Here is a 70837-nt window from a genome sequence, read left to right as displayed (position 1 = left end):
GCTTCCGCTCCCTGTGCTGGAGGGGACAGGCACCCGGCACAGGCTCAGCTGCCCTCAGGGCCAGACCAGTGATTTAATCCAAACTTGGTGTCTGAGCTTCCCAGGGGGAGTGTAGATCTGGCGGAGCCTCACTGCCCAGCCAGCCCCCAGAGAGAGACCCACACACACTATCTTGTGGCTCAAAGGCTCACCGGGAGGGTACATCCCAGGGAGGGCTCCATCTGCCCAGATGACTCCAGGTCAGGATCTGGCTTCTTCTGCTGAAAAATCACCTCTCCCCATTGGACACCATCCCACAAAGACCAGCAAGGCCACTGAACACTCGTCTCCCTGTGCTCCATTATTTATTTACACCCCCTCCACCCCAGTTATCCGCATCATCTGACTAGTCTTGGCTGCAGTGACCGAACAGGGAGAGGGCATGCCATAGCTCAGGGCACATCCGCAGTGGGACTAGGAAGTCTCAGTCTGGCTCTCTCTCCTCCACCACCACCACCAGCACCCCCCCCCCCCCCCATCTGCCTGCAATTGAACCCAGATGCCAGGAAATATCCTGGTTGTACGGCTGAAGTGAAAACACATGGGTAGGGTGAAAACTCTTCTCCATTACAGTTTCATTACTGTCATCCCCGGAAACTCGCCGATGGAGAGGGAGACCTCGGAAGCCAGTGCCTGGTGCTCCCTGTGCGGGAGGACAGCACAGACTAGCTGTGAACGGCACAGGTGCCCGGCTCAGAGGAGGAATTCAGGCTGCTGCCTGGGGGCTTGAGGGGGAGCAGCGGAAACACAGGGCCCTCCACCCCACTGCCTTTGAGCCCCGTTTTTCACTGCCACCCCAAGAGATTTGAGATCCCAGCTCCTAGTCCTGACTCTGACACTCGCTGGCTGTGTGATGTTAGGCAAGTCACGTAACCTCTCTGAGCCTTCATTCATTTCCTCGTCTGTAAAGCAGTGATAAAAATACCTCCTTCTTGGAGTTGTTGCAGTGCAGAAAGGGTACTTTTGGGAACGGAGAAATAGTCTGAGAGTACAAAGCATTTATAAAGCAAACCCACAGCCTCTAATCCACGATTCCATTGCCCCAGAAACTGAAAACCAGAGCTTTCCGCAGCTCGTTTGGCAGCAAAGCTTGAGCTGAGCTGATAGGAGACTATTCGTTGAATTTACTTCCTTCCTTCGGTGTGCGTGCTTCATATAGCTGGGGTGCTGCCCCAGGTCCTGCTAGGGACTTGATGTGTTTAGAGATATCTCTCAAGCCCAAAAGTTCTGAACTCTGAAACACACGCAGCCAAAGCGGTTTTAGGTAGGGGAGTGTGAACCTGTTTCTGGAAATGAAGGGGAAATTCATTTGTTGTTTTAGGGGGGTTAAAAAAGAAGTAGGCTGTCTGGAGTTGTACTGGATCAGGGGCCTTTTAAAAAATATATTTTTTTTTATTGATTTCAGAGAGGAGAGGAGAGAGAGATAGAAACATCAATGATGAGAAAGAATCAATGATCGGCTGCTCCTGCACGCCTCCCACTGGGGATGGAGCCTGCAGCCTGGGCATGTGCCCTGACCGGGAATCAAACCGGGACCTCCTGGGTCATAGGTCGACACTCAGTTACCGAGCCATGCCGGCAGGGCTGGAGGCCTTTGTTAAAGGCCCCTGCATTGCCCAGGTACTAGCTGTAGCCCAGAAAGAACTCATCGGTGCATTGACCATGCACTTTCTGTGCCCATGTAATGATGCTTTATAAATGGAATCTATTGTCTGTAACCTCCCAACAGGCCTGTGAGACGTTTCTACGATTTTGTCACTTTCTGGATGAGGAAATGGGGGTCCAGAAAGGCATGTGACTTGTCCAGGCTGGCGAGGCTGGTTAGAGGCAGAGTCAAACCTGGTCTACCAACTCCAGAGTCGGGGCTCCAAGGCGCCCTGAAATCATGGAGCGAGGAAGGGGCTCTCTTGGTGGGGGGGCGGTGGCTGCCCTGGTGGGGGCTGGGGAGTGCGAAGGACACTCAGCCCCAGGGCTCCTCCCCAGCTGAGGGGCACTCTTTGAAAACCCAGACCTACAGGTCCTTCCCACGCACGGCTGCCCCCTTCCCTCCTCCAGGAGGGCTGGCCACCCGAACGGCTCCGAGACCTACTTCCCTCTCCCCACTTTGGAACTATATGCCCCCAGGTCCCCCAGGTCCTGTCCTGTGGGTTGGGATTCTGAGTGCGCTCATCCATCCTTGGAGTGGTTGCACAGGCCACCAAGTCGGTGAACCCATCAGACACAGGTGCCCAGGACCACTGCGGGGGGGTGAGGACACTGCCCTGGGGAGCAACAGTTGGAGGTTTCTGGGGGACACTGCAGGGGTCTCCCACCTGGTCAGGCTGATTTCTGGGTCTCCCTGGCAGCCCCCAGTGGCCCCAGGAAATCCGGAAATCCACCCTCGCTGCCTTCTTCCTCTGTAGGCCCCAGCTGGGCCTGGGATTTGGCTTGTTCTTCAATTATACAAGTGGATCATGAACACGTTCTCATTAGAAAAAAAAAATACCCACGTGCACAGAGCAAATAGCAGCAATCCTACCTTACCTCTGCCCTCTCAAACCTGTTCTGTCCCTGGGGGAACTACTGTTTACAGTTCAGGATGTATCGCCGCAGTCCATTTTCTTGGCGTTTATTTATACATATACATCATTCGGATTTGTTTTGGGCGTTTTATATACACACCTCACATAGTGTTCTGCAGCTTGCCTTTTCCTGCTCACCATATGTCTTGGAGATCTTCCCACGTCAGTTCCCATAAGCCTGCCTCATTCATTTTCCCTGCTGCCTCCGAGCCACCCTACGGACGCACGAGGGCTTGCATGGCCAGACCTCCCTGCTGCGCGCACAGGTCTCTGCAGCGACCATCTGCGCATGTACACATCAGGCCCATAGGTCGTCTACAGTGACTATCCGAGTGTTGCTGCTGCTGTGCCCGTGGGTGATTACTTTCTCGAAGAGGAACCGCTGCATCAAAGACTGTGACACATTTTATTTCTGCTGGCTTCTGCCTAATTGCCCTCTGAAAGGCTGGATCCACTTAGACTCTCACTAATCACGCATCAGAGCCCGATGCAGCAGTTCCGCTAGCTGACTGGGACCAGGGTTTCCTGGCAGGTGGCTCAGAGATGGCTGCGACCCATTTCGCCTCCGAGCGGTCGGCTGCGGCTGCGGGAACTGCCTTGTCTTTAGCGGTGTGGGCAGGTGGACACTGGCTGGGCCTGAGTCATGGAAAGGGTAATCAGTATAACATAGTGACTGTAAGCAGGGATTTGGAGTGAAAAACGTGGGTTTGAATCCACCCATGAGCTGTGTGATCTCTAGCAAATATAACTTATCCGAACTTTTTCATCTGAAAAATAGGAAAAGCAATAACTACATCAGGCAGAGAGGTGGCCTAAGGCTTTAGGACGAAGATACACATATAAACCACTTAGTACAGTTCCTACATAGACTAAATGGCGGGAGATAAAAACTGGCATTGTTAATTATGATTATGGTTGTTAATATCTGGGCCCCATTTTTTCAGGGGGACGGGGGGGGGGCCTTATATCCTTACCTGTGTCAGCCACTGAGACCTCCCCAGGCCTGGGCACCATGTCGGCTGGCTGGTGGCATCTCAGGGCATCTGCTGTGTGCAAAGGTCAGAGCCCACAGGAGTGGGTGACGGTACCAGGAGGCCAGATGAGCATTTGTGGCTTCCAGGCTAAAAGGGTAGACAGGACACAACCGGATAAACACTAGTAAACAGAGGTGGGGAGTCTGACAAGCACAGACCTGTGCCAGTGCAGTTACTGTGAGAGAACCACGTGGAAGCCAAGTCACCAGGTGGGAGCAGAGGGGGTGGGTTGAAGGTGGGGGCAGGAGGTGGCAGGAGAGAGTGAAGCCAGACAGATGGCACAGCCCGGAAAGGGGACGTGGGGGACGGAAGTGGGGCCGAGGGGGGTTGCTTAGGAGGTAGCTTTGCTACTGGCAGCCACTGCGGAGAGGAAGGTGCCCTAGGCTAGCTGGCCACCAGAGTCCTTGGTTCTATTCCCTGTCCTGCCGCTTGCCAGGCCTCTGGCCTTGGGTAAATCGTTCTCCATTTCTGGGCCGTGGTTTGAGCATCTTCAAATGGGACATGTTGAACTAGATGACTCTATCCAGAATCATTTCCAGCCTGAAACTTCTAGGAATTCCTGACCCACAATAAAACCTCTGCTATGAGCAGCTGATTTTGAATTTGAGTCACTGTGGCCATCACTCGCATTTCTCGAAAGTGCTGGCTCTGAACAGTTTATAAACTATGTTCACATCTGTTTCTTCATCCGGCTCTGCTCTATAGCTTTGGATGCAAGTGGAGCTGAGAGTCAAATGCCGTTTTACATGAGGTCACATGAGGGACCCGGGGCTCACCGAGGTGAAATGGGGTGCAGGTGGCCAGAACTGAGTAGCGCTGGCGTCTCGCCTTTCCAGGTGCCACCCCAGCAGCTTCCGAGCTACCAAACGTTGTAGGCAGCAGTCAGCCTGCACCACTCGTGTCCCCACATACACCAGCACCAGCAGCCAGGCCCTGGCCACGCCCTCCATGTCAGTTTCTTTGTCTAATCCTCACAGCAACCCTCTGATGTGATGCCCACTGGACAGATGAGGAAGGAAGGCTCAGAGACACTGAGTTATGGCCCAAGATCACCCAGCTGGTGAGCAGCAGAGCTGTTTCCCAAAACCCCCTCAGCAAGCCTCCTCCCTCTTTTACTTCTGCCTGAAGAGGGAACACACGTCCTCACTGAAACCTGGGAGCTCCACTCACCATTTGCTTCCTCCCAAACCATCCTCAAGGCCCAGCTCCCTTGCTGCCTCCTCTAGGGAGCCCTCCCTGACCACTCCCAAACATGTGTGTTGTTCTCTTTCCCCTGAACACACTCATGGCCTTCCTGTCTGGGTCTTCCTGCTGATCTTTACCAGGCTCCATGGGGAGGAAGGAGATGCTCTTCCTCTGTGGGGGGAGCTTGTCTTTCCCACGTGGGGTTTACCTTTTCCCAAACAAATGTATTCTGAAACAGTGAAAAGTGTAGAGAGCTATTGGGCTAGTGGTCTACCTTTCTATAACCCACAGATGCAGACTGACTTCCTTTTGTAAGTGACTGCTTCACTTTTTCTGAAAGAGGACCTCTATGCGCTCTGATAAAACAGAGTGAAAAGTCTCAGTTCCTGGGAGTTCCTGCCCAAAGCTCAGACCCTCCCTGTTAGAGCCAAGCTCCTCGCGGCTGCTGCTTTCTGCTGTCACTACAGGACAGTGTTGTACGTGGGGCAACAGACAGACGGGTGCCACTCGGCTTTTCGACCCCCTCTTTCTCCAGCGGCCAAAATAAACCACGTTCACCGGGAGCTGCCCTGCACAGAACCCATCGTTTTCTAGCTTGCCACAAAGTGAGGAGGGGAAAGAGGGAAAAGGAGAAAAACAAGAGAACTAGCACTGAAGCGATCATACTCTCCTGTCTCTGGATGGAGAAGATGGATTACTTCAAACCAAAGTAAGGTAAAAGCATGCTCAATGTTGCCCCAATAAATGTAATTTAAGAAACCAATGTCACCCCAATACATTTAATTTTTTTAAAAGTATGCAAATTAACTAATTCGCCCTTCGCCAACTTGGTTCCCTGAAGGCTAACGTCCCACAGGCATGACGCTGTCTTAGTTTGGGTTCCCCTAGAAGCCGACCCCAGGTGAGAAGGTAAGGACAAGTCATTTGTTTGTGAGGCTTGCTTGGGGATAGTTTATTGGTCATTGAATGGGGAACTGGGATGGATAATGGGGGGCAGCAGGAAAGGGCATGCCAGCAGGTGAGCACTGTGGGCAACTGGGCTCCATCTTGCTGGAGAACTGGGGGAGCCAGTGTTGAACCTGTGACACAGACTTATCTCCCCAAAGGGCAAAGGACCGGGTACCTATTTACCAACTCGCAGAAGTTATTAGTTGAGGGCTACTTCCAGGCAGGGCCCGGTCCAGTGGCCAGAGAGAACCCTCGAGCAAAGAGACAGGTGCTGGAAGGCCGGGGAGCCACTGGCAGGGCACTGCTAACATCTGCTGAAGTACCCGTGGACCAGGCTAAGGGCCACACAGCAGTGAAGGGGGAGCCGGGGCCCCCGTAGACCAGGAACTCCGGAGCTCATGGTGAGAGGTATTGGTGAAATACTACCGAACAGGATCCGTATAAAGGAGCCAAAGGAAAATGCCCGACTCTGGGGTCAGATGGCCGGGATTGAAATCCCACATCGACCAGTAGTTTTGAGCAAGTCGCTTACTCTCTCCGGGGCTCAGTGTTCTCATCTATAAAATGGGAATCGTCAAAGTAGCAACGCGTTGGCCTAGTTTGGAGTTCTTTGAAATGAATACGTAAGACTTGGCCCTGCGTGCTCTCCGTGAATGCTCGCTGCTACCATGATCATCACCGATGCCACCAGATGATAACGGGAGGCCTGGCCAAGCCTGGGACCCACAGCCACAGAGCAAAGGAGCCTGCCGAGACCAGGGCAGGGGAAGGGCTCTGCCAGGCGGCCAGTGGCCTGCACGTCCACAGAGGCTCTCGGGGAGGCGTGGGTTGTAGTCACCTGGTCTGGGCAGAGCACGGGGTGATGGCCCCGAGCCCTCGCGACTGAGAGGCCTGGGAGCAGCTGCTGAGGCCATGGCGCACTGGCCTCCCTGTCTCCCCGTGAGGCTGGCGGAGACCATTTCTCACGGACGCCGCTTCCCAGAGGCAGGGCTTCCATCCCGCCCCCCGGGTGCAGGTGCAGACTCCAGAGCCGCTCAGCTGCAGCCCAGCGCTGGCTCCTGAGCCATGAGCTCTCTCACAACTTTCTTCCCCCTCCCCCAGCCCCTCTCCTTTTGGTGTCGTCCTTTCTGGCGTGTGGGACAAGGACCCGGGCAGCTGGCACCTTTGGGTCTTATCCCTTCTGATGTCTACGTCGGTAATGAACCTGCCGGATTTAAAGGGCGGCCTGCTGTCTCTTTACTGGCCGAACCAGTGGGGCCTTGGCCTTGCCTGTGTGATTCCAGGAGAGAAGGGGTTGACAATGACAGCAGAGGGCTTGGGCTGACACAGAGGGAAGCAGGGAGGGGACTGATGGAAATGATACCAATAAGAGGCATCATTTATCCAGTGCCCTGGTTCAGGACATAGTTAAGCCTTTACTCATTTAATTCTCACAACAATCCTGTGAATTAGCTATCTGCCTCAGAGGCTAAGTTAATTGCCCAGAGTAGTTAAATAACTTGTCTAAAGTCACACAGCTCATAAGTGGCAGAGTTTGGGGCAGCATCTCTAGGCCTAAGCACATACGTAGCTGCTGGAAGGAAGGAGTGGGGAGAGGGACAATCGCAGAACAGGACCCTTTGGCTCCTCAGGGCTTGCTTGGGTCCTGAGGGCGGCCTAGTGGGGACAGGAGGAGTGCCCTGCGTGCCCTTCTGCCCTGAGGCTGGGCCCACCCCATCAGCTGGCAGGAAGAGGCGGGGGCTGGGGCCTGACTCCTCTTGGCCACGCAGCCCTGCCCCTGCTCACCAGGCTGGTCGGCCCCAGAGGTCCATGCTGAGGAAGGAGGGTGCTCTCTGACTCCGGCCCCACCTGCAGTGGCCCTGTGGCTGTGGCTGCCGGTGGTCCCTGGTGGCTGGGCTAGTTGCCGGCAGGCAGTTCACACAGCTGCTGTGCACGGCAGCCAGACTCCCCAGCAGCTCCCGGGGGGCCGAGAGAATATTCCAGGACAGCTTGGAGTCATTAGGCATTCTGTGCTCACTGCTCGCGGTGAAAGCTGGGTTTCAGACCCAGGGCCTCTCTTGCTGCCTGCCTTTCTCTCCATCCCCCACATAGCTGGCAAGCCTCGTGGGGAGAGGGGACAGGAACGTTCCTTAGCCCCCCAACATCGCTCCCATTCTGTAGATTGGTTTCACTCTTCTCTCCTGGTTCCCACTCCCACCGCTCAGTTTAAATGAGCCACTGCAGCCCTTGGAAGGCAAGGTAGGAGAAGCTGGGCTCTGGGGGTGAGGCGGCTGTGTGTCTTTGGTCAGCTCACATAACCTCTCTGGGCATCTGTTTTCTCTGTCAGCGGGAACCCCTGGTTTCTTCCTTCCCCACTACTTTGTGAGATGAGGAAAGTGTGTCTGGAAAACACTGACGTGGGAAACAGATGCTTGCGGGGGTTGGAACCCATGTTGGGGGGAGGGGGTTGTCAGGCCTCGGTCAGCTTAGATACACTGAAGAGTAGACCTAAGGGGCGTTCGGGAGCATCCAGCACACCCGCCTCCCTTTAAAGTGGGACACTGAGGCCCAGCCAGTGACGGAGAGAGGCGGGGCGGGAAGCTGGCTTCTCTCCCTGCGCCACCTTGCCTTTGCTGGGATGGCGCGCTGACTACGGAGCATGTGGCACCGGCCCCCTTTGGAGCCTGGCTGTGTTCATTCGTCCTCTGAGCTGGATGTGAGTGGCATCCAGCAGGCCTGAGACCGGAGCGGTGGCTGCGTGTGCCAGCATCTGTTTGCTTAAACAGCAGGTTTCTGGTCCCATACAACCTCAGAGGAAACCTGTGTTTTGCAGAAGGAGGAGGTTATCTTTCAGGACTTAGGTGTCCATTGGGTGAGGGACAGAGTTGGAGATGCTTGCTGAGCTCCAAGGGCACATCCACCGCCGGGACCCCTGTGGTTGCCATGGGGCAGGGAGTTGTGGGCACGTCTCCCATGCTCTCTTCTCAGCTTGCAGGGGGCGGGGCGGGGTGAGGAGGGCAGAGCCAGCAGGTGGCGAGGTCTCTGATTAGTGCCAGTGTGACGTCTCCCAGAGGAGACATTTACGCAGGGGAAGGAGAGTGGACCAAGGGGCATCACCCACTCAGGACTGACTCCCGTGAAACCTGGATTCCTGACACATCTCTAAGCCTCAGTTTCCCTGACTGTAAACCAGCCTGGGTTCAACATCCACCGTGGGAGGATTTGAATAAGTCGCCAAGGCAGCAGACCTTCAGAGACCTGGGAGCGATGCTGGGCCCTGAGCAAAGGACAGCGTGGGCCTGGTCAGCTCACCTGCAGACGGCTGGCTGGGCGGAGGGCCGGTAGCGGGATCCTCAGTCTCCCCAGCACTCCGTGGTAGGAGTGGCAGCTGCTCACACACCTTTGAGCCAGGTGCTCCTGGGGGCCCAGCCAGCCCAGCTCACGCCAGATGGGCCTGGCAGAGACCCTGCTTTCTCCTCCGAAGCGATGCAGTTCTCCCGGCCAAGGGCAGCCCGAAGCGGGCCAGGGAGCTGACAGCGCTGGGAGACTGCCTGGCTCCGCCTGAACGGCCGACCCTCCCTGTTTGGTGGATCCCTCGGCCTGGCCGCCAAAGGTTTTGCCGTCTGCAAAGCTGGGGTAGTTATGCATCCCCCCAGTTCCTCGGCCTCTGGCTGGTCAGACTCCCAGGAGAGGGGCCTGGCAGCTCAGGGGGTCTGCACCTTTGTTCTTGAGCTAAGGGACCCCAAGGGAGGCAGAAGTGAGTCACCCCCTCTTCTCCAGGCAAGGCCCTGAGCAGCAGGCCCTGGCCTCAGCGTCATTCCCAAGGTGCTGGGAAACCTGCTGCCCCCTCACCCCATCTCAGAAGCTGTGATGAAGAGCGCCTTTCTCAATATGGATGTGTATGTGTGCATGTGTGTGTGTACGTGTGCACATGTGCATGTGTGCATATGAGTGTGTGAGTGTGTGTGCATGAGTGTGTGTGTGAGAGTGTGTACATGTATGAGTGTGTGCGTGCATGCTTGTGTGTGTTCATCTATGTGTGTGCATGTGTGGGGAGGGGTCTGGAGACCGGAACTTCAGAGAGCTGGTGATGGCAGCAGCAAGCGAGGGTTGGGGTGAGCTGGCTTCCTCCTCCCTCCTTCCCTCTCCTTAACCCAGAGCCAGGCACTGTTCTTGGTGCTGCGGCGACAGCATGAACGAGAAAGACCTTGTCTGTTCTCTCATGGAATTCATGTCCTGGTGACAGCAAGCCGCAAGTAAACCAACAAAATGGCCTCAGCGAACAATGCACGATGGGAGAAAATAAAATAATAACATGTTTGTCTCTGATTTTGAAGGCAGCAGAAATGAAAAATTAGGTGAGAGCAAGGAGGTTATGAAAACACTCGGGGTGGGGGGTGAGGGCTGTGTGAAAGCGCATGTGTTGACCTGTCTTGCCCCCATCAGTGCATCCAAACCAGACGTCCCCTGATGGAGGGCAGGAGGCCAAGGCCTGGTCCTGCAGCCCCAGGGCCTGGCTCCCAGGCAGCGCTGGCACACCTGTCTCTCTGACAGCCAGAGGGGTCCCTACCCTTTCACTTCAGGGCCTGGGAGTTCACTGCTGGGGAAAAAGGAAGAAGAAGAAAGAAAGAGGAAAATTCCATTTTAAACACTTTTGGCCAAAGGACAAGTTTCCTTCCTTCCTTTCTTCTTTAATTTCCTTTTTTTTTTTTTTTAAGAGTAAATGGACCTGGGGAATGTAAACAAAAAGCTCCTATCATGAATCAGGCCGTCTTTTTCCCAAACCACAGGAAGAAGCTGGGGTGTGAGCAGAGGGACAAAACGAGACGCAAGGCAGCAGGTCCAGCGGCTCAGAACGGGGCACCAGCAGGGCTTCGAGGCAGGCTGCTCTGTGGGGTTCCGTAGGAGTCTCTGAGCAGCTGCCTCCGGGGTCCAGATGTTCTAAGAGAGACTTAGAGGGGTGGGCTGAGCTACCTGGAGCCAGGCTGCCTGTGGAGCTGAGGTGCTCAAAGATGGGTCCCAAAGAACAGGGCAAACTGACTCCCGGGTCCCCTCTGTGGAGGTCCCTCCAACCACAGACAACTCCTTCCTGTGCACCTTGATGCTGGAGGGACCCTCTGATCACTCAGCCTGCTGATGGCTTTGTTTCCTTCTAACACGTGACCCCCAAACAGGAGGCACAGCGCTAGCCATATCAGTCATTTTCACTTTCATATAAATGAGCGTGGATACAAGAAGGGAAAGAGCATGAAAGCACTGGTTTCAAGAGAAAGGACATCTTTTTGTGGGGCCAGGAGTCACAGGAGGGGGAGAGACCAGCAGAGGGAGGGGGGAGCTGGAGGGAGTGTTCTCAGACTCCAGGCTGCAGGGCGGGGCCAACACCTCCATGAAGGAAGCCCAGGCTTTGCAAGGTCAGGGTAAACCAGCAGAGTTCCGAAAGTCCGTTTGGTCATGAAGAGTGAGTTCTGAGGAAGGCAGAGGCAGCGTTTACCAAGCACTAGGTACTAGGTGCACGCATGGTGTGGCACCTTTGGTATTTCAGGTAATCCTCACAACACCGTTGGGAGGCCAGGATCACACCCCACCAGCCAGAGGAGGGCAGGGAGACGCAGAGGAACGGCTGCAGCAAGGGGCAGAGCTGGGGGTGGAATCGCATATGCGGGCGTCCGGAGGGCTTGCCTTTTCTGCCTGCCATGTGCTGCCGGCCACTTGAGGCACAGGTGGGCTGAGTCCGGGGCTCAGGCTGTTACTGGGCCTCCAGCACCCGAGACAAGCTCCCCTCCTGAGACCAGGCTGCAGAAGCTGGTCCACAGTCTGGGGTCTGGACTGGGGGTCCCATCACAGGGCATCTGGCACCTAGAGAGACAGGAGTGCAGATGGATCATCCCGGATTGCATCTGGAGTCCTGTCTCTGGCTGAACGGCTTCCTGCCTCTCCTCCTTTGTCACTACTTCGCATTTGTCAAAATTCCAGCACAGTGACCTGCAGCGCACACACAGACAAGGAGGGAGCGGGAGGGAGCCCTGGTCACCGTGGAGCTGGCCCACAGCAAGCAGGGACGTCACCTCACGGTGTTATGGAGCCACCAGCCTGGAGTGCTAGACTGAGCTTGGCCACAGTTCCCTGTGTGCCCTGGGGCAAGTCACAGTGCCACTCCATGTTGTTCGTCCATCCACAACTCCTTTAAGGGCTCCTCCAGGTCTGATGGTCTCGTATTCTTTTATGGTGCCTACCAGGAAGGCTTAGTTGATAACCCAATACTACGCATCCATGATGTGCTGTGCAACTACTATGTGCTCAATGCTTCACCTTGGCCTTCTGGAAGGATGGCTCTCAGTTAGCTACTGCCACAATAATGCTGCCTAACAAACAGCCCCCAAACTCGGTTATTATTCATTCTCAGAGAGGCTGGCTGAGGTTCAGCTGAGCAAGGCTGGGCTACTTCTCATTGCAGGCCTGCGTGTCAGCTGGGGATGCTCTGCTTCTTGCACCTCTCCTTCTCCGGGAGAAAGGGTGGCTGGGCCTGTTCCTCTCATGGCAGCGATGGGCGTAAGAGGGAAGCAGAAACACACGAGGCCCCTTAAGGAGCCAGTGCATGTTCACTTCGGCTCTAGACCATTGGGCAGAACAAGTCACGTGGCCTTGCCCAGGGTGAAGGGGCAGAGAAACACGCTCCACCGTGGAGAGGCATGGCGGGCAGGGCCACCAGGAAGGGCGAGGAGTTGGGGCCTGTCACCCACTCCACCACGACAGGAATGACTCAGCCTCTTTCAATAGGGAAGTTAAAGTGTTCCTTCCCACCCTTTGCCTATTACAGTAGAAAGGATTGGATATGAGCTTTTCCCTTACTTCCTCATTTGAGGCGTGGACACGCAAGTATTAAGCTCTCCCCATCACCAAGCAAAGGAAGCTAGTTTCTCCGTTGCTGGGAGGTTGAATGGGTCAGTAGGTGAAAGAACCTGAAGAGAATAGGGTCTAAGACCAGGATGGAGATGGAACAGGGACTCTCCCAGAGTCTCAGGTGAAGATGGAGGAAGTATAAATGAGGGGAAGTTTGGGACCTGAGTGTGGGCAGGGCATCCAAGGGGAGCCAGGGGAGCGGACCTGGCAGGAGACCGCACTGAGGAGCCATGTTTGAAGGCCCAGGGGCCGCAGGGCTCTGAGCTGCCACCTGCCAACACTGATTGACTCGCGACTTCACTTTACCCCTGATGAGCTAATCACCAGGCCGAAGGGAAACAACCACCTGGGCCACTGCACTCTACTGAGCCCCTCCCTGGTGGCCCTGTATGACATTCCCATCATCACCCAGGGTACCCAGGAGCAGGCTGCCCCGTTATTGTGGGGTGTAACATAAAAGTACAAGTGGTGTCCCACATACCATATGCCAGAAGTTTCCTCATCATCTGGTCCAAGCTGGAAAAAACCTGTCCACAAGATGCCCCCCCAGTCCTCACCAACAGGGGGAGCCCAGGAAGGCAGAGGCATGGCCTTGCCTGCTCAGTCACCACCCAGATGAGAAAACTGACCTACATTCAGGAAGTGTTAAAAAATAAAAGGCATAACAAAAAGAACAGCAGAAGTTGAGCAGCAGAAGACCTTCCACAAGGCATGAGCGATCGCCAGGGGACCAGAGAACCAGCGTCGATAGAAGCATCCAGAATGTACAGGGACGGAGAAATGACTGTGCATGGAGTGAGTCCAGGCCAGTTCTCCCTTTGTTCGTTCAACACCTACCACGTGCCAGGCTCTGTAGCAGGCACCCGGGACATGACCTCGAATGAGACATGGCTTCTTCTCTGGAGGCCCTCACAGTCTTAAGAGGAATATCTGAGGAGGCTTCATGGGAGGAAAGGAATTTCATCTACATTTTAAAGAACAAGAAAAAGGGGAGTAGACGGAGGAGGGGGGGGGGGGCGGGCAGATGCTTTCCAGGCAGAAGAAAGCAGTCCCTGGAAGAAGAGAGGAACTTCCTTCTACAGGAAATTTGGCTTAGCGTTCCACAGGAGAGCGTGATGGATAGTCAATGGAGTGACTCTCTAATGGTGGGATTTTGGTGAGTGTTGCAACTGGGGAAGAAGGCACTGCCAGGCACCCACCAAGTCACCCACATCCATAGTCACCCCCTCATGGATGCTGGAGGCCCTTCCTGATTTTCATGGCCTAGAAAAGTTTCCAGCAGCTTCTCAGATCCATGCCATGCTCTTTTCATCTTTTTTCTTCCTAAGCCATGATTCTTTGCTTCTAGAAACATAATACCCCTTCCGAGAGATGTGCTATGGAAACCTCACCACAAATACACTCTGGTCCCTGATTGTACTAATTAAAAGGAAAGCATTGGTGGAAAAATGATTTTAAGGAAACACAGTTTTATTATTTTTAAGTTAATCCACTTACTCAAGTGAGGGAACCACTAAGCATTCCACAGTACAGTAAGGGAGCCGCTGTGAGGGATTTATTGGGTGATCCGTTCAGTCGTTAAACATTTATTGTGCAGCCACTATGGGGCAGAGGCTGAGGATTCAAGGCCAAGTAAGTCCCAGTGTCTGCCCTCAAGGAACCCAGTCTGGAGGGGCAGATACACACAACCGTGTTTACAAAGCAAAGTGGTAGGTTTGGTAAGAACTATATGTACGAAGATCACTGGAGCACAGAAAAGGGTAACGTACAAGATTGCAGGGTGGGGTCACCATGGGAGATTTTTGGAGGAAGGAAAAGGAGACCCCTACTCAGGTAGGATGATAGATGATTGCCGGAGAAAAGCTGGGAAATGGGATAGAGTCAGAGGGGCATACCTCAGGTAGGCACAGCGTGCACAATGGCCCACAAGGAGAAGAAGCAGTGTGACTAGGGAAAGCAACCACAGATGGTTATTGCTGGGGTGTGGCGTGAAATCGGGGAGTGGCAAGAGTTGGGGCTGGAGTGGTCAGCAGGGGCCAGACCGGGAGGCCTGTAAGCCTTGGCAAGGGTTTGGACTTCATCGTGGACACAAGTGGAGGGGCACAGCAAGGTTCTAACGAGGAAGTGATACAGATAAATCTGTTCCAGAAAGAAAGCAGTGCGGAGGCTGCATTAGAAGCAGGAGGATCCGCTGGGGGTAAATGGAGAGAGAGATGGCAGGGCCTACCCTCAGTGGCAGTGTGAGGAATGGAGAGAAGAGGCCGCCTGTGAGAAATGCTTAGGGGACAAAATTATAGGATCTAGTGATTTATGGATCTCAACAGAAGAGGGAAAAGGAGGATTCCAAAATGGCAACCAGGCTTATAGCTTGGGTTGCAAAGCAGATGGTGCCTTCAACTGAGATTGAGAGTTTGAGAGAAGGCAGTTTAGGAGGAGAAAGTAGGACCAATTTTGTTGGTTGAGCTTGAGGAACCTGGTGTGACATCCAGCAGAGATGACCCACAGGCAGGTGGATATCTGAATGTGTCGCTATGGAGGAAGACCCGAGGGCCATGAGCATCAGAAATCATGGAAGGAGGTGGGATCACTCCTGTGTCCATGCTTTAGGCTGCAATGAACAGAACACGCATTTAAAAGTGGCTAAAACAAACAAGGGCATTTATCTGTTTCACTTAATAAGTTTGGAGGTAATCCTGGGCTTCTTCATCAGATTTTTATATATTTTAACTCTGCCACTTCTGGTCATCCATAAGTAAATGCCCTGTAATAACATGGAGACAGACAGGTACCTAAAGGACTTACCCGCAGAGAAAGAGGGTAGAAAACTGTTGGTTAGTAGATGTGATGCCTGCGTTTGGCTGTGTTAGACAAGAAGCATGAAAGGGATAGGCTCAGAAAACTCACACACACACACACACACACACAAAAAAAACAAAAAACAAAAAAAAACTGGCTGGTTGGCAAGCAAGGATGAGCTGGAATTAAATGCCCACCATTAGTACTTGTGGGTTTGGAAGAGGCAACTGCTTCTGAATCCTACATGGTAAAAGATAAAATTGAGAAATGCTTTCAGTCAGAAAGTCTAATGAAACTTTATCCCGTGTAGAGTTCTGCTTGTGCTATGATAGAGTAGCAGATACTGGACTTGCCCCTGCCCACCAGAAACAAGTACAGTTTTGGATAAAATATATGAAACATCCGTTTTCAGACACTGGCTAACCAGCAGAACAAGGCGGTGGTCCCTAAGAAAGGAAAACAAATTACATGAACTATATGATCAACCTTTCTGCCTAGACCATGACCTTGGGAGGGGGAACCCAAGCAGGTCACACTGTTTTGAGGAGACAGAGATCAGAACTCAGAGAACTCATGCATCTGGGATTTGCAGAGCAGAGTGCTGGAGAAGAGGGAGCTATGCAGAGAAAGAGTTCCAGAAAATTGCATAGGAGTCCTTCGAATCTTTGGCTAAATACTTAGCTGTGCATGTGTATGATGAGTCTCCATGAGTTTAGAAACAAAGCAAATACTAGAAATAGAATATTTATTTATTGGGGTGTTGTAAGTTGAACCTCTCTGCTCTCTGAGCTCAGAGTTGAGAGATGTTTAAGTTTGGGCCAGCTAGATGGAGAGACCTCATTCAACGCCCAGAGTATTTAGTGGAAACTTCAGAAAGGCCACACCTTAAGAGTAGAGCTAAATTAGCAAGCCCTAGAGTAGAAGCTTTTAGACCCATCCTAACAAAGCTTAAAGATAATCCTTGGAAGGATCAAGCTGATCTCTGAGTAAACTGACAACACTAAACACTCTTTAAAGAATGATTTTTAAAAAACCATCAACAGCGCTTAATAATGTAATATTCAAAATGGTCATCTTTCAATAAAAAATTGCTAGAGAGGCAAAGACATTCATAACCAAGAGAAAAATATCAGCCAACAGAAACTGACTCAGGATTGACATATGTGAGGGAATTAGCAGATAAGAATCTTTAACAGCAATTATAATAGATTCAAGTATTTAAAGGAAAGCATAATTATAATGAGAAAAGAAATGGAACATATTTTTTAAAAGTTCTAAATGGAACCTTAGAACTAATAAATACAGCATGATAGTTCATTTTATTTGTCAACTTGATTGGGCCACAGGATGCACAGATTATCTGGTTAAACATTATTTCTGGCTCTGTCTGTGAGAATGCTTCCAGAAGAGATTAGTATTTGAATTGTCGGATTGAGTAAAGGAGATTGCCCTCCCCAATGTGTGTGGACATCATCCAACCCATTGAGAGCCAGAAGAAGAAGGAAGTTGAATTCTCTCTCTCTCTCTCTCTCTCTCCCTCCCTCTCTCTCTTTTTTTCTCCCTTGGACCAGGAACTCACACATCAGCACTCCTGGGTCAGGCCCACTGGTTTTCCCTGCTTGCAGAGGGCAGATCATGGTCTTCTCAGTCTTCATCATAGCATGAGCCAGTTTCTTACAATAAATCTTATTCTATATAGACGATAGATGCTAGCTAGATAGCTAGGTAGACAGACATATATCCTGTTAGTTCTGTTTCTCTAGAGAACCCTAATACATATAGTATATGAAGTGAAAAATCATGGTATAGGCTTACTAACACATTAGACTTGATGGAAAAAGATAAGTGAACTTAAAGGCAGGATAAACTGAAGCACAAAGAGAAGTAAATCTGAGAAAACACTGACAGAGCTTCAGTGACCTATTAGACAAGTGGTCTTACATACATGTAATTAGAGTTTCAGAAAAAGAGTAAGGGCATGTGAGTATTTGAAAAAGATAATAACCAAATATATTCCAAATTTGATGAAAAATATAAACTCATAGCTTCAAGAAACTCAGTGAATTCAAGAAACTGAGGATAAACACAAAGAAACTATACCAAGGCAACATCACGATCAAATAGCTGAAAACCACTGATGAAGAAAAAAAATCTTAAATGAGGCCAGTGGTAGTCTTAGCCTGTGGCAAGGATCAGATTGATGTATGGCTGTCATATCCATGTTGAAAACTCTGAATAGACTAAGGCGAATCTTTTCACCTGGACAAACTGACTCAGGGAACCGAGACTTGAAGGAGTGCTCTCCCATCTCAGGGTGATAGGCCCAACACCCCTGTGACTAATTACCCCAAATCTTAGTGGTGTGAAGGAAGCGGGGGCCAATGAGGACAACAGAGGAAAGAAATTCAGAAAATTTAAATGTATGTCTAGAATAAAAACGATGAATGTGGATATTGGTACATGGAGTTGTTGAGAATACCTAAGAAGACTGCTGTGTCTCTAAGTGACTTGTACTGCCAAAAAAGTCACAAGCTTTGACTTAAAAAGCTGATGACTATTCAAGGTTTAACTCTTGGGCTGGCAATATTCCACAGGCAAGAAACAGGCTGAGAAAAATGCTCAGCCCCCAAGAAGGACATATTCTCCCGTGCTCACTGTATATGTGACCAAGGAGGAGAATGGGGAAAATGCACTCCCAGAACAGCAGATCTTGTTGCTCCAACGTTTAACTTCACATCACATTTAAAAGCTGGAAGGCAAAGGGAGAGTCTCTCAGTAACCTCCCTCTTTTGTCAAGGAGAAAAAATTTTCTCAGAACACTCAGCAGACCACTCCTCAGGTCCCATGATTCAGGCTTGGACTTGTGCCCATATCCTAGCTGCAAGGGAAGCTGATAAAGTTATCTCAATTAAGGGGGGTGGATTCTGCCAGCAGAAAATAAATAAAGGATGTGGGGTGACTATTGGATAGGCAACCCATAGTGTTTTCCCATCCCAGAAATGCTGAGAGTGAGAAGTGAGGTCACCCAGAGTGGAACCCTGGGGAACATCAACATTTCATGGAGCTCCATATAGAGATAAAAAAAAGAGAATCTTAGTTTCTGAGTAACAAGTTTGCCCAAAACTTAGTAACTTAAAGCAACAAACATTTATTTTCTCACAATATTTGAGAGTCAGGAATCTGAGAATAGCTTAGCTGGATGGTTCTGGCTTAGGGTCTCTCGTGAGGTTGTAATTAAGCTCTTGGCTTGGGCTGCATTATCTAACGCCTTTATTTGGGCTGGAGGATCCACTTCCAAGAAGACTTACTCGCATGGCTATTGGTTGTGTCCTCAGTTCCTCTCTAGCTATTGGCTGGAAGTGTCAGTGGGACAACTAAGTGGGCCTTTCCATACGCAGCCTGAGTGGCCTCTATATGGCAGCTGGCTTCTCCTGGAGTAAGTGATCCAAGAGAGAGAATGAGAGAAAAACCAAAATGGAAGCCGTATTGTCTTTTGTAACCTAATCTCAGAAGTGACATGCAATCTCTTCAGCCATATTCTACTGGTCACACTGTCTGACCATGATATAATGTGGGAGGTGACTATGCAAGGAAAACTCCAGGGGGAGGGAATCTTTGGAGGCTATCTTGGAGACTAGCTACCACAGAGCCCTTGAAGGAGATTGAGAAGAAGACAGCAAGAGATACAAGGGGATATCACAGATGCAAAGGGAGAGAGTTCCAGAAGAGAAGTGCTCAATAGTTTTCAATACAGCAGTGAGAACCAGTAGCTCAGGGATGAGAAGTGTCCATTGGATTTATCAGTGGAGGTAATTAAGAACATTAAGAGCAATTAAAGGCAACTTTAGTTGACAGTTTGCAGGGAACTGAGGTTTGAATGGGTGGTGAGCAATTGGAGAATAGCAGTGTGGACTACTTTTTCAAGAAGGTTAGATGAGGAGGGAAGAGAGGAGATTTGGACAGAAGCTAGAGGATGACATGGGAAGATTTTGTTTTTGGATATGAGAGGCCTTAGGATGTTTTTAGGCAGAAAAGCAGCAGCCAGTGGACTGGGAGAGCTGAAGATCCAAGAGAGGGAAAGATGACTAATGGGGTAGCCTCTTGGAGGAGGCAGGAGAATTGGAGGTCAAAGACACAGGTGGGGTGGTTGGCTTTGAACAGAAAGACACCTCATCCTCGGAGGCTGCAGTGAGGGAAGCAGGATGAGTGGCTGGCAGGAGACCTGAGGGTGAGGATGAGTGGGAATTGAGAATTCATACCTGATGGCCTCAATTTTCTCAGAAAGAGTAGGAGGCAAGGTCTCAGTGAGTGGAGTGAGCCAACAATGATGTCAATTACCATGATGATTGCTTACATACAGGGGCGGGTGAAAGTAGATTTACAGGTGTGAGTACATGGAACAGTTTATTCTTGTATTATTATTTATTATTGTATTATTCATTTATTACTGTATTATTTGTACCTATATTACTTGGGCCTATGGAGAGGCCCACTTAGTTGTCCCACTGACGCTTTCGGCCAATAGCCAATGAAGGAAGGCTTGGGAACAGTCTGCTCTCATGGGCAGTCCTTCCCTTGTGATATAATTTCACTTTCTATCTCTCAGCAAACTCATTTTCCATGGGTGGTGATGCCTTCAGACAGCACCTGTATGAGGTGTGGATTAGTGGAATTGAAGTGAAGGAGGGTGGGAGTCACCAGAACTCAGTGGGTGTGAAGAATTATGACATCTCAGTGGTGCAGGAACCCCTGAGGTCTTTCAAGACATTCCATCCAAGGGTCTGACTCCCCATCCAGGCTTCTTCCATCCTCTGCTCCGTCTTCCTACCAGCGGGGAATTCCCTCTCTCTAAGGAGAGTCTTCCCACTCAGACAAACCCTCAGTCTTCCCTTCAGCAGGGCTGAAGTCTGACTCCCTCAGGTCTACACGGAGTCCCAGAACAGTCCTCCCCTCTGACATCCCTTCAGAGCTGTTTCTTCTCTAGAATAAATCTTCCCTGTTCCTTCATCCTTCCTCACAGAGCAGTGTTCCCTGCTGCTCACCAGAATGCCTTCTCCTCCAGATCTCCTCCAGGAAACCAGTGGTTCTAGGATTCAGCTGTGACCTGGCCAAGTGGCTTTCTTCTGAGCACCCAGAACGCTTAGGAGAGCTGTGACCTCAGACAGCAGGGGCCAGGGTCTCCGGGCTTTGAGAAAACTCTTGGGCCAGAGGCAGCAGAAAGGGCTCACACCAGTAAGATTTGAAAAGCACATGAGCCTGACCAGTGACTGCACCCTCAGATTTGAAAAGGAGGCTCTCTCTCAGGGGTGGGGTGGGGTGGGGAGCAGAGGCAAGCCAGGAGCCACAAGAGCACAGACAGTGGTGGTTTCGGAGAGGCTCCAGGAGAGCTCTGGAGGACGTGAGAGCAGCGGGGACCTGGGTCCTGTAACAGAGAGCCATGACAGGTGGCAAGATCCCAAGGAAGGGAAATGGCTTCATAGAATGTTCCAGCAGCAAGGTCTTAGCCAGCCTTGCAGAGATTTCGCACACACCAAAATGGCCCCAAAGAATAAGACTTACCTGTGGTAAGCCACTTCCCCCACCCAGATCATTTCTCCCAGGAGCAGTTGAGGAGGGGGCAGGATCTCTGGGCTTGAAGAAAGTTCTTGGGCCATAAGGCAGCAGAAAGGGCCCACCCCAATGATCCTGGGTTGGGGTGGGGTGGGGAGGAGGGGAGAGTCAGCAGCCACAAGAACCTGGGGTGTTTTCATGGAAGTGGGGACCCCCTCCCTCTCACAGGATAGGAGGCACTGCCCATCCCCTCATTTTACAGGGCCTTCCAGCCTGGCTGACCAGTCTGGCCTCACCTGCCCTCATCCCCTGCAGCCTGCACAGCGGGGCTGTGGCCCAATGGGGCAAGAAAGCACCGACAGCTGCTCCTGTGCGTCTGCTAGAGGCCCCTGGCCAACACTTCTTCCTTTTCTGCCCTGGCTGTCCCTCCTCCACTCACGGGAGTGGGAAGACAATGATTTAACTTCCAGATCCAGCTCCCTTCTCCTGTCCCTCTGTTTGCCTTGCAGAGAGAGGCCTCAGAGTAGAGCCAGTGGCCCTTCCCACTCACCCCTCACACAACTTGTGATCAGCCACTTGTACACAGAGCCACTGGCTCGCGTGACCCCTTTGGGGGTCTGAAAAAGAGGCCTCTCTGGACTGAGCAGCCCCGTGATCTTATGATGGGTTAAGTGGAGGGTGGGTGACTCAGGCTTTGCTCACCCCTTGGGCCGGGCACCCCTATTCAGTGAACAATGTGCACCACTTAGGGCAGCTGTGACGACAGACATGGTCTTACTTGCATCTCACAGGCAGCCTTGTGAGGCAGGCAGGTCTGATGTTGCTGTCTCCATTTGGATAAGGAGGAAACTGAGACCCAGAGATGTGTCAAGATCACACAGCCGTAAATGGGGGCACCAGTGCTCACCAAGTACTTTGTACTTCGCGCCTCTATCTCTGTCAGTAGGACACAGCCCATGGGACCAGTCCCCAAATTGCTGCTCTTTGGCTCCCAGCCAACCACTCTAGCCAACCCTGCTCCCACCCGTACTGTGAAATGCTTTATTTCACATGTCTGAGCCCATTTTCCTGCCTTAATAAGCAAAATGTCATGAATTGATTTTTCCCCTGGAGATTCGTTGAGGGACCCTCAATTGGCCCTGTGGGTATTGCCATTCTGCTCAATGTGTTTGACCCCAGGCGTCTCAGGCCACCTGGGGGTGTGGGGTGATTTGACCATCCATTCACAATAACTTTCAGTTATTGTTTCATTTTTCCCTTTCTCCTAAAGAGGACTTGCAATAAGCATGAGCTAATTGAAAGATACATTTGGAGGCATCAATGAGGCCTTCCTGTAGTTCAGTGGTGACTGAAGACCTGCAGCACCCCATCTGCTGTTCTCTGCAGTTCTTCCAGCTTCCCTCTCCCGGGCCCCATCAGCTGTCTGGCCTTTCAGGCTCATGCATAGAGAGCAAGCTCCTCTGCCTACCACACGCTGTCATCCTTTGCTCCCGCCCCACCCTACCCCAGATGCTTCCTGACTCTTCAAGTTCCATCCTTAACTGAACTGCACGTGCAAAACTACACCCAAGGAGCCTTGGCCACACCTGGACTTGCTTTAAATGGTAAGATTCTGGACTTTGAGCTGATGTTTTAACGGGAAAGACTTTGGGGGGCCTTGGGAAGGAATGAGTGTATTTTTGCATATGGTAGGGTCTTGCATGATGGCGGCCCAGGGAAGCACTGTGGAAGTTAGCCTCTTGCCTCCTGATATTCACACCTTTAGTAGTCTCCTCCCACACTGAATTAGGACTGTGACAAATGGAACACAGTAGAAGTGATAGTGTGTGACTTCCAGGGACAAGTCATAAAAGCCTTGCGGCCTCCACCTGGGTCCGTTGAACCCCTTGCATGGGGGAAGCCAGCAGCCCTGCCATGCAGATACTCAGGCAGCCTTGTGGAGACACCCGCATGGAGAGGAACTGAGCCCTGGCACCCAAAGCCACTGAGCCACCTTGGAAGTGGATCCTCAAGCCCTCAGATGAGTACAGCCCAATCGACATCTAACTGCAGCCTCATGTGAGACCCCAAGCTAGACCTGCCTCGCCAAGCCACTCCTCAGTTCCTGAACCACAGACACTGTGGAAGGTAATAAATGATTCCTGTTGTTTTAAGCCACCAAGTTTTGCATGACCTTCCAGCAGTATTTGATCCCTAATACATCATCACTCACTATCAGAGGCTTCAATTTTTTAATCTCTCTTAAATGAAGCACAGAGAGGTTGAATAGTGGTCCCAAGCCACACAGCAGAGCTCCTAAGCTTTGAATAACTAAATATCTATGCTCCCATATATCTGCTCGACCCCTCTTACCTAGCTCTCTCCTTTCTGGGCCATATCTTCATTTAGCCCATCCCCACCCCATCATCACCTCTTTTGGAAACAAACTCATTCCCCCCTTTCTCAAATCCTTTATGCTCAAAAACCAACCCCCTAAAACGTGGAAATGGTAACCAGCCGCTCATGAGCTAATATGGCCAATTTGTGACAGAAAAAGTTTGTAGCTATATTTGCCAGTGGGTTCTCATGTAGTAGGCTGGTTTAGAAACCACCATAACGCTACGAGACATATACTTGTTGGCTTTATCTTAAGCTTGTTGGATTGGCTCAAAGAAAGGAGAGTCCTGGCCAAAAAAGCAAGAGCTTAATTAAGGATAAGATCCATAATGTGACTGTGAAATCTCAGTTTCGACAGTTAACCTCCTGAGTGTGGTTTTCATAAACCCCTTTTGAGCTTTCGATGCAGAAACACAGCCCTAGAAGACGGGAGGGAATATGAACACGAGGCCTCGGATCATTCCGTCTCTGCTCCACTTGGCCCAGAAAGCCTTCCCTCTCTCCCTGGAGTGAGAGACCCCACCACTGAAGGGGAAGTGCCAAGGCGGGCCCTGTGACACCCGCCATGCCTGCTTCCCCACGTTCCTCCTCCCCCACATTACCCAGTCACAGGCCGTGTGTAACTTCCCCCGCCTCGGAGCTGTTTGAGAAGCAGGGGTTGCATCTAATTCACGCCAGTGCTCATGAGGGTCCCACCGAACCTGAGGCTGGCAGGAGAAGATGCTTGGTGACATTTGAGAAACTGGACATCATCAAAGCTACACAGAGGGACAGTAGACTCATGGTCCCAAGAGTTAAGGGATTCTATTAACTTGAATTCCCCAAGAAGAATGTCTCAGTTGGGTTAAACTTAGCCGGCTGGGGACAGGCAGGCAGAGCAAATAGTGTGTGGAATGAAAAATACATAGCAAAGCCCTTCGGATACTTTAGCCATTTGAGGAAGGGCTGGCGTGGGGATTTGCAGCAGAGCCATGCACGTTCTCTTGGGAAACATTCCCAACAGCCAGGCTTAATTTCCCCAGGGAGTGACCCGGGGCGGCCCTGCGAAGCCTCTGTAAGGGCTGGCCCTTGCTTGCCTTTTCTCTTCTGCTCCCTTTGGAGCACCTCTTTCTCCAACCGTTCGCAGCAATGATCAAAGCAATGATGGCCTGACAGTGTGGCTTTGAACCATTATAGATGACTGCTTTTCCTCAACAGGCCCCATGTTTTGACACTCGCAAGCAGAATCATTTGGCAGGGACACCGTTTCCTCATTGAAAGCCTGGGCTCTGCACAAGATGAATCAGGAGCTCTTAGTCCAGGCTGGGGGAGGGTGGGGGTAATGCAAACACACGCTCTACCAGTAAGGACACTTCGAGGAACCAGTGACAGGACACCCAACTCATCAGGCTTGAGCAAAAATAATTTTTGGAACATATTCCTGAAAAGTCCAAGATGACTCTAGCTTCAGATGCCACTTGATTCAGGGTTTCAAATTGTCACTAGTGATCTGTGTTGGTTCATTTCTCAGTCCTCTCTTCTGCTTGTCTTCATTTTCAGGCTCTAAGTTGTGGTAAGATAGCTGTCAGCAGCTCTAAGCCTCACCTTCCCAGATTCACACTCAACAGAAAAGAGTTTTGTCTCCCCCAGTTATGAGAAACAAACTCATGGGTCTGGCTGCCATTGACCCAGATTGGGTCATGTGTCTATCCCGGAACCAATCACTGCAGCCAAGAGAGTGGGGCTACACTGATTGGCTAATCCTAGGTCACATGGTCCCAAGGTCAACTTAGGTCATATTATCCTATTCTAGTACATGGACAGAGTAGGAAGGACAGGTTGTTCCCTAAAGGAGATCGGAGGTTCTGGTCCCATGAGGAGGGTAAAGAGATCATGAGCTGTAATAAAGACAAGCATCCATCACACAGCTGAAGAGAGCACCATGTTACCAGTGGCCCACAATCCCTGCTACATGGCTGAATAGTCCTTGGAACATTCACATCACTACAGCAGTTGTGAGGAAGTACAAATTTTTTAATTCTATTAAAGTATTTAGACGTGTTTTTCCTGATAAAGAGGTTGAGGAGTCCCAGCACCATGAACCATGTGGACATTTGTTTGTTGCCACCCAGGACCCAGGTGCTCCTCCCCAGAGCCCTAGTTTCTGTCTGGGGATAGTGATTCAAGAAGGTGAACTCGAACTTCACTCCACCCAGGGGTGAAGCCAGTGAGCACTTTGCTTCCTTTGCCCACTGGGATTGGTCCAGAGGTGAGCATGTGACCTGAGCTAGTCCAATTAGGATGAATCTTAAGACTCAGCTGGTAATGCTAAGGTGCTCCTTCTCTTTGGCAGGATCTGAATGAAAAGCATGTGGGGAGCTGTGGGCGCCATCTTGGGAACTGAAGCTGACTTAGGAAAAAGCATTTAGGACAGCAAAGAGTGGGGCTGGATAGAGATGGTGGTGTCTGACTCCAAATTCAGAGGTTTTCTCATCACATCCCAGACCAACAGATTGACGGGAGGGCTTCTGAAGCATGTGCTTCTATGGGGCACAGTGGCAGGCATGGACACCAAGCCCTTCCCTCTGGTCCTGGCTCTGCCATTTACTTGCCGAGTCACCTTGGACACGTATTTTCACCTGTTGGGGCCTCAGTGGTGCCCAACAGGCCCGAGACTATAGATAAATGAACAGCATTAGCTAGCACAGTGGTGCTGCCTGCCTGCAGGGGTCACCACTGAGAAGGAAAAGCTGAAAGGAGGGGCGTGGGGCCCCCACTCTCAAGGATCATATTCCCACTGCAGAGCCCCCACAGGCCTCCGGGGGAAATGGGGATGGGCGCTCCTGAGGCTGAGGGAGCCTCCAACAAAGCCAGAACCCTGTCAGGGTGGAGCCCAGAGCTGGAACCTCCTGCGCCTGTGTAAAAGGCTTCATTTATCTTTCTCGGTTCTCTTTGGCCAAGGGAGACGACAGGAGAATGTTTTACTTACTTTTTTTTTTTTTTAAAGAAAATTTTCCATTATGGAAATGGCATGTGTTTACTTTTAAAAAATCCAGCTACAGGGATCTATAACTTCTGGGGGAGAAGACTTCGCAGGGTCAGTACTGACCCTCCTGTGTTTCTCTAGCCACTTGACTCTTCCCTCCTACAGGGGAGCATGCGCCTTTTAGCAGAATAGAAATCTTGCTGGCCATTGGCTACGGTCCAGACATTGGGCTGAGCATGAACCTGGAAGCTGCAGGGTGCCGAGTCGGGAAGAGATCTGGCTCTGTCACTAGTATACGCTGTGTGAGCTTGGACCACATGTGATCTTGGGTGAGTTACAAAACCCACGCTAGTCCTGGCCCGGGGGCTCAGTTGGTTGGAGCGTTGTCCTGTACACCAAAAGGTTGTTGGTTTGATTCCTGGTCAGGGCATGTACCTAGGTTGTGGGTTCGATCCCCCGTTGGGGTGGGTGCAGGAGACAACTAATTGATGTTTCTCTCTCACATTGATGTTTCTCTCCCTCCCTCTCTGCCCCTTTCTTTCTCTCTCTAAAAGCAATAAAAACATATCCTCAGTTGAGGATTAAAAAAAGCACAGCCCTGGTCAGTAGTTCAGTGGTTAGAGCATCATCCTGTGAACGGAAGGGTTGCCAGTTCGATTCCTGTCAAGGGAAAGTACCTGGGTTGCAGGTTCTACCCCAGGCCCGGTCAGGGCATGTATGGGAGGCGACCGATCATTGTGTCTCTCTCACATTCATATTTCTTTCTCTCTCTCCCCACTCCCCTCCACTCTCTCTAAAAAATTAATGGAAAAAAATATCGAGTGAGGATTAAACACACACACACACACACACACACACACACACACACACACACACACACACACATCACTTCCCTCTACAGCAATTTCCTGATTTGATGAATAGGGATTAGAAATACCTAGAGTTGTGAGGACTTTATCACACAAGACTAACAGCCCCTGGCACATAGTAAGTGCTTAACAAAAATGTGTTGCTATTATTCTCCAGAAGTAACTCATTTTTACCAACTAGACCAGGATGAACAAATGGTCACAGATATACACAAAGTATAAATGATCAGACATGAGATCAGTGCTTTTTTTGTTTGTTTGTTGTTCTGCCCCAAGTTCATCTTACCCGATGTTGGAATCCCTGGAGCCACCTGGGATTCTCCAAAGGACCCGATGGGGTTGATGTCCCTGGGTCTTTCTGTTCTAGAAGGTTCCAATGCTGTTACGAAGTTTAGTACCATCTGTGACCTCCTCTCCACGTCCAGATTTAGCTAGAATTTATCCATCTAAGAAAAAGGACAGCGCGTGACATTTTGAAGAATTTTTGTCCCTGACCTCATGGTTTTTTGTTTGTTTGTTTGGTTGGTTGGTTTTATGGTCCTCTCCTGGGTGTTTTGGGCTTGTTTCTAAGACATACACCCAGATTAGGCTGGTAAAGTCAGTACCTGCACCATAATCAATCATGTGATCACCACCGTCATCACGAATATCATTCCTATCAATGTCACCATCTAATCTAAACCATCATTATCACTACCTATTCTTGGCAGCACCATCACATCACCATAAACACCCCATTACCAATGTTATCTTTGCCATTTTCATTTTCATCTCTACTATCATCATCATTAGACTCTCTCTCCCATAATCATCTTTACACCTCCATGATCATCTGCTCAGGTCAGTCAGAACCCTTTGGTAGCAAGAGACAGAAACCTAAGTCAACTAGCTTAAGTGGGGGAGGAGGAGGGAGTTATAGTTCACACACCCAAATTGAAAAGGGCAAGACCATTCTAAGGATGACTATCCTCAAGAGACTCAAACATCCAAACACCAACAGGATGCTTTCTTTCTCTTTGTCTCTTATCTCTGCTTCTCTCTGCTATTCATTTAATTCTCTCCATTTATAGTCAAACCTCAGTCCATGTGAGCTTCAGAGATTTACATCTTGGCGGCATAGGGATCCAAAAGCAAAAGAATTTCCATCTCCCAAGTTCAGATTTTAAAAATCCAAGGAAAGTCCCTGATTGGTCAAGCTTGGTCACCTTTGGGCCAATCACAATGCCTGGAAATGTGTGTTCTTATGATTGGCCCAGCTTGGTCAAGTGCCAACACAGCCGTGTATTTGGGAGAAACGTGGTGAACATGTGGATACTCAAGTTTGTATCCACATTCAAACTACTGACTACTAACACCACCACCACCAGCACCACCACCAGCACTATCTCCACCATCTCCACCACCACCATCTCCACTATCATCACTCTTTTCCTGAGAATTTTAATGTGCCCAGCCCTGAGCTTCATATTGGAAACCTCAACAACTTTGAGTTTGATAAAGTCTCCAGCCCTTCAGAATTTTCCATCTCTGGGAAACAAGAAAGTTGACATGTTGAAGGAGCTGGACTCCAGTCCTTGGCCATGGGATGGAACAAAGAGGGAGGCTGTGGGGACAGAGTCCAGCACATTAGAGCACTGGCCCTAATCCCCGGGCAGGCCCAGGGTGACTGTTGCCTGTGCCCAGCCCAGAGGGGGAGCAGCCGTTCCTTCAAATATGCAAAGCTCCCACACTAGCTCAAGGCCTACAGTTTGCCCGAGCAGTCAGCACATCTGCCCCCTCCCGCAGGGGGCTGTGGCTTACTTTTGGCCCCATGCCTCCTGCTTCTGCTCCATCTTTGAGCAAACATCTGTTTCCAGATGTTGTCCCAGAGCCTTAGAAAGCCAAGGAAAGATTCAAGTTAATAGATCTACAACAAGCCCGACTGTCGGTGGTGAGCTAATGTCAGGAACCGATCAATCAAGGAAAGCAAGACCCCTCATTTCCTGATTGGGGGGGAGGATATAGGAAAGACAAACAGGGCACTCCCCACCCCAACTTTAGAAATGACATTAACAACAGCCTTTAGGGGAAAAGGAAGAAAAAGGCCTTTGTAATGAGGGTCACAGGAATGTTCCAGGCAGTTCTGCTTTCACAGCTACAGCTGGGGAAAGCACAACACTCCTTCTGGGGTCCCTCCTCTGGGTTTACTGACATTGGCTACAGTCTGGGCACTGGATGAAGGTTGAATGTGGAGGCTGTAGGGTGCCTGGTAGGGAAGAGACCTGGCCAGATCTGGCTCTGCCACTAGTATGCTGTGTGATCTTGGACTACATTCTGACCTCTCTGCGCTCAGTTTCTGCAAGTGAATGTACCAGAGGAGGCTTGGAGGATGTATAGAGGTTCTTCTGGGCAAAGGGTAGGAATTCTCTCTATTTTAAACCAGGAGAGCTGCTCTTAAGATGAAGCTCCAAGACTGAGCTCCATGGTCAAGACAAAGAATTCCACAGTGATGGGGGGCTGGGGACAGGAGAGCACACAGAGACACCACACCATAACTTGTAGTTCCCAGATGCTCGTAAACAGGGATCTGCTTTAGTAAACTAATTGTGCTCTCCATTACCCGTCTGTCATCAACCAAAAACATCTGTCTTAACCCTGTTGCTGGCCTTTCCGACAGCTCTTCCTGCCTGTCAGGGAGAGCTCAAGCCCTGGGCTGCTTCTCCAAGCACATTCTTGGGGCGCCTTCCACCATCTCTGTGCCGAGCCCAGATTCCCAGCCCTGTTTCCACAGGCTGACAGCTTGGAGGGTCTGCCTCTCACTCTCACTCCTGAACTGATTGTTCTTCCTCCAAAAAGCTGCAAATGGGGCCCTAATGGATGCATTTGCTCCAGCTTTCTGACGTCTGGCTGCATCAGGACCATCACCATAATATAATCTCTTCTGGGTTTTGTACTTTGTTAGAGTCTCGCACACATGATCTCATTCGAGTCTCTCAGCATTCCCCTGAGTAGGAATTAATATTCCCTTACCCCAGCAGGAGGCTGAGATCCAGAGAGGTTAAGACACTTACTGAAGGGCACACAGTTTGCAGATGGAGAGGCCAGGACTAAGAGTTTTGGTTTCAAAGATGATGCTTTATTTCAACTCAAACTGAGTCAGCAAAATGCTTTCACCCCAAGTGCTGATCTCAATAGATTGATAATAGCCTCCTGTGTGGAGAAGCCTAAGAAGTGTGTGTGTGTGTGTGTGTGTGTGTGTGTGTGTGTGTGTGTGATAATAGCCTCCTGCATGGAGAAGCCTAAGAAGTGTGTGTGTGTGTGTGTGTGTGTGTGTGTGTGTGTGTGTGTGTGTGTGATAATAGCCTCCTGCGTGGAGAAGCCTAAGGAGTGTGTGTGTTCTGTAATTGATTAGTGATGTCTGCCAATGATGAGGAAATGGGCGTTTTGGTATGTATGCCAAACATGACCAGACCATGCCATCTGAAAAGAGAGGAATGAAAGGGACAGATGGTTGGGGCTGTTGGGGATAAGGCTGCCACATGATGCATCCTTAGCAAGGATAGACCACACAGTTTGTAACTTCTGGTCTATTCTCCCAGTCCTATCCTCTGTCTGGATCTTGCCATGGTGCAAGCCCAGCTCAACTCTTCCAGGAAGCCTTCCTGCACTTCACCCCAACTCCAAGTCTCTACCCATCTCTTCTTCTCCAAGTGCGAGTCACTACTCATCTGCCTGTTTGTTTGGCCCTCAGCTCATGCTGTCTGGCACCCCTCTTCGTTTTCCCAGCATGTAAGTCCCTAGAGAGACCCCATGGGACTGCAAGCTCTGTGCGTCCCTGACTCTGGGTTTTGCTCCTACTAGGAGCTCAATAATAGGTGTGGACTGATTGATGGATCAATGACCTATACCAGTGGTCGGCAAACTCATTAGTCAACAGAGCCAAATATCAACAGTACAACGATTGAAATTTCTTTTGAGAGCCCAATTTTTTAAACTTAAACTTCTTCTAACGCCACTTCTTCAAAATAGACTCGCCCAGGCCATGGTATTTTGTGGAAAAGCCACACTCAAGGGGCCAAAGAGCCACATGTGGCTCGCGAGCCACAGTTTGCCGACCCCGGACCTATACCATCCCTTCTCTCAGCTGCAGGAACACAGGTGTGAGAGGGGGCATGAACTGTTTGGTCTTTGTTGTGTGTCCCCAATCTCTGCAGTTACGATCATGGCCATGGCAGTCTCACATAAAGTACTGACAGGGCACTGAGCATGCACCATCTCATCTAGTCCTCACAATGGCCCTAGGAAACAGGGATGGTTCTCCTTATAGTTCAGATTTTAAAAACAGGTTCAGAGAGGTTACATAATTTGTCCAAGATTGCACAGATAGTCAACAGTGGAGCTGCCCATGAAACCACTCAGAACAGCCTCTAAGGAAGCAGAAACTGGGTCCCAGAGTTTTCCAATGCTTGAAATGAGGCCAAGATTGAGACTTCTGCTGAATTATTCTTGAACAACCTGAGACCAGAGGGCAAGGGGCTATTTGGGGCATCCAGCTGCTCCTGCAGAGGCCATCAGGAGAGAGCTGGTCTGGGTAGGATCTGGGCACTATGCATGGACTTTGCTAACCATCATAACATCCCCCAAACCCTACTTGTTGGTGTCAAGTGATTCTGTACACAGGTCCACTAGCGGACCCTATCAGGCATTCTTCCCGGTCTGGGGTAGATAGTTATATCTGTGGCTTCCAGGGGAGCACACATCCTGGAATCAGGTTCTTGGATAGTTCCTTGTGCTTGAATCTGATCTTGGCCATGTGATTTATTTTGGCCAATGGGACATTAGCAAGTGTCACAGAAGCAGATGCGTCATAAGCATTTGCCCAATGGAACTTGTCTGCCTGGAGCTCTCCCTTTGGAAGCCAGTCACCACGCAGTAAAGAAGCTCGGGGCAGGCTATGGGGTGATGAGGGACCACCTAGAGGGGCCCCAAAGGATGAGATGCCATCTTGAATGTCTGAACCTCAGCCAAGCTGTCATAATGCAGCCACGTGAGTGACCTTAGCCACACTACTTGGAACAGAAGAACCACTCTGCTGAACCCTGTCAACTCACAGGATTGTGAGAAATAATGAGTCATTCTGTCACTAAGTTTTGGGGCAGCTATAGATGACTGAAATACTGTCCCTAGTTACTGCCACTGTCACTCCTAGACATGATTGGGGTCCTCACCATTCAGAAGCATGTACATGTTATTGTGTATACATCCAGACCAAAGCAGATGACACATATAGAGGCTGGCACACACCCCTTTCTGGTCACATGAATGGTTACACACACACACACACACACACACACACACACACACACACACATTGGGAGTGGCTTAGAGCCAGCCCACTTGTACTGTGGAGCAGCCCTGAGCAGCCACAGCCTTTGCCCTCCCCTGCATGTGCCTGCTTATATGTGTGTGCAGAAATGTGCATGATCTCATTGCACCAAAACACAAGACCAGGTAAAGGCAAGTGCACACAGTGAGACACTAGATAGATGGCAGCTGGTGTCACACTCCCACACACGTGCACACAAGCACTCATGGCCTGAAACCATAGCACCCAAATTCCTCCCCACCCTTCGGCCTGCAGAAGAGGGTCCCCAGGACTTGCATCAGTGCAGCCTCCACACTTGGCTCTGCTCTCTACTTAATGAGAGAGTTTGTTTTGGCCCCGGTTAAGAAGGCCCCCAGGGCCTCCTGGCAGGCTGTCTCTCCCCCGCACATCTGCAGCCCCTGCCCCTCGACCCCATCCCCTGCTCTGTAGAGTCACAGCCAATGGACTGATTGGCGTGGCTGAGTGGGAAGGAAATGGGGACTCGGAAAGGCATTTCCCAACGTCTGACCTGCTGCTCCAAGCAGGAGCTTCGCCCTGGCCCCCAACCCACAAAGAACTCCCCCCAGATACACTGCAGGCTACACTCCTCGACCTGGGGCAAGCGAGTTGAATTTTAGAGCCTGTACCCAGGCAAGACTGAGAGCTGGAGCCCACGAGAATACCTGCCTTGCTCATCTTACCTCTCCTCTGAGCCTGGCCTCCGTTCACGCTCTCTGGGATCTCCATCTGGTGCAGGTCAACAGCTCCCAACACCCAGCATAACGGCACAGCCCCTTCAATGGCTCCCCTTCACCCTCCGGACAAAATCCAAACCCCTTATCCTGCCTGGCCCCTGCCCCCACCTTAGCAGAAGCCCCAACCTTTTCCCTTGGCATTCCATATTCAGCCACAGTGAACCACTCACAATTTCCCCAAAGCACACGCTCTTCCTCACGCCCAGGCCGTCGCATAAGCAGGTTTCTCTGTTGGGCATGCCCTCCCTGTACCCCTTTCTCTAACTGACTCTGCTCAACCTTCAGGTCTCATCCCCCAAGCTGATAGGGGCTCCTCTTCTGTGCTCCGCAAGCACCCACTATGTGCTGCATTGCAGCACTTGCCCCTGTCGGCCCCCACCACTGGCCTGCCTTGTTCTCCGCTGTGTCCCCAATACCAGCCCAGGGCGCGGCTCCATGGGGATTTGCCGAATGGATAGATTTCTGAGCTGGAAAGGCCCTCACACATCCCAGTTCTCCTTTCCCTTCCTTGCCCATCAATCTCGAAAACTCACATAGTAAGTGGAAGTAGATGCACCTGAGTTGTTATAAAAATCATAAAATAACAGAGCTTCCAACCAGATGTTTAACTTTAAAACAGCGAACATTGCAGACTTTCTAGAGACTGTCAGTGGTTTGAAGAACCAATCCAGTCTCTTCCCTGGGGCTCTCGCACTGCTTGGTAATGGGCACTGTTGGTCAGGTACCAGCATTACAACGGGAAGTGCACCGTCTAATGAAAAAGAATTGATTTTGAAAACAGATACATTTTGAAATGTATTCATGGTGCCAGGTGCTCCTTAGCTGTGCACTTTGGGGCTTAAGTGCCTGCAGTTCCTTTTTTTACGGGAAAACTGTAACATGGGCGATTTGCGTTGTGCCACGCTTGATGAAGGCAGGACCTCCTTCAGAGTCCGCAGGCCTGTTTGATTTCAAATGCAAATGTAACCTCCAAGAGGCCTTTCCTCGCCCTGATACTTCCGTGTGGGTCTTGGTAGTATGGGCTGTACATGGAGCAGGTGCAGATTGTAGTCTGATTTCCAAGTTCAGTAATATATTTGGGAAACAGGCAGAGCTAGAATCCATCCAATCATTCATTCGTTCACTCACTCCTTCATTCAAACCACCATTTCTTGGGCTGAGTGCTGAGGGTACAGAGGTGAGCATAGTCATCCCCTGCTCTCTAGGGCTTCATAGCTTAGGGGAGGGGACAGACACAGCTCATAGTGAGGACATGGTTGAGGCTGCACAAGACAGACCAGATAACAGGGTCTTTCATGAGATAAGTTCCTTCTCATTCACATGAAAGTCTAGGCTTGCCTGGCAACTCAACTCCGTGAAGCCAGCAGGAGCCCAGGCCTCTTCTATCTCGGTGTTCACTCTACACAGAAGCAGAGCTGAGAGCCAGGGCTGGCATGTCAGTGATCACAAAGCCCAGGGAGTCCGCAGGCCTGGGGGACATTCTGGCAAGTCCTGGGGCCAGGTTTCCTCGGGTTAGGTTTCCCGGTAGTGGCTACCATGTGGGAGAGCTGGGCCTGTTTAAATACATTTTTATTGACTTCAGAGAGGAAGGGAAAGGGAGAGAGAGATAGAAACATCAGTGATGAGAGAGAACCATTGATCGGCTGCCTCCTACATGCCCCCCACTGGGGATCAAGCCCACAACCTGGGCATGTGCCCTGACCGGGAATCGAATTGTGATCTCCTGGTTCATAGGTCGACGCTCAATCACTGAGCTATGCTGGCCAGGCAGAGCTGGGCTTGTTTGAAGGCCAAGCATGGGGCAGGCAGCAGGAGGGAGCAGAGAAACCCAAAAGGAGGAAGAGACCTGAGCGAAACGGAGGAGGCGGGATCCACAGCACCTGGTGCCAACCAAATGAAGGCGCTACGGCGAGGAGAAGGCAGTCGCCCAGCCTGGGCCTCAGGAGGGTGCCAGTGCCACAGGCCAAGGGAAGGAAAGGGAGGCAGAGCGAGGGGAGGCTGGCTTGGGGGCGGGCTCCAAACGGAGCTGGAGACACGGGTGGGAAGTGCCAGGGATGGGGCTGTGGGCTGCGGATTTGACAGGAGAGCCCTCATCAGAGAGACAGAGAGTGGAGCTCAGGAGGACCGGTCCCCCAGGGGGAGGGCCAGCGCAGTGACCTTCCACCTCGGAGGTACATTCCAGTCCCTCCCGAAGCTTCTGAAAGCAGGATGGAACCTGGGCTTCCCTGGGCGGCCACTCCCCTCACAAAGAGATTCTGCCTCAGGAAGAGGTTGACTGGCTGTGGCTGTGGGTTCTTTTACTGGCAAGCGAAGAAACCCAGTGCAAACCGGCTTGAGCAAAAAGGACTCCTGTGACTGAAAGTGCAGGCATGAGTTGCAGGCACAGTTTGACCTAAGATTTAATGATGTCCCCGGACCCCGTCTGTCTCCACCTCGGCTTGCCTCCTGTGTTGGCTTCCTTCTCAAACCGGATCTTTAAGACCAGCAGCAAGATGGCCCCAGCAGCAGTTGCCATTCTTTTAGAAAGGCCTTTGCGAAGGGCGTTATCCTTTCCCCATCATTCCAGCCTGGCTCTCGTGAGCCTGACCTGGGCCGCACGCCCATCTGCAGCCTAAGGACTGTAGCCAGGAGAGAGAGTTAGACTAGTTCACATTCCTGAGGGCCAGGGACGGGGCCGACGCCATTAAAGCCACACGGACTGCGAGTTAGAGGGTCCCCCAAAGGAAACTGAGCCCCGGTTATGAGAGAAGGGGGAATAGGCTCAGGGAAGGTAAAACAACAGGTGTCCACGCACCTGGGCCTCCACAGGTGATTCTGGTAAGCAGCCAGGAGAAGAGTTGTGGGTAGGAGGTGTGACCAGCGTTCTGACGTGGGGAGAGAAAGAGGAGTCTTCGGGGAGGAGTGAAAATCAGGCCAGAGAGACGGGAGTAGATGGGGCAGGGGGTCTCAGGGGCTGAGATGGTAACAGTTTGGGGAAGAGAGAGGTCAAGGCTGCCAAAGGCACAGTGAGATGAAGAGAAGTGGGGTTCCCGCCATAAAACTGGGCTTGGAGCAATTGGCAGGGTTTTAAGGTACAGAGAACAGGTGAGTGAAGGATGAACTCCCTGGCAGGGGGTCCAGCAAATATGTGGAAGCCAACAACAACAACAACAACAATAACAAAAACAGAAAATGCTTGAGGAACAGAACAGCTTACATGCACAGGGACAATTTTCTTAGCTTTCCACTCTGGTACCCGGAATATCCATTTTTATCTGGGAGTGTAACCATGACCACAGATTGAAGTCAAACTCCTTGGTTAGCACGGGAAGCCTTCTATCTCCTGGCTACAGACAAGAAACCCGATTTCCTAGGGACTTGTCCTGAGTCACAGGATTTCCGCCCTTCTTCCCGGAAGCCTCCTTGCGGCCTTTGCTCTGTTTCGTGGATTTCTCACCCTCTGCCTGTTCTGTCTGAACGTATCTTATCTTCCCCTCTGGACTTTGAGCTCCTGGAGAGCAGGGTCTTTTCACTCCTGTGTCTCCAAGTTGCAGGCTCCGCTTCTGCAGAATGAGGTTTCGAGATAAGCCCAGATACCCTGTGACAGGGCCTGCGGTGGGCAGTGCTTAACGGGAAGGGAGCGTCCCCAGGCTCAGAATGTCATTCAGTGCATGAAGAAGGGAGGGGACATTTGGGGATAGAGCCCCCCTAATCAGGCTGAGGCCCGAATCCCACCACTGCTACCCCCAGCGATCGGTTGAGGGGAAAAGAGGCTGTGACTCATCTTGGGGTAGAAATTTCTTCCTGTTGCACAACTGGGAGCCCAGAGGTGGCTGTATCTTAGCCGACTCCAGTGGCCATGAGTTCCTAAAGAATGAAGTAGCTATCATTTATTGAGTGCCTACTGTTTGCCAGGCACTGTGTTAAGTGCTTTACATGCATTACTTCAATAAGTCCCGTTTTGTAAATGAGAAAGAAAGCAGACGTTCGGTAACTCCATCATTGACCGAACCGTGATTGATACCCGGGTCTCTCTGACTCGAGTCCCCCTGGAAGTCCCCGGGGTTTGGACGTGTCATTGCTGATGCTGGAGTCAGGTTAGCCTAGTACCCTCTTCCTTCAGCTCCCAATCACAGAGGCTGCGCCAGCCCCAAGTCCTTTTAGGTTTCACGGCCTTAGCATTCCCCAGGACTGCTAAAATCCTGAAAGGGAAAAGAGCAGCTTGTGGAACAACCAAGGATGAAACTACTAACCCCCCTCCCCGCCAGTTCCGTTCTTCCATTCCCTCTACCTTTGAATCCCCAGGCATGTACCTCTCGGTGCAGACATTCTCTGGCGCCCCCTGGTGGTCTTCAACACCATCACAGAGTAGGGAAACACTAGTAGCCAATGCCCCACATGGAGGAAATGCTAGAGGCGGGCCTGACCCAGAGCTCCGGGCCGCCAGCAGGGTGGCAGCATCCATTTCTACCCCTGTAGTCCCCCACAGTGGCGGACTGACCCAGCAGGCAATGTTATACCACATTACTTACAAGTACTATATTACTCTTTCAAACGTGCCACACTACGAGGTGTGCCATGATACTGTACTTATTACATATTAAGCTTGACCAGGTCAATACATAAAATGTGAAGGTGGCACACCCTGTTATTGTAAAATGGAATCCAGCATTCCTGTCACCCCTGCCCCCATTCCACATCGGAGGAGCCAGCCTTTTTATCTCCTGCCCCCGGTCCTGGGAAGCATGCTTTCTGCATAAACTCATTCCCACCACCTCGTTTGCAGGAGTGACAAGAGGCCCAGGGAGATAAAGTCTCTTGGGATACAACTGTTGTTTCAAGTGGGAGAGGTGACAAGCGCAGAGAGGAAACCATGCAATGCCCTTCAGGCAGCTTTTCTCTCTGGGGGTTAGGACGTGCCGGCGGGAGGGGTGGAGATGGGAAGGACCCACAGGATGGAGGGAGAGCGGTGCGAGAATTGCTCACCTTTGATGGCTGGGCTGGCGGGGGCCTGCTGGCCTGACAGTAGAGGGATGGAATGGGTCTCAGATCAATGGCAGGAAATAAGGGCGGGATCAAGACTGGCAGGGAGCGGCGGGACCTGCTTTTCCCACACCTTGGGATGAACCCTGCTGCTCAGTTTTCATTTTCCTCTACCCTGTTACTGTGGGTCCTGAAAGAGAGAAAGGCACCATTTCTGCTGCCCCTGGAGGGCTAGCTTGTCACCCCCAGGAAAGGTGTGGTTGGCGGAAGGAGCCCCACAAAGGCCCCGGGGAAGCTGCAGGACTCGGGTGGCACAGAGCCCAAGGTGGAGTCACCCCGGGGAGTCAGGGAAGGGGTGAGACATGGGGGGTGAGGGAGCTGGGCGCCGTGGCAGCCGAAGGGATTCTGATCGTCTTGCTCAGGACGTGGAGATCCTTCTAGACGCCCGACAATAACTCGGTCGGGCTCCCCGGAGGATCCCAGAGGCGGGCTCTGCCAGCTAGTCAGAAAGCGGAGTAGAGGGATGCCTGGCCGCAGGATTTCGGCGTGAATCCGGGGAAAGGGAGAGAAGTGGAGCCCTCACGCCACCCCACACCCCCTTCCTGCCTATAAATAACCCCGTGTCACTTCAAAGAAGGCCGAGGTCGGGGGAGAGGCTGCTCCTGGGGCTGGTGGCTAGGGGCAGCGGCCCCTCCACACCACGCCCCCCACCCGGGCGAGTTTGAATAAATAAACAAATCCCAGCCGTCGGCCCCGCGGGAGGCGGGGGAGGAGAGGGGCGGAGGAGGGAGGGGCGGGGGAGATTAGTTTGGGAAGTAGCACGGATTGCTCATCCGATCCGAGCAGCCGCGGCCGGTGTGTCAAGTTACAGAGGCGCCGGAATCGGCCCCAGCGCTCCTCGCAGCGGCCGCGACCCACCTCTGCCCATGGGGCCCTCGGCGCGCGCCCCTTCGCTCCGGGACTGAAACTGGCTCGCCGCCGGGAGACGCGAGGCACCGGGGAGCAGGGACGGTGCAGAAGCAACTCGAGGATTCTGCGGATACCTGAAGGGAAAGACGGACGGAGAGAAGGCGTGCCGACCGGTTCCTCTCACTTTCCCGGACTTGGAACACTCTGCGAAGTAACTGTTTCCCACCTGGGCGTACCCCGAGTGCCGCCGGTGGTGTTGTCTCGGCTCTCCCCCTCCTGCTGCTAATTTTTCCGTCCTCTTTGCCGGGAGCAAAGGAAAGGAACATTTTCCAGGACACAAGCCCTTTACCCCCGTCCCGCAGCTTGGACCGAGCCTTTGGGGCAGCGGCTCTCGCCCTTATTTATTCTATTTATTTATTTATTGGTTCTCAAGACGCGAGGGGATGGTGGCGGAGCGCGCCCGCAAAGCGGCAGCCGCGGGTGCCCGCGGGCCTGGGGAGCGGGGCGCTCCGGGGACGGCGGCGCTGGCGGTGGCGCCGGCGGAGCGCTGCGCGCGGCTGCCGAGCCCGGGCTCGTGCGGGCTGCTGGCGCTGGCCCTCTGCTCGCTGGGGCTCAGCCTGCTCGCCCACTTTCGGACGGCGGAGCTGCAGGCCCGGGTGCTGCGCCTGGAAGCCGAGTGTGGGGAGCAGCAAATGGAGACGGCTATTTTGGGACGAGTCAACCAACTGCTTGATGAGGTCTGTGCTCTTTGTTGCTGGCTTTTATCCCTCCCCGCGGCGCCCCCTCGCGCAGCTTCCAAACTCTCCATCCGCCGGTGCCCGCGGGCACTTGCCATCCGCGCTGCGCAGTGCGCCCGGGAGCTCGGACTGGGTGTCCCAGGGAGGGGTTGGGGGCGGGGACGGATGCTGCCCTGCCAGGGACCCCGAGGACCCGAGGGGCTTACGCGGGCCCCCTCAATCCCGCTTCAGGCAGGCACCCCCTCCGCCCCCCACCCCGCATGGGGGCTGGGAGCGCCCTGGGCGCGCGGGGCAGGTGGAGGAAGGCAGGGCGCGCAGAGGCAGGCGCGCAGAGGCGGCCAAGCTCCACTTGTCCCACCAGGGTGGGGTGAGAGCCGCCCAGCGCCCACGCCACGGGACTTGTGGCCCGCGGTCCCCGGCCGAGGCTCGCTGTCCCCATGGCCCTCCCCATCTATCCCTGGAGGATCAGTACCTTTTTGTGCCAACGTTTCTTTAGGATAGAGTGAGGGAGGGGGTCATCCAAGCGGCTGAGGGGGCCACAGGAGGCAGTTCCTGCAGCAGGGGGTGTCCTGGTCCCTGCCGCTGCCCAGACCACTGGGGCCCAGCTGTGGGTCTCCCCGGCTCTGCATGCCCTCTGGTTCCTGAGCTGGGTTTCTCATGTCCTACCCTCTGGAATAGTCCCCCAACGTTTTGTGTCCGTGTGTTTCTCTGGGAAAAGGATACTGAGCTTTCTCCCATTCCCAACATGTTCATGAACACAAGTGAAAGCTAGAGTATCTCTCAGCCAGGGCGACCCTGGGAGTACATAAAACCCACTTCCCCAGGAAGGAGGGACATGCAGTCTTACTGGTGCCATCAGAGAAAAGGCCGGGCAGTGAGGGCATGAGGCCTGGTGACTATGGGAATCTGGACAGCACAGGGGATCCAGGGCCCGGGGACCCACAGGTGAGGGTAAGCAGTCTGGGAAGAGATCCTGGAAGAGGCTGCCGTGGAAGGCTCCATGGGAAAAACTGGGCGGGCCGCTTAGTAAGAAGTGTTGTGGGAAAGTGAGGAGCAGGGCCTCGGTCCAGTAGGTCCTGCTTAGAAGCTGTGCAACCTGGGGCAAATAGCCTAACCCTTCTGAGCTGGCAAAACTGGTGGCGATGGCAAACATTAGAGCGCCGCTCGACCTGTAGTGACATCGTATCTCTTCTGGAATGATGCACCAGTCTCCTCCAGCCAGGCCCCTCTCAGGTGCCCCTTCCAGGCAGAGGCTGGTACCTGCCACCCCCCGCCCCCAAGGGTGGTCAAGGAGAGGGAGGCCACGTGGCCAGAGCAAAGAGGGTGGCAAGTTTGCCTTTGCTAGTTTACTGGCTCAGCCATGACTGCTGCTATCAGCTCATTCCCATGCGCTGCCAGGCGATAGGGAATCCAGAGGGCTCGGTCAGACCCCACAGTCCCCTGGACCGGCTGGGACAAGCAGGGAGCTCTAGGCTCAGCAATGGAGAGGGTCTGGGGGCAGGTGGGGCTCTCCTGGGTGTCTCTGGTTGCTGGGTGCTGGGTGCTGAGGGACAAGCATCAGCCCCTGAGAGTTTTGCTTAGTTCCTCTCACCATGCTCTCCCCTTCCTGGCCCCCACTGTTGGCCAGGACATGCCCCGGCCCTTACCCAGAGCCTTGCTTCCTCTGTTTAAGACTTAGCCATGCCAAGTCTCATGCTTTTAAGGTCTTGGGGCTGACAGTGTTATCTTATATGCTGATTCCTCCTCGTGAAACTGCTGCTTCATCTTTACCCCACTGACCTCTAGACCTCTCATCTGCAGAGCACCTGAACTGACCCCATTTCACAGATGGGCAAACTAAGGCCCAGAGAGGGGCGGCAGGTTACTCAGAGTCACATGGTGAGATCCAGGACGAGAACCTAGGCCTCCTGACCCTGCTTCCAGGGCACGAGGTCCCGCCACCTTCTCTGTCCATTTCCATCCAGTCGTTCAGCAAATGTTTCCTGAGAACCAGCTGTGGGTCAGGCAGTGTGGACACACGCCTGCCTTCCTAAACGCATAGGCGAACAGGACACAAAGGAGAAAGTGTGAAAAGTGCTGTGATAATGGAAGCAGAGGAGGCCTGGGGAATGTATTAACATGCAACAAACCTGATGGCGGTGGCTTCCTGGCAAAGTGATTCTCAAGCAAAGTTTTAAAGGATAAATAGGAGTTTTCCAGGCAAAGGCAATGGGTGTGGGGGCCTTGTTCTTAGGGGCAAAGGGAGGCTGAAAGTCAGCGGAGGGGGCTGCCTTGGGAAACTGAAGAAAGCGCATGACTCTGGAGAGCTGGGCGGGTGGCATGGTACAGGGTCTGGCTGGAGAGAGACTGTGGCCTTAGAGACGGATCTATGTAAGAGCAGTGGGGAGCCATGGAAGGGCCTAGAGGGGGGCAGTATGGGAACTTAAGGCAGAGCAGAGAGGTCAAACAAGAGGCTAGTGCAGGCCCGAGGGGGCTGTGACCCAGATTGGGGGGTGCAAATGGGGTCAGAGGGGTGAATGGAAAGGGTGGCTGCAGTGGAGGGGCCTGAGGTCAGTTGGAACCAGAGAGAGAGCTGTCCTGAGGGTGGCGGGGGGTGGGGTGGCCTAGTCTGTGTGGAGATGGTCCTGGGTGGGGCCTCAGTCCAGGGGCTCCCGAAGGGGCCCTCTAAGGGTCTCACTGTCTAATATGGTAACCACTGGTCACATGTGACTCATTATAGTTACATTAATTAAAATTAAATAACATTGAAATTGAGTTCCTCAAGCACACGAGCCACATTTCCAATAAGCGCTCAGTAGACACCTGTGGCTAGTGGCTACCAGACTGGACAGCACAGACATGCAACATGTACGTCACGCAGGAAGCTCTGTGTGACCGCACTGTGGCAGGAGCAGGACACTCTGGGCCAGCAAAGGTGTCCCCAGAGCAACTCGAGGCCCTTTCCTCCACCCCAGACCTTTCCTTCCCGGGGTATGTTCTCCCAGGTTGGAGCCAACGGCAAAGGTGAGGAAAGGGTGAGCGGAGGAGACTGGGACTGGCCAAAACCCCTGGGAGAAGAGGAAAGGCAGAGAAGAGAGGAGGCCATGGCTTTGGTGAAGCGGGATCCTGTGGAATGGATGTGCAGGGGGCTCCTGCTCTCACAGGGCACACAGGCCCCCGGTGAATACTGGGGCCTAGACCAGGATTCCAGTGGGCTTTGCCACCCCCTGGGCTTGGGTCCCTACTCTAGAAACCCCAGGCTCTGCCTCCCTCTGGGGGACGCTGGGAGACCCTCAGGAGATGGCAGATGGGAGAATGCACTTAAAGGTGCCACCAGAGGCCATGCTCAGGGCCACAGGAGCGCTCGCAGGGGGGTCTCAGGGACCTGCGGCAGGCGACCAGTCCTGGAGCAGGTGGGCCTGCGCCACGCCCTGAAGGACGGAGGAAGGGCCTTGGGCAGAGTATACAGCCTGTGCAGTGGCCTGGAGGCAGGAATCTAGGGGACATTCACACCACACACCCCGTGGGGAAGCAGCCTGCTGGGCACAGACCGCATCTGTGAGGCAGGGGGAGGAGGGAGCTGCCAGCCGTGCTGAGGGGACCCAGCAGGAGAGGAGCCTGGAGCAAGTCGAGCCAGAGGCAGCTGTGAGCAGAAGGGCCAGCCTCTGGGAGAGGAGGGTCCAAGCTGGGAGAGGAGGCTGGGGCGGGGGGCCAGCTCATGGGGAGCTGGGAGTGTGGCTTCCAGACCTCAGGCCCCAACTCTTCCCCCGTCAGCTCCGCTCTCCTGGTCTGGGACCCTTAATGAGCACTCCAGCTGCCGTTACTTGACGTGCTTGCTGTGCAGCGAGAAACTGGAATGTCCCAAATGGAGGAAATCAGATGTCACCTAGGGCTGGACAGAGGGTGTGCAGTGAAAGAGGAGGGAGTGGAATTTAAAATCTAATCGCCAGATCCATTTGTAGGCCAAGGGGGAGCAAGGGGTGTCAGCAGCCACATTCAAGGTGAATGTTAGGGGACCCCAGGCAGACTCTCTCATCCCTAAATAGAAGAAAAGCACCCATTGTAATAGGAATGTCTCACACTTATAGGGTCTGTACAGGGGCCCTTTATTGGGTCCTTTTCCAGAGGAGGGTTTAGGGAGAGATCAAAGCAGTGGCTGAGATGCTGGGATGAGGGTGGGAGCAGGCTCTTAAAGGGACAGTGTGTGTGTGTGTGACACAGTGAGGGGCGTGGTCTGTGAAGATCTGTGGCGATCCTAGCTGCCTCCACCTCCGTGATGAACAGACCTTAGATTTAGGTGCCCTCACATGCAGTAAGGACTCCACTGTGTCAGGCCTGAAACTCCTCCCCCTTCCTTGGAGTGCGCAAATGCCTAGTCTTGTGGGTGTAAATAGAGGGAATAGAGCCCCTCCAGCCCACCACTCTTGCCCTACAGGAGAGAACAAAGGTTTGAAGGCTGCAAACCCAGGTATCAGAGACACCCCCTGCCCTGCAGACATCTCTTCTCCTTTCCAGACCACAGCTCACTGTCTAGCCGAGTGACGGCAAAGACACGGCCCCTGTGTGCTCCACTCCGCAGTCCCTGGCCCGCGGCAGACCTTGTTAATCAATCGTAGCGCTTTCCCACTGCACTCACATACTGCCCCAGACTCCTTCCAACACGGTTCCAGGAAGCTACCACCAACCGGTGAGTTGGGTTCAAGAAAGAGCTATTTCGTGACTCTAAATGAGTTTGTTTTTAAAACGCGAGCAATATTTACTATCGATAAAGCCAGGGGGAGTTCCTAAAGTTTTACAGCTTCTCCAGAGGCCTTAAAGCTAGCTGGTAGCTCCAAGCCAGACTGAGGAGCTCATTACGTCGCCAACCCTCAGGGAAGGTGGTGGGAACGGTCACAGCACCTGAGACCACTCGCCATGGGCCTTCAGCACCGTTTCCCAGTTTGGCACTCTCAGAAAGATGCCTCTCCCTTGTTCTAGACTGGCCCAGGGCCACTTGGAAAACCTCCCCAAACCATCCAACCCAAACGGGCTCTCTCCCTGCAGAACCTCCTGGCCATGCCAAACATGGAGCCCAGAGAAGAAAGTAGATAAGACATGGCACATGCTGGCCTCTCTCATCCCGGAACCACAGCAGCCATGACTCCCAGTGAACCGAGATGGGCCCCAGAATCCCTCTCAACACCGTGCACCAGGCTGCCACTCCCGGCCTATTAGGGTCAAGGGCCAAGATGACATGCATTTGCCATCCATGGCTCAGCCTCACACTCATTGTCAGTGTGCCCTCCTCTCTGTGGCCTTTGAACGTCTTGTCTCTCCATTGGCTCACACACAACCCAGGGGCAGGGACAGGGCTCACTGGTTTCAGGGTCCCTGAGTCTAGGCAGGGACTTGGCACATAGTAGGCAGCTCTCACCAATTAGTTGATGGTTTAAGGTTGCCCTGCTGGGGGCTAGTGAAGCCACCCCAGTCAGCTGCCCTCCACACCCACACCCACACCCCCAGACCCAGCATTTGCTGGGGGGATGGTGCCCTGGAGGTGGGTGTTTCGCAGCCACCAGCAGAGGGTGAAATGATTCACTCCTAAGTCAGGGCCACCGCCCCTGGTGCTGGCTGGGAGAGTGGGGATGGCTTGGTGTGATGTGTTCCCACCAGACAGAGCAGCTGGGAGCACCCCCCCACCCCCCGCCTCCCCCACTTCCTACTTTTGAGGGTCAGCAGCTTCACCTCACCTGCCCAGGCTGCCTGGCATGTTTTGGTGGGAGCAGAACATTGAGGTGAGCAAAACCATAGCACTCGATGTCCCGTGTACCGCTTCCACGAACTGGTGGTGTGACCTGAGCTCGGTGTCTTGATCTGTAAAAACGGATGACGACATCTCCTCTCAGGCTTATTGCAGGGTTAAATGGAATCATTCGACTAATACCACCACCCTCATCATCAGAGGAGATCCGAGGGGGCTCTGCCGTGTCCACAACTTTCAGTAATAGCTAATACTTACTGAGCACTGTTTAAGGAGCTTTACCTCTATGAATTCACTTAATTCTCACAACAATCCTATGAAGTGGTTCTATTTTTCCCTTCTTGCAGAAGAGAAAGTGGAGGCCCAGAGAAGTTAAGTAACTTCCTCAAGGTCACACAGCTAGTAAAGAGCAGAGCCAAGCCTTGAACCCAGGCAGTCTGACCCCAGAGCTGGCCTTCTGAGCCACTAGTATAAGGTGCCATACAGCTAAGGCTAGTCACGTAGGCCAGGGGCTGGGCACTGGTTCGGTTCACTTTGGCTCCCAGCGCCGAGGCATTTACTGAACTGACGTGGCATCGGGCCCAGGGTGCCATCTTGGTGTAGGAACGACACTGGGGTGCCGTCTGTGGTATCAGCCTGGTCTCCGGGTGCTCAGCTTCCCGGGCAGGGTGCACGGCTCCTTGTCTCTTGGACGCTGGGCTGTCCTCTCGGAAGCTTAGCGCCAGACCTGGACCCACCGCCTGGCAGAGCGCAGCCCCCGGCAGCCGTGTTTGCAAAGCCCCGCTCCCAGTTCTGCTTAGCCCCCTGCCCTGGCCTTCTTTCTCCCTCTCCCTTCCTGTGGCCTTACTGTATAAACACGTCTGTCTGTCTGTCTGTCTAGGCAGCTGACTGAACGCCCCTTTAGAAACAAGATAAAGCTAAAACTTCTAAAGTAACTACACTTTTGAAAGTTATTCTTCCCTCCTTCTCGTCATGCTTGCACACCCGCAAAGGCCTGCTCGGAGCCGGGGACAGGCTGGCTGACCCACCATGCGGACCCGCTTCCCAAAGCCTTGATAGGAATCCCTGTGGGGAGGGTGTGGCCTTAGGGTGTCCATGTCTGGCAGCCCCTTAGAGAGAGAGAGAGAGAGAGAGAGAGAGCACTTCTGTGAGCCCCAGGCTGGAACATCCGGTGCCATTCTGCCCTCCCAGAAGCCGCTTGTTGAGTCCTCCGTAAGTAAAGGAAGTCAGCAGGCTCCTCCAAGGGAAACTGAGGCTGGGGCTGGGAGTGGCTGGGAGGCTGGGGGTGGCTGGGAGGCTGGGAGGCTGGTTCCCTGGCTCTCCTGGGTGTCACCTGGGCTGCCAGCAAGACCCCAGCCGCAGGCCACACGCCCTGGGTGGTGGCCTCCCTGAGGAAAACTCGCGGTGACCAAAGGGCGGGTGGGGCTGCCAGCAGCAGGGGTTCCTCCGACCTTCAAAGGGCAAGGGCAAGCCCAGCACAAAGGGGCGGAACTGTCTGCCTGGGGGGCTGGGCACGGCCGTCAGGGGGACACTGGGGCCCTGTCTCCCTCCCGGGAGGCTACTGTGTGTTTCCCAGAAAGCCTGCCATGGCTCTAGTCCGCATGGGCTGGGCTCTGCCGCCTCTTCAGCGTGCTTTCCTCTCCTCGCCTGCCCCCACCCGCACCCCTCTGCCCCAGCTCACTGGTCTCCTTGACGCCCATGGTCCTGTCTTGGCCTTTCCTTTGCTCGGGCGGGCGTTTCCCACCGCAGCAGGCTCTCCCGTCCACTCCTCCCTCCGGCCAGCAAGCTCCCTCTGCCTGCTCTGTAAGATGCCATAGGGCGGCCGCGCTGCCCCAGGCTGGGATCCTGCCATCCAAGGCGCTTTGCACCTGCAGTCGCCTGTTACTCTGTAGATGCCATCACTGGAGGTTTTCTGCGTCTGACATGCTCTGACAAGGTGGCCAGTAGGGCAGGACCTGAAGGGGGACAAGGATGCAGAAAGGGGGCTGGTTAGAGGGGCATTCGTTGGGGCTTTGCCAGGAACAGCTTTAGTCCACTTCCCTGTGTGGCAATTGAGGTTTCCTGGGTGAAGGGGGAGACTGGTGACATGGGCGGTTAGAGGGCGGTCCTGCCACCTCCAGCCTCTCCCCACTCCATAGAAGCAGAGTGTTGGAAGGAAGGGAGCTCTGCCCTGGACTAGGAATGTCCCACAACATGTCTGGTTCTCAGGCTTACACCCTCACAGGGATGGGGAGCTCACTACCTTGTGCAGGTGGCTGTCCCGTGGTTGGACAGCTCTGGCTGTAATGCCATGTGCATTCTTCCTCTCATCAGAGCGCCAGACCTATCTTTACACCTCCCATCCCAACCCCCCAGGATGTCTCGAAAGCACCTCAGACTCACCGTGTCTAAACTGAACAAGAAATCCAGACCTTCCCAGCACCCCATCATCGGTGACTGCACTGGCCTCCAGCTGCACCCCCTCTAGGCCTGCTGATCGCACCTTCTCAGCCCCCCACAGATCTGTCCCCTTCTCTTCATCACTCCTGCCCAGCCCCACCTGAGCGGCCCTGGGCACTCCTGGGCCGTGGCAGGAGCCTCCTAACTTATCTGCACCCATTCACTCTGTCCTGCCCTTTCCACCACCCACAAGGCAGCCAGGGCGATCTTTTAAGAACTCTCATCACCACACTTCTCTGATTACAGCTCCTCAATGACTTCCTGTTGCTCTTAGTGGCCAGGAGCCCTGGCCCTTACCACCCTCTCCAGCCTCATGACTCCCCTCCCCTCACTTTCTGAGTCTCGGAGCACGGACTCCGGAGCCAGGTGGCGGGTTCAAATCCAGCTCTGCTAATCCCTGGCTGGTGACAGTGGGCAAGGTGATTAACCTCTCAGTACTTTGGGTGGGACCTCTGTAAAAAGGGGGCGATGAGGAGAGGACCTCCTTCTTATGGGTGTTGTTTTCAGGATAAAACAAGTAAAAACAAGGGCTTTGAGCAGTACCTGGCATTCCAGGAATAGGATTGTGATTATTGTAATATTTCGATCCCCTGAAAAGAGCCAAGCCTCCCCGCCTCCAGCCACCCTGGGTCACAGGCAGACGCAGTGGAGGGACTTGGGCTCTGAGCTCGGCTTCCTGGCTTAAATCCTGCCTCTGCCCTTCTTGGCTGGGTGCCATCACGCACGTTTGTTCACCTCAGTCTGTCTCAGTTTCCTCCGTCATGCCTGGGTGGTTGTGAGTGCTGGGTGAGTGAATATATGCCAGGCCCCTGCCTGGTGCATAAGAGCACGTTGCTGGGTTTGGTCTTAGCCATTCCCCTGTACCTGGGCCCCTCACCTGGTTCGTTGCTGCTCATCCTTTACCCCAGCCCAGCTGTCGGGTCCCCGGATGGGCCAGCCTAGTCCATGCCACGGGGCAGGCCCTCGGCACCTCATCCAGCCATAGCTCTGATGACAGTGGTTGCCTCCTGTTGATGTGCGCGGTTTGTAGACTCTTACGCGCCCTCCCTAGAGAGTAAGCTCCATGCGGGCAGCCTGAATGTCTGCTCTGCTCAGGCGGCCTGAACCAGCCCAGGCTGTGTGTTCCCAGCACTTCGCCCGGCCCTGGCCCAGACAGATGCTCAGCGCCCATCTGTGGCAGGGAGGGAAGGAAAGGAGAGGCATTGACTTTCATCCCAGCACTCTCACCCCAGCCCCTCCCCACACCGTTGTAGGGGACCCCTGCTTCATCCTGCCCGTGGCCCAGCGATGACCCCAGACTCCCTGAAACTCTTGAAGTCCTGGGCCCCATGCTAACCCGGCTCCCAGCCACATCCACCTAGTTCTAAGTCCAGGTCCTGACTCCCCGGGGAAGCAGCAGGGCTGTAGGTTAGCTGGAAGGAAGGACTTCCTCCTATGAAGGCTGGAAACCTCACGCAGGGGCAGCACCTCCTTTCCCCGACTTTCGGATCTGCAGAGCCTGGGGCCACATCTGTCTGTGGTTCTGGGGAGGCAGGAGGCAGAGGCAATGGCATCCGGAGGACCCTCGGGCCCCTGTTTTTCGGCCCTGGGAGCCTGTGATCAGGCGCCAAGTCCATTGTACAAAGAGAGCAGTGCAGGGAGGGAGAAAACGGTTTCTAAGGCACCCACCCCATGACACGCCCTCCGGGGCCCCAGCACACAGTCCCCCACCCCCGCAAGCAGACCAGGCAAGTCCAGTTCTGGTGGGTGTGGGTTGAGTGTCTAGATTTCCTCCGCTTTGATTTCACCCTGCTGAGCTGCCAGCGCCCCGGGGCACGCAGCCGCGCAGGGGCCTGCTGCCTTAACAAACCCAGTCTGTGGGCCGCGTCTCCTGTGGTCCCTGGGATGAGGCCCACAGAGCCAGCCCTGCACGGCCCGGGCCCTGCCTCTGTGCCTTTGGTCCTCACGGGACCGCCCCCCCCCCCACCCCCTCGTCTCCTTCTATCCGAATCCTGCTGAAGCCCAGCCCAAAGCGCGTGTCCTCCTGGCCCTAGAGGGCAGACCTCAAAGTAAGTAATTTGGTTCGAGTGTGGATCAGGGACACAGACCAGGCCCTGCCCTCCAAGGCCGGCTCAGTCTCCAAGGAGGTGCTGGCCCAGGAACAGTGCTGGCGCAGGGTGTTGGAAGGGCTCTGGCAGATGGACCAGGCGCCCACTCCATGCCAGGCACTGTCACCAGACACTTGGCCAGAGCTTTGCCCAGTGTGGTCATTTCACTGGGCAACTCCTCCTTTCAACTCCTCGTCCTCAGGCTCCAAAGGCAGGCCTGTAGGTAGGCCCCACCCACCTTCCCTTCTGCAGGCAGCGGCACCTGCGTTTCCCCAGCGGGGAGGGCAGGGCAGGAAACTACCATATGTCCACCTGCTCGCAGTGGTGCCTGAGGCCCTACCAGCTCATGGGGCACCTGGGCTGGGCGGAGGCAGGCCTGGCACCAGCTCCAGAGAGAAGTGGCCTTCACCTGGCCAGTAAGAACAGCACCTGGCACAGCAGGTGCTCACCCTTCTTCACACCTAGAACCTCTTTCTCTTTTCTGACCTCATTTCACTTATCCCTCCAACTGCCCTGGGCAGGCCAGTGGAGAACTAATATTATCCCCAGTTTATGGATGAGGAAACTGAGGTCCAGAGAGGTGATCTCTCTCGCTTCATACACAGTTAGTGGGAGAGCTGGGGCTGGACCCGAGGTCCTGCACTCCCGGATGTAGCTCAGGCCATGCCCACACTGCCCCCATCAGAGGTTTTTGCTAACCCTAAACAGAGACCCGTCGCAGCCTCCAGGGGCCAGTGGGTTCTACAGGTGTCATACACTGCCAATTGTTCAAAACTGCCACTAATATTAAAAATTAAATATTAAATGATATTTCCACCTAAAGCACTTAGCACAGTGCCTGGTATACACTGCTCACTCAGTATGTGTAGCTGTTATCTATAATAATAAAAGTGTAAAATGCTAATTAGACCTGATGTCCTTCCAGATGAAGCCGGGGCTGCAGCCACAGGATCGAGGAAGCCGCTGCGGCTGCGAGGGAGGGATCCAGGCAGCCACTGTGGCTGCGAAGGCCTACTCTTGCACGAATTTTGTGCATCGGGCCTCTAGTTATTAACATTAGCTCATTTAATAATTTCACATCCCCATTTTACAGATCCCTCATGTGGGAAGTGCCAGGCTCAAGGTCATGGTTATGGAGTGCAGACCTCACCTGGCCTCTGCCTTTGGGGTCCCAACCCCCACACCTGGACCCGCCCTGTGTCACAGAGGCCGAGGTTGAACCCGAGCCCTTTAAGAGCCCAAAGCTGAGCCTGGGGAGGGAGTGGCCCTAAACCCAAGGCCAGGCTGGAGCTGCATTCTTTGGGGGGAGTGAGTAGCCGCTTGGCATTTTCCCTTTGATACTGATACAGGCATTTTAATAGCTGCAATGACCAGGCGGGTGATGTTTCAGCTGTGGCCGCGCGGGGCATTCCGGGAGGCCCTGGCTGCTCGTAGGGGCAAAGCAGGAAGGCTTCTCTGTCCAGAACGGCTGGGGGTCCACCCCAGGGCCTCGGAAAGCTTTCCACCTGCCCCTGAGCCTCAGCCTGGGGGTTTCTCTCTAGGGGTCTCAACTCAGGTGCCCAAGTAGGTGAAGCTGGCCAGGGCGAGGGGACGGTGGTGGCCTGGAGAGCACACGCCCCCCTGAAAGGGGCCGCCATCACTCAGTGGCCCAGCGTTGCCAGGTCCTCCTATTGTACGAGGGATCAGCAATCTGGGCCTTTACGCGAGTCTCCTGTTTTGTAAGCAACCAACATGTACTGAGCATTTACATTACGCCAGGCCATGTTCTAGCCCTTGAGGCTATGGCAGTGATTTAAAGCAGACCAAAATACCCATGTCCTGGGGGTACTTACTTTCTGGTTGTGGAGGGAGACATTAAGCAAGAAAATTAGGCATCAACAACAAGAAAATCCTAAGGAGAAAATAAAACAGGGAGGAGGGATAGTAAGTCTATTGCAGGAGGGCACTGGGGGTGAGGAAGGCCTTATGGAGAGTGAGCCAGGTGGTTAGCTAGAAAGAGAACATCCCTGGCAGAGAGAGCAGCAAGTGCCAAGGCCTGGAGGTAGGAGGAGGAGGCCGGGCATGTGCAGGCACTTCAAGGGGGCCTGTGAGGTCACGCTGGCTGCCAGGCTGAGTGGTCTGTGGGGCAAGGGCAGAGGCAGGGGATTCACCAGGAGGTTGTGGCAGCCATCACACCAACGCTGATGAAGCTTGGACCAGAGAGGGTGGGAGTGGTGAGACGGGGTCAGATCCTGGACTTGTCTGGAAGGTAGAGAACAGGAGTTGCTGACTGAATGGGTGTGGAGTGAGAGACCAAGAGGCATCACTGATGATGTCAAGGTTTTGAACACTTGGCAGGCTGCGGGGCCATTACCTGGGAAGAAGGGATAGCCTATGAGAAGCTCAGATTTGCTGGGCTGATTTGGGGATGCCTGCCCGTGGCGATGTCAGGTGGGCAGCTGGATCAGTGCATCTGGAGGAAGGTCTGGGTCAGAGGTGCCAGGACCAGGGCATGGCCACGTACATCGGTGCTGAAGCCGTAAGACTAGCGACAGCCCCAAGGATCAGGGCAGAGGGAAAGTGGTGAGACTGGGCCCTGCGGCTCTCCAGCATCGCGAGTCAAGTAGGTAAGAAGGAGCCAGCCCAGGACACTGACAGGAGCAGAGCGGCGTCCTAGGAGCCCAGGGAAGAAAGTTGTCAAGGGGAAGGAGGAGTGAGCAGATGCTGAGATGAGGTGGGGGCTGCCCACTGGGCTTAGCTACGCAGAGGTCACCGGTGGCCACAAGGAGGACCTCTTGGGGGCAGGGAAGGTCAGAGCTGATAGGAGCTGTCCAGGAGGGAGCATGCGGCTACACTGTCCATCAGGGCGTTTTTCTAGGAAAAAAAAAAAAAAAAGCTTGGCCAAGGGAGGACTTTTCTTATCTTTTCTCTTTTTTATGATGGGAGGATCAACAGCGTGCTTGCACAGTGATGTACATCAGGAGTCCTTCGCGAAGGATCGCTTAATCCCACTGAAGCCTGTTTTCGTGAATGCATGTTTATGGGAGCACAGCCTTGCTTGCATTGCTTTCGAGCTGTCCTTAGCTGCTTCTCGCTGACACAGAGAGCTGAGTGGTTGTGACGGAGACTGCGTGGCTCACAGGGCCTGACAGAGTCACTAGCTGGCCCCCTGCAGGAAACGTTTGCTGACGAGTGGTATAAGGGATCCAGCCCCAGGGAGGCAACAGATGGGCTGTGGGAGGGAGACTTGCTGCTGAGATGCCCTGGAGCAGGAGGAGGGGGAGGACCTGCTGAGCTGGTAGGGGTTGGCCTTATCTGGGAGCACAGGCGAAGGGGCAAGAGGAGAGAAGGGGGTGTGCCCGCACAGGTGCAGATGGGCGGGTGTGCGTGGTGGTGGGACCTCTGGGAGGCCTCTTCCGGCGGCTTCTGTTTTCTCCAGGTGACAGCGTGTTGGGTTGGGGAGAGAAGGTGTGAGAACGACTAGGACAGGAAGATGAGGAACTAGCGCATCACAACAGGCTCGCTGGGCTTTGCTCTGAGATAATGATCCCAATTAAAGTGAAGCCAGTCACCAGGGTCGTGCACTCTCTTGGCTCCCTTCTGCTGCGTGGGTACCAGCGTGGGGTGTGTGGAAATATCCAGTCCACGAGGTTTGTGGCTTAGCCAGGAGAACGTGCTAAAGGGAAGGGTGTGCTGGCAGCCGGGCTGTAGGCAGGAGAGGGATTGTAATCACTGACACTGAGCGAGGAGGGACATGAAATGTGGTGGGTGAAGGACAGTGAAGAGGTGCCCGCAGGCGGGAGGGAGCCCGGGGTTGAGGCGCGGGAAGGAGTGAGCTGCAGGGAGGGTCAGTGGGCGGATTTGAAGCCCAGGCTCTGGAAGGGGTGTGGCGATGTTGGGATTTAATACTTTTCAAAAATAAACACTGCGCAGGCCAAGAAAACCCACCCACACCCTGACTGCAGCCAGTTTCCCATCTTTGTCAGATGTGTCCTTTTTTCTTAGATATTTTTATTGATTTCAGAGAGGAAGGGAGAGGGAGAAAGAGAAACATCAATGATGAGAGAGAATCATTGACTGGCTGCCTCCTGCACACTCTACACTGGGGATCGAGCCCACAACCCGGGCAAGTGCCCTGACTGGGAATGGAACCGTGACCTCCTAGTTCATAGGTCGACGCTCAACCACTGAGCCACACCAGTTGGGCTGTCTCCTTCCCTCTTGATAGTGTCCCTGGCTCCCGATCCACCTTTCTATTCCAGGCCTCTCTCCGGAGCTCCAGAACTACACAGCCCTGCCCACCTGGACTCCTCCACAGGGCAGCCCTCCAGCTCAGCTTGTCATCTTCCCACAAGCCGGCTTTTGCCCCTGTCCTGTCCCCATGGGGGCATCTAGGCGGCCATGGCAGAGCCTGGTCCTACCCTCTCCCCACCAGGTCCATCTGTGCCCTGTGCATTCTTCCCCCTGCACATCCTTCCCCTTCTCTCCATCCTGCCACGCCACACCGCAGACCCCGGTGTCTCTCGGTCGCATGATGACTGTGACAGCCTCCAGAGAGGACCCTCAGCCTCCAGCCTTCTGTCCGGCTCCATCTCCAGGGCCCAGCCCGCGCTTGGCCTCTTGCTGCTGTTGAGTGAGTAACAGCCCTAGTGGTTGCAACCTGCAGCCAGAACGCTGCACACTCAGCTGGCTTTGGCTTGTCAGTCACCGAATGGCCTTGTCACTTAGCAGACTTCTGTCACACACCTACTGTGCGCCAGGAACCGCCACCAATAAGTCTCCAAGAGCCCAAGGTCATTGGTGGGAAGGGAAGTCGATAGGTGCGGTCCCAATGGGACGTGGCGTTGGTGAGCTGAACTCAGGGCTGGGCATCGCGGGGCTTTTCACCAGACTTTGTCCTGGGAGGCACTTGTTTGCTCAGTGGCCACGCTGTGCCCACCTGTGGCCGAGCCTCACCATCCACCCACAACATTTGTGCACCAGTCTCCCTTTCTGAGTGAGGGGCTCCCCTTTGAGACTTCCTCCCTCCCTCCCCTTCCTGTCTTTCTCCCCCCTGATCCCTTCCTCCCTCAGCGTCCTCACCCTGCCTGTCGCTGTGCGCCCTCTCCCAGGGGCATCGGTGCGCACCTTTCTCCAGCAGGATGGCGTGGACTTTGCACCAAAAAGCCTGAGTTCTTGTCCCAGATCCATCACGTACTAGCTGTGTGACCTTCAACAAGTCACTCAGCCTCTCTGAGCCTCCATTTCCTTAAGGGAAAAATGAGTTCACTGTTAAATTTGTTAGATTGTGAAAAATAGATGTGATTCTCGGTATAAAGCACCCAGCTTTATACCCCAATATAGATCGGGGCTGAGCAGACATGAGTTTGCTGTGAATTACCATGAAGCTTTCCCGACCTTCCTTCTCCACCACCAACCAGAGGTGACGCCTCATCCCACTACACCTCCCACTCGACCTTTCTTTACGTCCCTCATGGCCCACCCCGAGTGGCAGACTACACAGTAGATAAGTGCTGGAGAGCTGCTGTTGGGGGCCAGCTGGCACCCTAACTGGTCCACATGTCAGGGACTACTGGACGCTGTCAATCAGAACCAGTCATCGTGCAGGCCCCATGCGGCCAGGTCTTCCAGCTTTTCCAGAGAAATTAGAAATGCAGATGTGCATGTAAAATCAACCTCTTCAAAATACTGGCAACAAATTCAATGAAAAAAATATCTGTGGGAACCAATTAAAATACATCTAAGGGCCAATTTGGCTCCGGGGCTACCAGCTTCTAACTGCTGCACTAGCTTCGGAGAGTGTGGGTTCAAATCCCAGCCTTGCTCCTCCCCTGACCTTGGCCAGGTGACAGTCTGCCGTCTGTGCTTCGGGCTCCTCGCCTGTAACATGAGTGCAACAATAGCTGACATGGATTGAGGGCTTTTCTTTCTATACGTCGGCCTTTTCTATCCTCTCAGTAACCCGGTGAGGTAGGGACTGTTAGCAGCTCACGGCCCAAGGGCTGTGCCTGGACCCAGGCAGTCTGGCCCGGAGGCATGCCTGTCAACCTCTGTGCGTGCGGCCCCCGCCCAGGGTGGTTGTGAGGGCTGAGGCGCTCAGCGCACCACGCTGACAGCGTGAGCACCCCAGGCACCCGTGCTCCTGGGCGTGTGCGTGTGTGTGTGTGTGTGTGTGTGTGTGTGTGTGTGTGTGTGTCAGTTTACAACCAGGGGAATGGCAGCTCCTTGTGGGCAGGAGGTGCCCCACTCTACTTGTCGCCACCTCTTTGGGGCCTTCTAGGTTAGCTCAGTGACTTGCAAGCTGGCGAGGGAGAGGTTTGATGGAGGGCAGAGGACCTGCCCAGCCTCCAACCCACCACTCCTGCCTGGGCCTAGCTTGAGAGGGACACAAGAAGAACAAGTCCCTGTCCCTGCCCCGGATCCAACAGGAGCCCAGACTAGCCAGGAGCCAAGCAGCAGAGAGCCGAGAGAAGCAGGCCCTGGTGCCCATGAGGGAGCGGTGCAGGAAGGCCACAGCTGGTTTACAGGGTCCTGTGATCGGGGCTAATTTCTTTAAGAGCACTCCAAAGACAGCAGACACTGAAATTAGCTAGACGGGACCTTTCCGTCTGCTTCTTATTACCCAGACGTCCGGTGGCCGGTCTTTGATCCAGGAACAGCCCTCCTGCCAGCCCCCAGGGGCCCCTCTCCCACACCCCCACCGCGCCAGCCCACAGACGACTCCCAGGGCTTGGCCATCGGGACTCCCAGTGACTCCTCTCCTCTGTCTTCCTGTGCAGAAATGGAAGCTCCACTCCCGGAGGCGCCGAGAAGCCCCCAAGACGTCTCCAGGGTGTCACTGCCCTCCAGGTAAGGAGCCTGCGAACGGCGACTAGGACAGGGACACACACCAGAGGCCCCCTCGGTGGTTGTGCTCTGGCCACACCCTGCTCCGGGCATCACTTTCCATTTGAAAGATGGAATGGCAATATCTGTGGTATTGCCTTTCCTCTACTCATTGATCGGCCCACCCATCCCCTATCCATCATTCATTCATTCATTCATTCATTCATTCATGAACGCTTCTATGGCCCTTTGCTATATGCACCAAGTTGTGAAATTAGACAAGATAACGGGCACGACTACATTTTGCAAACTCTGAAGGGCTATGCAGCATTGAAGGGAAGAGAAGCCCAAGCAGGCAGGGACCAGGCTCATCATGGTCACTATTACGCCTCCAACTACTGACACATAGCAGGCATACAAAAGTGTTTGTTGCTGGAATGAGTGAAGTGCCCCGATTGTAAGACTTCCCTGCCCTCGCGCGCGGGCTTAGGGCGCTTCGTGCTGTGTGGTATGGAGATGACCTGCACAAACGCACCCGTGCACACTGCTCAAGGTCAAGGTGATGGGGCGCAACTGAGTTAACCAGGCCAATCTGGATTCAGATTCTGCTCCTGCATTTACTAACCCTGTGTGGGCAGGTCACCTCTGAGGGCACCTCTGCTAGTGCGTGTTCCTCTGCATAGAGCGACCCGCTCCTCGCCGCGCCTGTTCATCTGGTCGCAGCCATGTACCGAGTCCCTGCTCTGTGCTGAGCGCCATGCTGTGTGTTGGGTTCCGTTTCATTGCAAACAGTTAATCATAACGATAAGTTAGTTCATCTGGACCTCTCTAGGTTGCTGACCCTTATTATTAAGCCATGAGAATGACAGACGAGCAAGTTTCATTGTTCCCATGGTAACTGGAATGGGCTGTACTTTTGGGGGGATGAGGAAGAAAGTTCCAAAAAAGGGGTTGGGGGAGAAAATAAGTCATCACAGGGGCCTTCCAGATTGGCTCAGTGATTTGCAAGCTGGTGAAGACAGGTTTGATGGAGGGCAGAGGACCTGCGCAGCCCCCAACCCACCACTCCACTCTGGACCTCAGCCAGCTCAGAGGGTGGCCCCTCGATGCCACCGTGGGCAGGTGGCATTGGCAGGACACTACCTGAGCTCTCCGGCAGGCCCTCCATGGACAGAGGGGCCGAGGAGCCCCAGTGGCCCTCACCCCTGGTCGCCAAGCCAGGGGAGAGAGGCCAGCATGTATTGAGCACATGGGAAGTGAAGGGGAAGCATTTGCTGGAGCATGAGTGGGCCGAGGTGGGAGTCACAGAGCAGGGGGGCTGCCACAGGAGATGGTGGCATCGTGATGCGATTCAGCTGGCCCCCGTCAGAAGAGGGTCATCTGGGTTAATTAAAAGGGTGTCCAGAAGCCCTGGGAAGCTCCCTCCCTCCCTCAGGGCCCAGGAGATTGAGCCCTGGGACCTGGGAAAGCTTTGGGGAGACGGATGCCAAGATTAATGAGATGAGATGAAGGTAAGGCTGGGGCGACAGGCCAGGCAGAGCGGCTGTGGGTAGCATCAGGGTTTCGAGGGCAGCCCACGTTTCAAATCTTCGTGTCTGTCGTCTCTGTAACTCTGGTCAATTGCAGTTGGTCTTTTTTGCTCAGAGTATAGGATGTTGGGGAGGGGCAGGAGATTTGGAGCCATGAAGACGCGGGTTTGCATTTCAGCTCTACGTTTATCGGCTGTGTGGCTTTCAGAGCATGGTTTACCCTCTCTCTGCTTTGGTTGGCTCCTGTGGAAAACGGGGATAAAACCCATCTTGCAGGTATATGGTGTCCATTCAGAGAGATAATGGTGGGAAGTATTTAGCACCTTTCCTGACTCCTACTAAGCACAATTATTGTCCCCTTCAATCCCTCTGGCACTTTTAAGATGCTCAGAAATCCCTCTGAAGCACCACATCCTGATGCTGGGGGCAAGGTGGGCTGCACATCTGTGGCAAGACAGAGGCCTACCCTTCTCTCCTCCCTGCCTCATTGGGCTTCCCATGCCCTGCCCATGTCAGGGTGGGTGCCCAACCAACAGACATCCATTTTGTGCTTGGGAGAGTCTGGCTCTGGTGGTCCCGGGAGGCTGGGAGCTGGGGACGATGTGGTAGGAGGGAGGAAGGATTTGGAAGAAGAGAGTTTGTGTGGGACCCAGGGCTCTTGGGTGGGGAGGAGAAAGCCAGGAGGCAGCAGGGGCAGCTCAGAGGTGGTGGGGAGGAGGGGTGAAGGGACACAGTGGAGGGGGGCAGGGGGGTGGGAGGGCTTGATGCAGGTCCTCTGTGGGAGGGGCCACCAGCAGGGAATGAGGTGGCCAGGAGATGGGAGGAGAGAGAGCAGGGGGTTCCGGAAGGGGTGTCCAGGGTGTTAGAGAATTCCCCAGAGGCAGTTTGGCCTGAAGTACAGACCAGAGCCAGGCAGTTAACACCCAGGCATTTAAGACAAGACCCCAAATTGAGGCAAAAGAGGAAGGAGCGAAGTTCCGGAAGGGCTGCACAGGCGCTCAGACAATAGAGCCCCAGAGTAAATGCATCTGCTAGGATGGGCAGGTCCTGCCGCGTCCCTGGACCTGCCCCCTCTGCCCAGCCCGGGGCTTCTCACCCACTGAAGCCTACGGGCATGCGGCTGCCGACCTGCTATGAGAAATAGCCGTTGCCACTGCCCCTAACTGAGCACCCATTGTGTGCTGGGCGCAGTACCGAGCACTTCTCCAAGCCGGCAGAGTGGAGTTCTGGCATCCTGAAATGTTTGCAAATCCCCAAACTCCGGGTAAAACACCACTCTCACTCGTGCACCTAAAGCCTGCCCCTCCGAGTATTTCCTTAGTCGGGGTCAGCGTGTAACCACTTTAGAGCGCCTGATACTTACAGAGGGACGTAGGCAACTGTAAGTCAGAGTCAAAGCATCATTCCTTTTGTCTTGCCAGCATCTCATATTGTGCCCCATGCCTAGTAGATGCTCAAGGAATGTTCCATAACCGATCAAGACCCATCCCTGGGTGACTGGATTCTTTCTGGTATTCTCCATCTCCCCTCCGGTTGGGTTCCGATGCCTCGCCCACTTGGAGACTGCTCTGAGTCTTGCCTGAGGCTGAAATCACAGCTGTTGGGACACAGCAAATAAACACACACTCTTCCTGCCCACTGCGGCCACTGAGATTGGAGCCGGGAGCCCCAAGCCCATGCCTGCCCCGGTTTGCCTCTGAGACCCGCTGGGCTGAGGTGGGAGTCTGTGGTGGGTGTGTTCTTCCTTGTGGCAGCCTTGGGCCCTGGGTGGCATCCAAAGGGCTTGGGACACATAATCGTGGGCAGAAAACCCACCTCCTTCCCTTCCTACTCTGACCTTGCCAGCATCCTCCCAGGATCCTCCCTGTCCCAAAATAGCCCGTACTGGCTGAAATCTGGCTGTATCCTGCTTCTGGCTGCATGCACTGCTCCAGGGGATGATGGGCCTGGAGGCCTGGAGGCCTGGAGGCCGGGACGGGATGCCAAAGGTCGGGCCTCGTTAGGAGGGTCATCGCTGCCAGAAGTTCAGAGGAATAGGTGTGGGCCGTTTGCAAAGCATATGGCCTGGCGGGACAGAAGGGCGTTGGGAACAGATACACAGACCGTGGGACTTCCTAGACCACTTGAAAGGAACACAAAGATCAGGGAAACGCTCACATTCTCTCTCCCTGTTCTCAGTAACAGAGGAGGAGCAGGACAATGAGGCTCCAGGCAGCAAGGAAGCGGCCACTTCAGGGCCGCCACGCAGGGGCTGGGAGGGGCCGGCAGTGTGAGGGATGCTACATGGTACACAGGGAGGGAGCCAGGACCAGCCGAGCTGCGGGAGCGGGTTCCTCCACTGTCTGGGCTTCATGCTAAGGGGAGGACTAGGTCAGTGTCAGGCACTGACCACCAGGCCAAGAGGTTGGACGACCATAGTGGGGGAGGGGTGACCTGGTCAGGCCTGTGCGGAGTGCCTTTGCCAGGCTGGTGGGAGAGGCCATGGCCATGATTTAGGGCATGCTAATGAGGGGTATGCTAATGAGGGATATGCTAATGAGGGGTATGCTAATGAGAGGTGCAGATGAAGTGCCAGGGATTCCAGAGGCGCTTGGCCCTCTGGGAAAATGTCTCTGAGAAGGTGGCACTGGAGGCTGGAGATAAGGAACAGGGAAGCAGGTGGGGGCATAGACACAGCTGCCACCACAACTTTAGACCCCAAATACAGGACTCCAACCAGGGAGGAGGGAGGTCCCTTCCTTGCAGGCTGGAAGACAGTGGTCCAGGGAAGGGGGGGTGGCCCTGCCATTGTCGCCAGGTGGCTTCCGTCTCTGGGCTCCTGTCACTGCTTCATTCTCACCGTCCCCCTGGCCAGCATGGAAGGGGGGTGGGGAGGGCAGGAGAATTCATGCCCAAACCCTGAGAGCAAAACTCGAAGGAAAACAACCTGTCACGCATCACTTCTGCTCATCTCCCACCGCCAGCACTTAGTCGCATGGTCCCCCCAGATCCCAGGGAGCCAGGAGGTGTTTTTTGCTGGGGGGCCCCATGTCCAGGTGCAACTTAGTTCCTCTGGGAAGTGGGAGGACAGAGACCTAGGGACAGCTCACAGCCTGCATAGGGGCCCTCCCGGTGCGGCACCAGCGCAGACAAGGCTCTGGGAGTGAGAAAGGGTAGGTCTACCTGGGGCGGGCGAGCAGTGAAGGGCACAGAGCAGTGATGGGAAAGCAGGGTGGGAAAGGCAGCCGAGGGCCGGGCCGAGGAGTTCCGGCTCAGCGCCCTCCGTTCAAAGGGAGGCAAAGGCTTTCGCCCTGAGCGTGCTTGGTTGGTAATGGCTGCCCGGAGGGCTGTGCTGAGTTGGATTCTGAGGCGCAACCACTGAATGATTTGCGCTGCGAATGCCTAGCGGTGGACCGCGATGCCTGTGCCCTGGCTTCGTCACCCCGCAGGAGGTGATGTTGCACCAGAGAAGGTTCGGGGAATAGGGATAGGACCCGGTCCAATTTGTATTCCAGAGCCAGAACTAGCAGTGATGTGGACAGTGGCTTGGAGAGGCGAAAGCCCCTTGCAGCAACAAAAACGTCTGCGATTCCGTGAACAGGGCTCTATTTTCTCATGTGTTTCCATTTACGTTCGCGCGGGAACTGCCTCTCGGGGCTCGGTTATTTTCCGTAGGTGGTGAGAGCTGGTGTCCGCACGTCCTGAAGCCCTGCCTTTGTCTAGCCTTGCCCTGTTTGCCCTGGCACCCGTTTTTGCCCCCAGCAGCCTCATTGCCTTTACATGGGCAGGGCCCGTGGCCAGAGCTTCTGTCCCCAGCTGGGCCCCTCCCGCCTCCCCTGGGCTCAGCGGAGCAGAGCCACAGGCACCCCCCCCCCTTCTTTGTGGTTCTCCTTATTTCAGACTCAGCTAACCCAGAAAAGGGAGACTGCAGAACAAAGTGTCCCTGGTGCCACTAATAAAGAAAAAGATTGCAGAGCTGATGGCTGTTGTAGGGAGAACATTCAATCCAAAGAAAGACTGTTTTCAGGTGCCTCAGAAACTCTACGTGCAAATAATCGTTGGGGTAATTCTGAGTCGTTCCTGGCTGCTCCTTAACGTGCATCCAGCCTGGAAGAGACCCTCCCATGCAATGCCGGCTCGCCCTTGTTTTGCTTCAGCCAGAGGGATGGGCTTTCACGTGCTGTGTCAGCTTCATTCCCCCTCTCCCACCCCACCGCCTCCTCCTGACTCTGCAGTCCTGTCTCATGGCCCATCTGACCTCCCAGACACCCAGGCACCAGCCCATCAGTGCCTCCTTCTCCCTCACCCACTGCACTCCATCAGCTGCTGGGTCCTGTCGATTCCACTCCTCTGCTCAAGAGCCATCCATGACTCCCTAGTGTTCATACACCCCCACCCAATCATCAGCCCATGTTTGTCTCTCTAGTCCAGTCTGTGGCCAGTCTCCCACTATGTTGTACTCCTTTTCTCCCAGTAAAATTGGCCTACTCACCTGCCCTGGCCACACACGGATGTGTCACCTGTCACAGTCGCTCATGCTGTTCTGATATCTGTGTTCTCTGTTTCACACCTTCCCCTCCCCCCCCCCCCCCCCGCCCCCGCAAGGCCTACTACAGCATCCCTGCCGCTCTTCGCCCTCCTCTCCTCCCACAGCCTTTTCCAGTCGTTCTGCAGTCTGGTTACTCTGCTAACAGAATGCCTCGTGTGTGCTCAATGCATAATCCAGGCAAAACCACCTACTGGGACAAGTAATTTGTCTTCAAATGAGAAGTGAAAACAGACCAAAACGTGTACACCTGCAAAGGTTTCTCCCTGGCCACAATCATAAACCATTTGATTTCAATTCTGCAGGCGCTTGACAGAAACGCTCAGAATGAGGCTCTTACAGAGAGGAGCTTTTGTGCATTTCCAGCCGGGAAGAACCTTCTCCACCTACAAACCACACCGGGCAGCCTCACAGGCCGCCCACCCTCCAAGCGCACGCGCTGAAGCCAGCGTCTGCCTCCCACACCTGACCCTTTCCCAGCATTCCCTGTCCTGGGGGATGGCACCATCACCACATGGGCCCAGCACTGGGCTGGAACCTGGGCGTCTGCCCGGACGCCGCCTTTGTCCTCACGTCCCATCAATCACCCAGCCCCACTGATCCCACTGCGCCGATCCCCTCCATCTTCACCACCGTCACTCCTGGTCAGGCTGCCACCATCCCCCACCTTATTCACATCAGCAGCCCCTGTCGGGCCTCCCACAATCCCTTCTTCATCAGGTGGCCTTTTAAAAATTAATGCATAACCCTAGTTAAAACATGTCAGCGCTTTCCATCACACTTAGGATAGAGTTCAAATCCCTAATGCGGCCTGCTGCGCCTTCAGGCCTCACCCGCCGGGTAGGATCCCTTCTGCGTGCAGAGTGACACCTGTGGTGCCTAGTGATGCCTGTGGTACCTGGTGACGCCTGTGATGCCCGGTGACGCCTGTGATGCTTGGTGATGCCTGTGATGCCTGGTGACGCCTGTGATGCTTGTTGACGCCTGTGATGCCTGGTGACGCCTGTGATGCTTGGTGATGCCTGTGGTACCTGGTGACGCCTGTGATGCCTGGTGATGCCTGTGATGCTTGGTGATGCCTGTGATGCCTGGTGATGCTTGTGATGCTTGGTGATGCCTGTGATGCCTGGTGATGCCTGTGGTACCTAGTGATGCCTGTGGTGCCTGGTGACGCCTGTGATGCTTGGTGACACCTGTGGTACCTGGTGATGCCTGTAATGCTTGGTGATGCCTGTGGTACCTGGTGACGCCTGTGTGACCTGGTGACGCCTGTGTGCTGGTGACGGTATTTGGAGCAGAGAGGCTGTAGGGGAGGGAACCACAGACAGACCGGTGTGGGGATGGTGTGCTCTGAAAATCAGATAGCCAGTCAGCTCGGACACTGGCCTCCAAATGAAGGCATGTCCTGTGGCCTCTGTGGTCCTAGTTCAGGCATCCTGCTTCCCCAGAGGACCCTGGACATAAGGAAACACCCAGCCCTTGTGGGGAGGGGTCAGGAGGCAGTGTGAGCAGGGCTGCAGAGACCACAGCTGCCCCCAGACGCCCCCCACCCCGCCCCCGCCCTTCCAGGGCCTCTTCCTCAAGGCCCTCCGCTCCCCACCTCACAGCCTCCTGGGGAATTCTCTCAAGTTAATAATTTCTTCCCGTTTCCTCCTGAAAGCACTTCCAGATCCCCAGCCTCCTGGACGCTGCTGATAATGTGTTTCTCCTAGATCGGTGCTGATAAGGCCCGCCCGGGTGGTCATTGGGATTTGTAGAGAAATAAAAATAAGGAAACGGAGGGTTCCGGAAAGGCAGAGTGCTGGGGCCAGAAGCCCCAGACTGGGAACCGGTCCCAGGCCCTGAGGGCTCTGAGCAGGGCACTGTCCTCTCTCGGGGCCTCTGTTTTCTCACGTGTAAGGAGAAGAGCCTTTAAAGAATGATGTGGACGTCTCTGGGAAAGAGTGGGATGGCCCCCAGCAAAGCCCCTCCTGGGCACACACTCACGTGCACGAGGAGAAGCGTGTTCACCGCGGCTCTGTGTGTTACCGAGAAAAGGAAAGAAAACCTAAATATCTGCCAGTGGAAGAGTAGAGACATGTGAACATTAAATCGAGGTACTTCCCTCAATGAAATGCCGTACATCATCGTCACAGATGAACTGGACCTCAGACCAAGCTATACTATGGGTGAATCTCATCCTATGGGGAGAAAAGGGCAAATGACAATTTTTACAATACAATTAATATATATATAACATTAGAAACACATAAAACAACATGACACATTGTTCAGGAAATATATGCAAAAGCAATAAGTATATGAAGAAATGCATGGGAGTGATAAACATCAGATTCAGTGGGGAACAGGGATGAGGTAGAGATTGGGGTCCCTGAGGGGTTGGCTGTATTGCTATTAAGCTGGATGATGGGTATGCCAAGTTGCCAAGTTCATCTTTTTTATCCTCATCTGAGGATATGTCTTATTGGTTTCAGAGAGAGAGAGAGAGAGAGAGAGAGAGAGAGAGAGAGAGAGAGAGAGAGAGAGAGAGAGAGACATCTATCAATTGCCTCCTGTACATACTCTGACCAGGGATTAAACCTACAACCTTTTGCTGTATGGGATGACACTCCAATCAACTGAACCACCCAGCTAGGGCCATTATATTTTTTGTAACGACTGTATTGAGATATAATTTCATATTCAATTCATCCATTTTAAGTATACAATTTGATGATTTCTAGTGTATTCACAGAGTTGTGTGACCATCATCAAAATCAGAGAATTTTCACCATTCAAAAAAAATCCATGCCCTTTAGTAGTCATCCTCCGTTTCCCCCAACCCTCCCAGCCCCAGGCAACCATGGATCTTTCATTTCTGTGGGCTTAGTGTCATGTTTTCAAGTTCATCCATGCTGTAGCATGTACCAAGGCTTTATTCTTTTTTATTGTTGAATAATATACTATATTATTAAAAATATATACATGGTACATCTTTGAATGTGTAAAATATTTCAACATAAAGCATTTTTAATTCTGAAGTTGAGTAGAGGATGCTTTGGATGAGAGCATGTTGAGCCAGCCTCCGGGCCTGACTCTATACCCAATTGGCACTCCCCCCGCCCCCCCCCCCACCACCAACAACAACAACAAAGGTGTGTCATTGCTTGGAGCTTGGATCCCATGTGTGGGGCCTTCAGCCACCTCTGGGCGGCCAGCAGTAGTGCCAGCCCTCTGAGGACCCAGGGAGGCCAACCCTGCCGGGCTGGACTTCACCTCCCAGGCCCTCCGGACACTGGGGTGCCTCCTTTCCCCTCCTCTGCCCTGCTCAGCGTCACCACCTCTGCAGCGTCTCCCATGGCTCCCAGGTACAGCTGGTGGCCCTTTCTCTGAGCTCCCTCAGAGCTGTGCTCCAAGGGCTGTTCGGCCCCACGGTGAGGGAGCAACAGCCAGGCATTGAGGGCCGATAGCCCTGCAAGGTCCCTAGCTTCTCTGAGCACCACTGCGAGCTGCAGGAGCTAGTGCCCGCCGGAAGGCCAGAGGTGAGGATTCAAGGAAACAAGCTGTGTATCTACTGTCCACAGTCCTGTCTTGTTTGGGATCTGCTCTTATGTCTCCGACTCCCCTACCGGCAGGGGGCCCTGGGCAGGGCTGGGCTGTCTGCAGGGAGGTCTGATTGCCCGGCTTCAGTAGCAGTGGTACCCGCCTGCCCTGCCCGAGGAGAGGAGGGCTAACCCAGCAGTTACAAGTCTGACTCCCAGCAATCCTGGGTCAAATCCCAGGAACCCCATTCTACTCCTTATTAGTCATGGGGTGTGGATGAATGACTCTCCTGACCTGGTGTGAAGGGAGGGGTTATGACAGTGCCCACCTTATTGGACCTGACACGCACTTGGCTCACAACGGTTTGTTAGTTGTCATAATGACGATAATCATGTTGAGTGGAACGGGGCTTCTGGTGAAATGGGCTGTGAGGAGAAGTCCAGCCCTCACCCCGTTGCATCCAGCCATGAGAGATTCGGAAGAGGTACCGGTTTGTGCCACCCAGTGCAACAGGGAAATAGCTTAGGCTCAGGGGGTGTGGGCTTCCTCTCACCTCCCTCTCTGCCCTGTCAGAGGCTAAGTCATTCCAACTCGACGAAAAATCCTGGATGCCTCTACACTCAGCAATGCCCTGCAGGAGATGCAAAATGGGTGAGATGCATGCCTACCCTCAGAGCTGGCCTCCCAGCTCTCCATGTGTGGCTTTCGACATGGGAAAAGCCGCTTAACCTCTCTGAGTTTCCATGAGCTCATCTCTTACGCATACGTGTCTTACAGGGTTATTGCGAAAGTTCCTGGTCAACTGCTGGGTATGGTACAAATGAAAGCCATTAGGGGGAGAGGAATTAGACTTGCCCACAGTCCCATTGTGAAATAGAAGGTAGGCTGCGCTGAGGGCTGTAGGGTATGAATGCAGGGCCGTGGACTGTGGGGGAGGGAGTGTTAATTACAAGCAGGGCGATGGCTGGCTCCTCGGAGGGGATGTTTGAGATCGCTGCTGATGCTCAGGGTCCGCGGGCCTTGGGATCCTGGTTTATGAAGAAAGACTCACCCTCCCTGCACTCCACTGTCTCCAGCCACAGCCTGGAGCAGGGGCCACTGGGCAGCGGGCTTTCCTTACAGGTCGTGTCTGTGCCCTGTATCCGTTCGGAGGCAGCACCCGGCCTCACTCCGTGCCCTGCGAGGGGAAGGGGCCATGTTTGCAGCAGCTGTTGGTGGGGTTGGGAGTGACTCTGAATTTTGCCGGAACTCCGATCAACAAGGCACAGCTGTCTGTCTGGGTGGACTCGCAGTACACGGCCGCACTGGCTGTGTGTTCATTTCCTCCTGTCCGTCCAGCTTCCAGCCTCAGAGAGGCCAGCAGAGACTCCCCAGGCCCCGGGAGGATTACCCACGCTTGTGACGGTTCCACAGGTGTGCGTATCACACACGTACCTGTCAGAGCCTTTTCCTCAGCACCTGCCCCATGAGGACAGACACTGTGGCCAAAGCGAACCCCCACCTCCCACCCCCTTATCCCAACCCAGCAGAGGCAGACCAGGGACCAGTGGCCAGACTCTGAGCTGGTGTGTGCTCTTCAGGGCTCCAGGCTGCCTGTTCACTATGTTGGCATGTGACTTGGGCCCTCCATGGGCTAACAGCAGCTCCAGTGCCTTGCTCGGTGCCGTGAGGGTACACGGAGCATCAGACACAGTCCCTCCTATCCAGAGCTAGGTGAGAGCTAAGCCGAAGCAGGGCATCACATGTGGGAAATGCAAGAGAAGGACTTTAGAAGGCAGGAATCAGGAAAGGCTTCGTGGGAGAGGTGGCGTTTGAGGCAGACCTCGAAAGACAAGTTAAGTCGCCAGGAACGGAATATTTCCATCAGGACGTTGTAAGCGAAGGAAGCAGTGTGACAAAAGTACAGAGACCTAAGGAATGTGCTTTCTTACTCCTCCTCACTCTGGGAGAGAAGAAATCGTCTAGAATGGCTACAGCAAGCTCACATGGAGGGATGTTGTCAGAGAGAAGTCTGGGATGAAAAGTTGGGGGTGCGGGAAACAGACCATGAACAGCATTGAACACCGCCCTGACGATGCCACGGAAGGCTTCTCCGAGCGGGCGTGACAGCAGCCAGCTGTGCTCCCTGCAGGGCAGTGGAGGAGCTCAGTCAAGCAGAGGGGCCAGGAGGAGGGGCTGAGTTCTGCTGAGGGGAGGCGTAGAGCAGCATGTGGACGGGGTTTCATTGGCAAGCGCTGGCCACATGGGAGGTGTGGGCAAGGGGGGAGGCAAGGCCGTGCGAGCCTGTGAGCCCGATGAGCGACCGTGGCCGTGGGATGCACATTTTGTAAAGCAGCCATGACCGTCCTACATTGTTTGTTAGGTAAAAACTTACAAGCATCCATTAGTGGTAACTGGAGAGCATTGCACCTTCTCTGCGCTGCACAGCGAACCACCAACAGCGTCCTGGGCCTTGGGCCTTTCCCAGGGCAGGGCTCTCGCGGCCTGCAGAGGTCAGCCCTCACACCTCCCTGTGCTTGCGGACGGCTTGGTGGCCCCCTGGGTGTCGGGATGTCTGATGGCTTTATGGAATGGATCCCTGAGGATGACCTCAAAGAGTCTGCATGTTGAACTTCACCAAACCAGTTAGAATTCGGGACTCCCAGGGCCTCCCGGGGCGTCCAGCTGGCTGCTCGGCAGCAGGCTGAAGGCTTCCAGCAAACTTGAGCTGGTTACCACCATGACGGACAGGCTTGCCGTAGGTCGCACCCTTAGGAACAGGGCGTATGCGGCCACCACTGTGCTCATGAATCTGATATATGACATGACCTGGCGTGGCCTTGCGTCCCAGCTTTATGAGGCCAGGTGGAGAGCAGAGAGCTGGCAGTACCGCCGGCAGCGCACCCTGAGAGGAAAGCGCGTGATATCAGACTGCGTCTTCCTCCATGGCTCTTGGATGTACTTGGAAGTGCCCATCGTGGCTTACCTGATGGCTGCGCTGGACGGAAAGGGCAATCCTGGCTTGTATTTATATTAAGAGATGGCGTCGTCCTCATGCTTTACATGCAATACGGCTTATATCCCCATGAAGCATCCTGTGATGTAGGGCTGTGGTTATCCCCATTTCAAAGATGAGGAAACTGAGGCTCAGAGATGTTCAAGGATCGCCCAAGATCCATGCCTAAGAGCCAGAGCCAGGACTCAAGCCCAAGGCCTGAGTGCCGGCACCTGGGCCCTGGGCACAGAGCAGATGGGAGTAGGGTGGGGAGGAAGGAGGCAGGGCACTACTTCGGACAAGCTGGGGGTTGGGCGGTGGGGTTGCAGGGTGTCCCTGGGGAAGTGCTGAGGGCCCTTGGGGGGCGGGGAGTGGGGAGAGGGAAGCTCTGGGGCTGTGGCCTTAGAGAAGAAAAGCCTTACATGGAGCTGGCTGGCTGCGGAGCTCACTGCTCAGGGCGGAGAGCGGGCACGGGTGCGTCTTGTTGGAGAGCCTGCTGGGGGCACCCAGGCTGGAGGTACCCACGCAGCGCACATGGGGAGCCCTGGTCCCATACGCGCTGCGGAGCCGGGAGCCTGGCGCAGGCTGCCGAGGGCAGAGGGCGTTCTGCTCCGGACTCAGTGGAGGATCTCCTGGTCTCTCTCTACCCGCTCTACCCGGAAGGGTCCCAAAAGCAAGTCCTGCCACCTGCGTGCCGCTTGGAGGGAGGGGGCAGTGCACAGCAAGGGCCCCTGACCCTTACAAGGGACTGGAAGGTGGGCATGCTGGGCACAAGGACACAGCACTCCGCTCCTCCCGGAGGCACCCTGGCCACCCATCCGCTCGTGCTGCCCTGCTCCCAGGCTCACCTCAGTTTCTCCCTGGTGGGTCCTGTGCCACCGTCAAGACGGCCGATGGTCTCTGCCGGCAGCGAGCATGGTCGCCCGCTCCGCACCCGCAGGCCTCCGTTCATCTTCGTCACTCAGTCCTTCACACAGGGGTGCAGGTTAGGAAGGGGCAGGGCTGGGACTGAAAACCAGCTCCGAAACATCAGCAGTCACATCAGAAACCTGTCTTCCGATGTGCATCCTGCACGGCACAGCCGGCCTTAGCCGGAGGTGCCCCAGGCCCGAGCGGAAGGCTTGGCAGTGGCCGTGATGCTGGTCTGGAGGACACTGGTGAGCAGTGATAATCACAGCTACATGCAGGGAGGCTGACTCAGTGCCAGGCGCCGTTATCCGCACTTTATTGCATTATCTCATTTAATCCTCACAATTACTTCGTGTGGCAGATACTATTATTATCTCCACTTTGCATATCAGAAGACTGAGACCCAGAGAGGTGATGCGA

The 70837-nt window shown here is 54.0% G+C and overlaps 1 protein-coding gene across 1 annotated transcript; it reads left to right on the top strand.

Annotated features, from left to right (window-relative positions):
• Positions 1 to 39075: 39075 nt before the first annotated feature.
• LOC307112528 (collagen alpha-1(XIII) chain-like) lies at positions 39076 to 69550 on the top strand (the record flags this gene model as incomplete). Its single annotated transcript, XM_079793258.1, has 4 exons — positions 39076 to 39909; positions 56913 to 56982; positions 67312 to 67343; positions 69365 to 69550. Exons 1-4 carry the CDS (start codon positions 39616 to 39618, stop codon positions 69548 to 69550), a joined length of 582 nt encoding a protein of 193 aa, XP_079649384.1. The 5' UTR covers positions 39076 to 39615.
• Between the last annotated feature and the right edge of the window lie 1287 nt (positions 69551 to 70837).

The sequence above is a fragment of the Cnephaeus nilssonii genome, assembly GCF_951640355.1.
Source record: "Cnephaeus nilssonii genome assembly, chromosome: 16".
NCBI classification, from domain to species: domain Eukaryota; kingdom Metazoa; phylum Chordata; class Mammalia; order Chiroptera; family Vespertilionidae; genus Cnephaeus; species Cnephaeus nilssonii.
This window is presented reverse-complemented; position numbering and strand designations above follow the sequence as displayed.